The sequence below is a fragment of the Bombyx mori genome, chromosome 24, assembly GCF_030269925.1.
Source record: "Bombyx mori chromosome 24, ASM3026992v2".
In the NCBI taxonomy this organism is placed as follows: Eukaryota; Metazoa; Arthropoda; class Insecta; order Lepidoptera; family Bombycidae; genus Bombyx; species Bombyx mori.
The window spans coordinates 13,455,274-13,526,847 of NC_085130.1; the positions used below are offsets into that span (position 1 = coordinate 13,455,274).

At 45.8% G+C, this 71,574-nt stretch overlaps 4 protein-coding genes and 1 non-coding gene across 5 annotated transcripts; 2 read left to right on the forward strand and 3 right to left on the reverse strand.

The window, feature by feature from the left end:
• The first annotated feature begins 27,893 nt into the window (after positions 1-27,893).
• LOC119629131 (uncharacterized) lies at positions 27,894-40,703 on the forward strand. The gene is made up of 2 exons (XM_038014038.2): positions 27,894-39,008; positions 39,930-40,703. The coding sequence occupies exons 1-2, from the start codon at positions 38,707-38,709 to the stop codon at positions 40,627-40,629; spliced, it is 1,002 nt and encodes a 333-aa protein (XP_037869966.2). The 5' UTR covers positions 27,894-38,706; the 3' UTR covers positions 40,630-40,703.
• On the reverse strand, positions 39,040-40,967 carry LOC134201303 (uncharacterized). Its single transcript, XM_062675820.1, has 2 exons — positions 40,701-40,967; positions 39,040-39,884 (listed from the first exon to the last, which is right to left on the reverse strand). Exons 1-2 carry the CDS (start codon positions 40,912-40,914, stop codon positions 39,088-39,090), a joined length of 1,011 nt encoding a protein of 336 aa, XP_062531804.1. The 5' UTR covers positions 40,915-40,967; the 3' UTR covers positions 39,040-39,087.
• A 4,471-nt stretch (positions 40,968-45,438) lies between these two features.
• LOC119630229 (putative uncharacterized protein DDB_G0290521) lies at positions 45,439-47,307 on the reverse strand. Its single transcript, XM_062675849.1, has 3 exons — positions 46,555-47,307; positions 46,139-46,323; positions 45,439-45,913 (listed from the first exon to the last, which is right to left on the reverse strand). Exons 1-3 carry the CDS (start codon positions 47,305-47,307, stop codon positions 45,439-45,441), a joined length of 1,413 nt encoding a protein of 470 aa, XP_062531833.1.
• Positions 47,308-54,377: 7,070 nt separating this feature from the next.
• Positions 54,378-57,421, reverse strand: LOC105842734 (uncharacterized). Its single transcript, XM_012696991.4, has 5 exons — positions 56,819-57,421; positions 56,680-56,745; positions 56,247-56,462; positions 56,090-56,157; positions 54,378-55,993 (listed from the first exon to the last, which is right to left on the reverse strand). The coding sequence occupies exons 1-5, from the start codon at positions 56,935-56,937 to the stop codon at positions 55,770-55,772; spliced, it is 693 nt and encodes a 230-aa protein (XP_012552445.3). The 5' UTR covers positions 56,938-57,421; the 3' UTR covers positions 54,378-55,769.
• Mir2731-2 (microRNA mir-2731-2) lies at positions 54,802-54,892 on the forward strand. Its single transcript, NR_107289.1, has one exon. It is a non-coding gene; the product is annotated as a microRNA mir-2731-2 (primary transcript).
• Positions 57,422-71,574: the final 14,153 nt, after the last annotated feature.

The following is a 71,574-nucleotide window of genomic DNA, read 5'->3' on the forward strand; positions in this document are numbered from 1 at the left end:
CTATTTCGCACAGCACAACTACGACAATGATTCTCTGAGCACTGGTGAAACCGGAATAATCCAATGAATGAATGAATGAATGAATGAATAATATTGAATAGCAATGCCCTTGGCTGTAAATATACTTAAGTGAGGAAGTTTATACCCGTACCCCTTTCGAGCTTTGCAGTCATATACTGCTATGGAAACAGTAGTACTATTTTTAACACCATCAGTAAACAATTTATTATAACTTTTGTATTTCTCTAAAGCCAAATATACATCCTCCTTACATTTTAAAGAATTATTTATAATTAGCTGACCCGACAGACTTCGTAGTGCCTCAGTCGATAAACAAAAGACCTAAACTTCTGTTTAAAATAAACTTAAAACAAACAAAAGGAATCCGTCCAATGAAGGACACATCAAAGGGAAAACAAAGTTGTTATTTTTATTTAATTCCGAGCATTTTCATATTCATCTAATTTAATGCTTTTAACTCTGTAATTGTGAAATCATTTATAAGGGAGGAATTTGATGAATTAATGTTATTAGGATTGAAAGTAGAAAATAAATTGTACTGTATCTGGAGTGTATTTAAGAAGAAAATCATTAATCCATTCACAATTATTAAATGCTGCAGGAGGAGTAAAAGATTCATTAAGTTTTTTTTAATTGTTTCCAAATGTAATTCATTGGGCTTAATCGACACAGTGATGAACTGAACTTTTTCAAACAATCGAAGTGTTCCTGTTTAATAATTCGTTTTTTAAGGCTTGTAAACGTTTAAAATTAGGTAAAAAATTATCATTCCACCAAACTAATGAGATCCTGTTTTACTTTTTTGGATCATTTTGCGAATTTTGAAATGTATTCTTTGTGCTTACTTTAATTTCGGATAAAGTAAATAGCTTTAGTAACTATAGAACAAAACCCATTATAACAGTCCATTATACTTGTATAATCAACCTGAAAACCATTGATCAAGTCATTTATTCTCATACAAATCCCAATCTACCGGTTTCAGGTTAGCATGCTGAGGAATGTTAGAAGAAAATTGAGAAAAATTAACTGATGAAGACACTGTATACTTTGTTGGCAAATGATAACTTCCTAGCGAATCAGAATAAACCTGCCAAGAACAAGATAAAGCCAATGAAGATGATACCATTGTTAAATCAAGACCATTTGGACTGAATACATGCGAACCTACTGTTGTAGGTGGTCCGTCGTTTAAAAGCACTAAATCATTATCGTCAATGAAATCTATGATTAATCTGCCCCTAATGTCAGTTCTACACAACCCCAAGAAGTATGAAAAGCATTAAAATCGCCAGCAATAATCAACGGTTTTGGAATACCATTCAAACAAACTATCAAATTTCCTTTTTTCAAAAATCTGTGCACCTTGGCCAGGACTGTAAAAGCTTGTTAATGATAACTGTTGATTATAAATATATTATATATACATGTACAGTCAAACCTGGATAAGCGAGAGTTCAAGGGAGCACAATCTCATTCTCGCTTATAGAGGTTTCTCACTAACCCGAGTTTCTCGTTAATGCTCCCTCTGAATTTCATTTCGCGATTTTCCGGATTGAAACGCATTCCCGTTTCGTTCGTTTTGACATGATGCAGAACAGAACTTTCTTTCGCAATTGATTAACGATAAACTGAGTAAGGCCGACAAACAGGACGGTACACAGACACACGTGTCCATTCGAAAAGAATGCGATAAAATAACAACATTATTTAGTTCCACGAAATAGAATAGGTTCAATATTGACGAGAAAACAATACAAAAACAATGGTAGGAAGTTCCCCGAAAGTTAAGAATGAGTCAGGAAATAGCAGATGTTAAATTTGTAGTTTGTTTTGTCATTTGTTCCTCCTAAATAATATAAATAAATAAAGCTCGACTGTCGCTTATAGAGGTATAGATAAGTAGCAGTCTCACTTACGGAGGTCCATGAGGAAGAAACGACTCTCTCTTACAGAGGTTTCTGTTTCTCGCTAATAGAGGTTTTGGGCGCTTAAAATGACGGGTCCTAGCTATTACTCTCACTTATAGAGTTTTCTCACTTATCCAGTTCTCGCTTATCCAGGTTTGACTGTATATATATTTATAATTAACCCCCAGTATGTTGTTTAATAATCATTGAGGTGTACCAATCTATACAAGTATCTTCCAATAGTAATCTTAGAATTCCTATTCTTGATGTAATTAAATTCAGCTTCTTTCCGGGATTTAATAAGGTCTGTGCATTCTCTGTCCCACCAGGGAGGAGAAGATAATTTTCCCAAAACTGAATTTTACAAGGGAATACTCAGATCTGCAGCAGCTGAAATGGAATCTGAATACAAACCCAAACAAGTATCCAAATTGTCAAAAGAGATTTGGGGAAAGGAAAGGACTTTTTTCTAGATTCTGTTGATAAATGTCCCACCTGGCAATGTCAGTAATGCGGTACTGCAATAAGGGGGTTTTATTTTTGCTGGGGAGAGACCTATTGGAAAAGGGAGAACAAATAGGGTAATGCTCACCACTACCGTATGTTGAATGAAGACGTTTCCAATCTAGGGAATTTACTAGAGTGGATGAACACAGTGTTAGGTCCACACAACTTTGCTTTGACCCGGTCTAGAGAGTCTAGTGACCGATCCATCGTTAAGGACGCATAACCCTATTTCATCTATTAGCTCTGCTAAATATGTACCTGAAGCGTCACAATGGTCAGATCGCCACAAGAAGTGATGACAATTAAAATCTCCCATTTTTTTTTTTTTTTCCCTACCTATGCTATTTCAGCTTCGCCCTAACGTTAGTAGGTGAGCTCGCGGGGCTCAACCGGAGAGTTGCTAACACTGACCCTAGCAAGAGCAGTGCTTCGCAGAATCTACCACCGGATCGGAAACGCGACCCACTGAGAAGATCCGGCGAGAAACTCAGTGGGCTGTGTCTATGGGTTAGTTCGCTCGTCGAGCCCTTCGTCGCAAGCGACGGGTTCGACGAGGACGGTGACCGGTGCTTGTGGTGCCTAAAAGCACCGTTAATGGATCAGGAGGATCCGTAATGACGTGCTTTGGGCGACGTCGACGGTTTACCATTCGGTCTACTGGGTCGGGTATGTAATTTCCAGCGGCTACGATGAGAGGGTTCTCATGTCGTGCCGCCTTCTCAAAATGGCGCAGCGATGCCGACTGTAGATACTTACTAAGAGAGTCGAGCTCCAGGTCATCGTGGAGATCCACATTCCTAAGGAACCATGGCGCTCCGACGGCTATCCTGCAGAATCGTGATTGAATAACCTGAAGGGATTTCAAGTGGGTGCGGGCTGAGTGAGCGAACACTACGCTTGCATACGTCATGACGGGGCCTATACAAGTTTTGTAGAGAGTTACCTTATTGCGGAGGGACAGTTTGCTTCGACTACAAAGCATTGGATAGAGTCGTCCTAGAATAAACGCGGCGCGGTCGCGTACCGTTTTTATATGGGGACGGAATGTCATCCCTCTGTCGAGGGTGACGCCTAGATATTTGACCTTCGAGACCCACGGTATGGGCTGGCCAAAGAGAGTGATGGGACTCACGGCGGAGGTGTTTGCGCGCCTACTACGGAGTGGGATGCTCGAAGTGATGTTCGGAGGGCGACCCCTGTTGAAGAGCACCGCTGCGCTTTTCGTGGGGTTGATGTCTATTCGCCACTTCCGGAACCACTGTCCCATGGTGGCTACTGCGATCTGGAGTCGCCGATGAAGCAGCGACATCTTCCTACACGAGTAGTAGATAGCCGTGTCGTCGGCGAAGAGCGCTGGATGGGTCTCCGGAGACCGGGGTATATCATTGATATACAAACTAAATAATAACGGGGAGAGCGCGGAGCCTTGCGGGACTCCGGCAGTCAGTTGACGGGGACGAGAACGAGTTCCCTCTACTCGATATCGAAACGAACGGTTCGACAAGAAGTCTCGTATGATGAGCACGAGTCTGTCTGGCACTCCCATGTTGTACAGTTTGTAGATCAAACCGTTGTGCCAGACTTTGTCGAACGCCTTCGCGATGTCGAAGAAGAGGGCGCCGGTCGGGATTTGTTTACGCCTATTTAGTCCTATCAGAATGTGCTCCGTGAGGCGGTGCACTTGTTGCACGCACGAGTGTTTTGAGCGGAATCCGAACTGTTCGTCTATGAGAATTTTGTTCGCGGTAACAAAATCCCAGAGGCGTTTCCTAAGGAGACGTTCGTAAATTTTTCCTATCGTCGAGAGGAGACTAATCGGACGGTAACTAGAAGTTTCGTTTCTCGGTTTGCCCGGCTTATGTATACCGATAACGTTCGCTTCTTTCCACACCGCGGGAAAGATGCAGTGCGTCATAGCGGCATTTAAAATTGTAGCCAACATTGCTATCAGTTGGACTGGCAAAAATTTTAGCGCGCGGTTGTGGATGCCGTCGGAGCCTGGTGCCTTCCTAGGTTGGAGGTTGTGGATCGCGTCTCTAACTTCGTCAGTGGTAATGGGGGGTAACGCGTCCGAGAGCGGCAGGGAAGCTCTGCGCTCGACCTCCCTGTCGACTAACTCGGTGTGTTCGGGGTCCGCGTGTTGAGTGCTGGTGGTGCACTGCTCTTGCAGTACACCGGCCAGCAGCTCAGCCTTGTCATCGTCATCGAATGCCGGTGGTTGGCCTGAAGGGCGTAAGAGGGGAGGCATAGTAGCGATAGTTTCGGATTTGAGAGTCCTAGCTAGTCGCCAGTATGCTTGGTGGGAGGGCGCGAGTTGTTTTAAATAACTATGCCAATTATCGTTACGCGCGTCGCTTAAGCGGGAGTGGACTTCGCGTTGTAGACGACGCATCTGAATCCGGTTTGAATGCGTGGGAAGACGATCGTAGGCCCGGATTGCCGCGTTCCTAACTCTTAAGAGATTCCTAAGATCGGGGGACAGTCTGATGCGGTGGAAGCTGTCCTCCACATCGACTTCTTTTGAAGATCTAATGATCGCGGAAGAGATGTGATCGGTAATGATGTTTATGGATTCGACGGTGTCCTCGGGGGATGGATTCGAATCCGGGCCGTAAGGGAGGATTGGCGGAGCGGCGTCGGCTAGGCACGTGTCCAGCTTATTCCAATCCACCATGGTCCTCGTAACAGTGACTGGGTTGTGAGGGCGACCGAGCTGCATAACGACAGGTCGGTGGTCTGAGTCGAGCTCTGACATTGCTTCGATGGAACGCAAGCGCAGAGTTACGTTCCTAAGCAATGCCAGGTCTATAGTGCTCGGACGGAGCGCGATGTTATACGGATAACATGTTGGAGTTGGGGGACCGACTATTTCAAAGGTGAGGGCGTCTATAAACGCGTCGAGACGCCTACCGTTAACGTTTGTACGATGGCAGTTCCACCTAGTGTGGTGGCAATTTAAATCGCCTGCCAGAATGACCGCGTCCCCCATACCGAGCAGTGTCTCGAGGTCACTGCTCAGGAGGGGTTTGTCAGGAGGGAGATATACGGATGCGATGACGATCGGCTGGTGTCCCGTCAGCGCGATGCGGCACACTGACGCCTCGATATGTGAGAGCGAGGGAGTATCGAGAGGGACAACGTGCAGGGCCCGCCTATAGTAAATGGCAGTCCCGCCTTTGGAGGCGGTGAGTCTGTCATTCCTAACCATGACGTAGTTCGCGACTTTCGGGTCGCGACGCGAGGGCTTCAGACAGGTCTCCTGCACTAACAAGATATCTATAAGATTGTCGCGGAGGAATTCGAAAATTTGATCGCGTTGCCGCGCGAGTCCGTTAGCATTGTAGAATGCTAACGTAAGGGAATACGGTTTTTCTCTACCTTTTTGCGCCATTGAGTACCGGTAAAGATTTTATAACGTACGCGACACGGACTCGTAAACGTCCATGTGATCGAAAGCGGCCGCGAGCCGCTGTTCGGGGGTTACCGACCTACGGATAGCGTCAGCGAACGATCGCAGACGGTCGAAGTTCACCGCGGTGACGAAGTCGCGCACGAGCGCGAAGTCGTTGGCGGCAGAGGGTTGCGGGGGACGGAACGCGGGCGCGGGGCGAGGTGCGAGCAGGGGCTGGGGCGCGGGGGGTGTCACGAGCGGGGGCGGGGGTGCGGTTTCCGTTCCCGCCTTCGTATACGGCAGCGGTTTTTTCCACGCCGAGACCGTGGGAACTGCAGCCGGCACGAAGGCGGGTTTCGGCACTGAAGGTGCCGAAGTCTTTGGGCCGACGGTTCGCGGAGCCGGGTGGGTTGGACGTTTTCGCGGAGCCCTAGGACATCCACGGTAGTTCGCGGGGTGCCCTTGCTTAAGGCATAGGACACAGCTTGGAGGTTCGGTCGCGGTTTCCCTAACACGCGAGCAATCTAATGTGGCGTGGTCGCCGAGGCACTTTACGCAGCGGGGGCGCGCGTGGCAATTACGAGCCGAGTGGCCGTAAAGCTGGCATCTGTAGCACTGCCCGGGAGTGCCACGTTTATGGGGGGCTTCGATGGAGACCCCGGATAGGCCGCAAACTGTCGAGAGGCATGAGATTTTCTTTTTTGCCTCCGGGGTTGGCTCCAACGCGACGAGTATCATGTTGTAGGGCTGCTTGCCCCGCCCACTGTGCATCCGATGCACACTAACTATAGGGAGTGCCTGAGCGATCAGGTCCTCCTTAACGTAGTCTATGTCTAGTTCTTTCGGTACTCCGCGTATTACTACGCGGAGCTCGCGGTCCTCCTGAAGAGCATAGGTGTGGAAACCTATGTTCTCCTTTCGGAGGTATGCTGAGAGGGCCCTATGGTCGCCCGGCGTTGCGACCTTAATCTGAATCCCGTGCGCGACGTTACGCGCATGGGTGTAGTTAATTTTATTTGCCTGAAGGGCCTGGGATACGCGATTCCACGCTGTCTTCTCTTGAAGTATCAGCGGGGGCGGGGCAGCTACTTTAGGAGCGGGCGCGGGCTTGGGACGCGGCGGCGGGGTTACGCGGCGAGCGGAGTCCGACTCCGGTGTCACGACTACCTGCGGGCGGGAGGCGGTCGCGGATTTTGTTTGCTTCGTCGTGGAGCTCCGGGACTCCACGGCGCGAGTACGCTTTTTACCGCGCGTTACGGTTTGGAACCCATCCGAAGTTCCAGGCTGAGGGCTTGACGCGGATTCGAAGTCCATCTCCGATTCGGTATCGGAGCCTGAACTCGAAACGATCGAGGTCGCGACGGACGAAGCGCGCGATGACGTAAACGACGCGGACGCGGGGGTGGGGGTAGCGTTAGGCGCTATGTGAGCCGCATCGTGGGAACGTGCGCTCGAACTTGACGCGGCGGCGGGGGGCGCGCGACGTGCCTCCGAGGCACGATTGAGAAACGCGGCGACGGACGCGGGGGGGAGGAATTGCCACGGGCGGCCCTAAACTCTAGGTACTCGGCCCTAATTGACGGGTACCTATCCCGGAGGAACCCGACAATATCACTAGCACTATCTTCTTCCATTCTTCGGTCTTCTTGCCCGGGGGGGGCGGCCCCGGGACTTTTGTTGAACTCGCCGAAAGGCGAGGCCCCGGATAGGATTTGTAACCCCCCTGTGCTGCAGGACAGCAAGGAGCAGGGGGGGGGGAATGCCTATGCCGTGAAAACGGCAATCGGCGGGGAAAAGGAAAGGAACCCGCTCGGGCTGTATAGTGCTACAGCAGGCAGAATCGCGAGCGGGGGTGTAGTCTTGAAAAAGACTGTTGTTTTGGGAAGGGTTAGGAAATCGCTAGCCTGTGAGTGCCACAGGAAGCCTGATCGTAGTGATTGGTTTTGTCTTGAAAAAGACAGTTGGTAAAAGGTGGGTTCGCGGTTACAATACTTTAGCGCACAAAAATGGACTCCGAGACGCAAATCGCAAGCGACTAACGGATCGGCACGTCCGCACTACCGAATTGTAAGCACGATGTATTCACGGTCACTACACTGTCGAGCACAACTGTGAGTTCAGAGACGCAGCTCGCAAGCGGGCCACGGATCGGAAAGCACGTCCGCGCACGACCGAGTCGTGAGCGAGAATGTTTTGCTCCCATAATGATAATTGGGTTCAATAAAATACATAAATTTCTTAGGGAACGGAATACATAGAGGGACAGAAGGAGGGAAATAAATGGAGATAAAATTAATACCAAGGATGTTAATACCAATGACATTAATCCCGGCTCCATGAGGTGAAAGAGAAGAAGAAGGGAAGACATTATTGACCAGTATAGCAGCACCACCATACCCGTCATCACGGTCATCACGGTAGGTGCTATAACCTGGGATATGAAATTGGAGATATGGCAAGAGCCACGTATCAGAAATTGCAAATATCGCGGGATTATATAAATTGATTAAATGGAGAAAGTCATGTTTTTTTGGGAGGGCGCTCCTGGCATTCCACTGCAAGAGATTTAGGTCCATTATGGTGGGAAAAAATAGTGTCAATTATGTCATTGGCAACGCGGTCAGGTAGGTTGATTTTAGTTAAGAGGGAAGTTAGTAGTTTAATTAAAGAGAAGATTTCACTAGAGGGAATATACTCAGAAGGAGAAGAATTTTTACTGAGAGCGCAGCCATTAGCAGAGCAAGAAAAAGAGTAGGAATTAGTTATAGCTCTATAGACTCTTTGATCATAGCCCGGGACATGAGGGGCATGACTTTTCGGCTTCTGGAGGATCGTTTTTCTGTAGGAGGAAGAGGAAGTCTGAGGATGGGAACGTAAGGTCGAGGAGGCTGAAGGAATAATATGAGTTGCGGGAGGAACTGATGCTGAAACATCAGCAAAGGACTTTGACACAGTAGGGAATGTTTTGGATGCTTCTGCATATTAAATGTTGCTCTGGGCCATAGGAACTTTTATATTTGTTTGTCTCTGGTATTCAGGGCATTGCTTGCTATTAGCACAGTGAGGTCCAGAGCAATAAAGGAAGTCGGGTCCTCCTTAGTGCAGTTCTCACCGCTTTCTCTCAGCTTTGAGAGACACTGAGTTTTTGTATAACCGAATTTACAGCATCTAAAGCATTGTACAGTAAAAAAAAAAAAAGGGTATGTCTACAGGGAGGGAATTGAAGCAGCAAAAGACACGTTTTGGGAGGGTCTGACCATCAAATGTGAGAACCACAGAGGAAGTAGGTTTCCACTCTGGCACCCCATCAGTAATAACTTTGTGATTAATGCGTCTCACCTTCAGAATTCCGCCACAACCAGATGGTGTCTTAATATTTAAAGCTATCACTTCTTCTGACCAGTCATTATGCACACCCTTAACAATGCCCATCCTACTGATATTATAAGTCGGGATTAATGAGGAGTAGCCATTTTCTAACAATTCTTTGTTGGCCAAAAATGAGTTTGCATCCTCTGGGGATTTAAACTGGACAGCAATCCTATTCCGACCTTCGGGAATTTAACAGAATTGTGGCTAAATCCAAGCGCACATTCAAGAAAAAAGTATGAGAAAAGTATCATTTCATTAACAGATTGGCTTCTGCCTCACACACTGCTCGACAATGTTCCATGTGTAGCCATAACACGACACTGGTAGATATTGCTGAAAGTATCGGCAGATTGCCATTAATCAAGAGAATAATAATAATAATAGAATTCCTACTTTTTGTAAATCTGTGTCTATTTGTAAACGTTCACATTCACTTTCAAAAGTATTTAACCATTGTTTAACATTTGTTGTATTTCTTGAAAACTTCTGTATTGAAAATTCTGCTAATAATCTCGTCTTATTTTCTGTTTTTTTAATAGGATCGGTTTTTTTGATGATGATTCATGACTTTGTGCTAATTTTTCAAGTGAAAACCCAGCAAATTGTAAGTTGTCATCATCTAAATATATTGATTTCATTTCCTTGGTTAATGTTATCCAAGCCTGTCTTTTATCGTGCCTTTTCTGGATATTTTGTCAAATATTTCATGCTTTAATATTTCTTTGTGTAAATGCATTCATTGATAATCTCTAGGTACGGCAAAAGTTTGGTTCTGTGTATCAGTAATGGAGGTTATGGCATTATTTGTCTTATTATCATCCAGTTTGGCTTTTATAATAAATTAAAATCTAATTTCTCCATTGTATCGGTCATTATTATTCTGGACGGCCACCGGTCAGGTTTCGGTTACCACGTGTGATTTTTAGACTTTCTTACCGACTGTATACAAAGCGTGGGAGCGAATATTGCAGCAGTGGCTTTCGCGGAACGGGTGCTGGGATTGTTTGAGGAATCAGACGAAGACTCAATATGGTGTCACACGGTCCTTGTGGCTTGACCGGCGAGGGCGGAGGAGCGAGTCTCTTCTTTTTTCTTCTTGTGTTCACTCGTCGGCTTGCTGTTTCGAACTGACTTTTGGCGGCCGTGGGGGCGTCACGTCCACTTGCGGGAGCACGGAGCGGGCTTCGGGGAAACCCTCTGCCCCAACTGCACCGGTCAGGCAGTCCACGGTCAACAAGCATCCCCAATTCCTGATTTAGTACCCCTAATTGATAGGCTAAACTATTTTTATTAATAAAATTAAACTAAACATCCAGCTGCGGAGACAAAGCGTCGCAACCGACCCGCTCTGATAGATACAATAAAAACAACAAAAAGAAAATATAAAAATAAGTCACAATCTTCTAACTAATGTCACTAGTTCTATTGAAATTACGTTAAATTTCTACTAAATAATATCACTAAATTCTATTGAATTACGCTAAATATAATAATAAAAGAAACAAAAAAAAAAAAAAAAAAACTAACCACTAACTAACTTTACGAAACTAGTAATAATATGAACACTTAAAGTTGTGACTCTGCTGCCGGTACTCTAACTATCATTCAAGGTGAAAAAATAAAATATTAATTAACGCGACGTACATCTGTTATGACTAGGAAAAAAATTACATTAAATGAGGCTATATCGAAATTAAAATGTAATGAAAGATATTTGAAAAAACAACGACGCCCATTGGCTGTCGGAATGCAGCACTACGATATTTATAGTTTTGAAAGAAACTTATATGATAATTATGATGAGAATTACTAATAAAATAATACTGATTATAAGTTTTAATAAAAGATACAGTGAATTTTTATACTAAAGCAAACTGTGAAATATGAAATTAACCTAATTAACCTAAATTTACCTGCTGCGGTCCCCGATGCCGCCAGCCTAGAAAAACTAAACAATCTACAGTTCGGGTGTTGGAAGCAGCCCCTCCTAACCCCTAAGGGCAAAGGAGGACTGGGAGCAGACACGGATGGCCAGACTCAAAAGCGCTTACGTCGACCAATTTTTATTACCAAATAAAAATGGTTACGCAGCTTTACCAGGCTGGTCGACACCTACCCGCAATTTCTATTGGCCGCCTCGCTCGCTTTATTGTTGGCCCACTCTCCCTATTGTTGTCTCGCTAGCTCTATTATTGTCTCACTCCCGCGCTCCTACGCCAAATCAACCAACCGAGGATCAATCTTTATTTACAAAATAAAATATTTACAAATTAATTTATTTTTAGGCCTTAACTATTTCTATTGACATTTTAGCCTAACTTATTTTTAACATTTATTTCTAACACAATCATTCTGTCCATCGCGAACATTCTCTATTTCTATCGACTTATTTTTAATCATATTTATTCTAATTATTATGTTCGTCGCGAACAATGTATATGTATTGTCTCTTTTTTTTTCTTTGTGGCTTGACCAGAAACTACCTTTTATACGCTGCTACCTCTCTGAAGTATGTATCTTTAAAATTTTTGCATTTTTTTTTGCACATCAGCTCCTGTGAAAGGAAATAAATGATTGTTTTAAAGTAATTTAATAGTTATGTAAACTTATGTAGGTATTGACTTGTCTGTTTGTAAATTATATTGGTATTACATATTTTTTTATGATTATTATAGGTATTTGGCTTCAGGAAATAGCTACTATTCGCTGTATTACGAATATCTTATTGGTATCTCTACTATTGGCGAAATTCTCAAACGGAACAGTTAATTTTTTTATTTTTTTGTGTCGATTTTTATTAAAATACTTTTGAGCTAAGACTTTCATCTCATCATCACCTTCATATGTCAGCTTACCACTTAATATTCTATTAATTGACCTGCACCAGCTATAAATAATTACATTAATTACACTGTCTTCAAAATAGTGCGTCAATTTTTCTTTATGGTCATACAATCGAAAGGGTATGTAACAAATATATCACAAAACATTTTTATTGTTTTACTTAAATTTTCTTTAGGCACATCTTTCTTTAAATGTGATAATGTTTTGCACTTCCTGGAAACTTTTATCTAGTTGATAAGTGGGATAACACTACCACTTTTTTGATTTTTCATATTCTTTTGCCCTTATGTATGTGTTTTGTTGACTATCTTTATTTCCAATCCAGGCACTTCTACAAATTTTACAATTTTTTACGACATATTTCAAACATTTGGTAAGAACCCAGCCACACACGTATGTCCTTTGCCCAGCATCCTGACTTTCACTAATATTTTCAGATAAATTTTCTCTTAAGTGTATTTATCTCTGGCTCTTTGGATGCGGGCAGATTATGTTTTTCTTTAACAAAAAAGTCTAAGGTTTGTAAATAATCATTTTTATCTGCTTCGCAATTGGCATAGATTGAGTGGGGAGAATTATAATTATTTAATAACAACGCCTTAAAAGCACCTTCAAAAGCTACACAATTTGGTGCCACATTTCTTGCTCCGAAACTCCTAATATTACCAAAAAAGTTTTCGACTGGGTCCTGATTAAAGTGCCTTGTTAACATACAGTCAAAAGAATATTTTTGGGATAAAATTTTCCAGAGAGCTTGCATACCCTCGATTGTTTTTACAAAATTTTTTACAGATGGTACAGTTTCAATTATAACATTTTTCTTAGTAACAAACTTGATAGAGTTCAAGGCTTTTATGGCTTTTTGCCAAAGCTGATGATGGGGTGAAAACCTTTTAACAGACCCTTTATGTACTTTTCCGTTGGGTACATGAAAAGTGTTACCATTTAAACTGTCAAATAATTTGTCAATTATTAATACAATTGGAATTACATCCCTGCACTCCTGTGGCAAATTCCCTCTGGCTGTTAAATTCTCAGTGGCTACAGCCACACTGTGACTGAACAGTTGCGTTGCTGCCTTCACTCGCATCTTCTTAATTTTATCGGGATTAACATGCTCCTCTGTTGATTTCTGAAGGCATCTTAACTCTCCATATGATTTGTCAGCCTCATACAGCAATTGGAAATATTCCCACTTCACTTTTTTGATTTTGCCTTTTTCTTCATCGTCCTTCTCGCATAGGTACCGCGAGTCGATTGAGACTTGTTTGTTTTCAAGAACATACCGCCATATTGATTTAACTTACATGCTGCGTATTGGAATAGAATAGAATATATATAGATAGAGATATATAATAGAATAATACATTATTTTAATTGAATTAATTAAGTATTTTACTAACCTTTTTGTTTTCTTTCAGCGTCACTGCACTGTTCCCAAGTGATGTATATGTCTTTATATATTGGTTATATATGGTATGCTTTATGAAATTTGTCCCACAAGGGAGGTCTCCTGTACATCAGCGAGATTAGTTGCTCCACATCAATCTCATCATTTTTTTTGCACGGCCGCCGATCGGGCGGGAGAAGAAGCGCGCGACATCTTTTCAATTGCGACAAAACGCGCGAATTTTATTCCACAGTGCGAACATAGCCATACTTACTTTATACGGTACAAAATATTCGCACGGAAATATATGGCACCGCTTCGCGTTCAATTTGCATCAAGTCACAGATTTTTTTCCCGCGCGATTTTTTTACCGCCAGTGTGGATACTCCTATAATATTAAATGTGTTACAGAATTACGAGGACAAAAATCGCGCGGTGAAATATCGCTGTGCGGACAAAGCCTAACTGCTACATTTTGCAGTGAATTATCAAGAAAGGTACTTATTGATTTTCTTGTATTGTATATATTGTGAATTAAAATGGCTATCTCTTAGTGAGAATTGCCACAGTCATTTCTCACAACTGAATAACCTCTAATATTAAATTTTATGTGAGGTCTTAACCAAGTTTCGGAAATTAAACCGATATGTATAACATTTTCATACAGAAATTTTGTAACTCTAATTGATTGCTTAACAGACTTTGTGCATTCCACTGCCTGTTTAATGTGGTAGATCCTCGATCCATTATGATTTTTTAAGAGGTGTATCATTCTTTTTTTGTATAGTTTCTGTAGGTAATGCAATCTAAAATTGTTTGTGAGTTTATATTTGTGTTGTCATTTTTATTTAATGTGATTACTTTAACTAGTGATTCTAACAATAAAGAAAGAACTTGTTTGTTTGAAATTAAAATATTTTAATAAATATTTTAATCCTGTGTATTTTCTGTTTTATTTAAAGATTGCAAATATTTTTTCTTAAGAATTTCGGAATATGGAGCACTATAAAATTTGCTTTTATTCTCTTTAATTTTTTCTTTTTTTACTTTGTCCTGAAATGGACAGGTGATTTAAATTACAGTGAACACTGTTAACAAATCAAACTAAATGGTCCGCACAAAATTCCTTTATTTGAAAATTAATTCTCTACACGACAAACGAATGTTATGACGCTGCCGGAAGAGGCAGAGAAAAAAAGCGGGGCTGTTTTTTGACAGATGTCAAATTCTAGCGCGTTCCGATACACGGTGTCGCGCGCACCGGGGACCTAGTAGGAGGTTCGGCACCGATCCGAAAAAAAAGAGGCAGGTATGCACTTAAACCCTTTAGTTGGCAACCTCCCCCCCCCTGAAGGTCAAGGGGTGACCTGAGGGGGCAGAGGCCGCGTGGTGCGCTACCGGCACTCCAGCGCTCTGCCAAGGAGTTACGAAAGAGCGACCGGTTGGCGGTGTATCGCGTCCCGACCCGGTAGGCTAGTTCTGGTCCTGCGGGGTATTCCGGGACACCAGCGGCACCATCTGGGCAGCCTGACGGGCTGCCGTACCGAGACGGCCGACGTTTCAGAGCCTTCGATACGCCTCGAAGGCTCCGTTGGCTGGGCGTCCTTGGGGCGAGCCGCGCCGTCTATTTGTACAGTAAGTGTGTGACTTACTGTAACAATCTTTAGTTTGCACTACATACTGCAATTATGATTACGGAATGAGGTAAATGTTTAAATAGAATAACAAAAATTGCACAATTTGCCTTATGAAACTTAATCATTTACTGTAATTATAGCTAGGAGCAATGTGTAAACTTATGACGTCTACCATAAAGCACCGGAACCATAATAAATTACTCTTCCTCGATATTATATTTTGTAGATAAAAGAAACACAAGAGATCTTATGAAATCACAGCTTAATAGAATACTTAATTACCCAACTATGTTAATATTATAAAATTTTAAAATCAGTTCCATTTATTGAATATTTCAAGCATTGAGAATCATATTATAAACTAACTAAAAAAATCAATTCGTGTTTATACAATCTGCTTCGTACATGACACAATTATAAACCGAATAAACTCATTCCGATTCAGGCACCCGTCGCGTGCTTACTTTTATTTGAATCCCGTTAGCGAGATTTAACGACACCCGACGACCATAGGGCCCTCTCAAGTTACCTCCGAAAGGAGCATATAAGCTTCCACAGTTATACGCACCAGGAGGAGCGCGAACTCCGCGTTGTCATACGTGGAATCCCGAAGGAGCTAGATGCCGATCTCGTCAAGGCTGATCTGATAGAACAAGGCCTACCAGTAAATTCCGTGCACCGCATGCACACCGGCCGCGGTAGGGAGCCATACAATATAGTTCTAGTCGCCCTCCAGCCTTTTTTTTTTTTTTTTTTTTCGGGTAGAGGGCCGAACCTCCTACGAGGTCCCCGCGCAAAAGGGGCGCGCGGGGTATGTGAGACTCAACGATCTGCATGGTGTTGTGAGCAGACCGCGGGCCCAAGGATTTTAGGACCCACCCACTAAACGACTCCCCTGCACTCTTACACCCGACGTCCGATCCCCTCCGAGGTCAGAACCCGGATGAGGTAGGGGGGCTACCGCGGTCAACACTACAACCAGACGGCGCGGCTCACCCCAAGGACGCCCAGCCGACGGAGCCTTCGAGGCGAATCGAAGGCTCTGAAACGTCGGCCGTCTCGGTACGGCAGCCCGTCGGGCCGCCCAGACGGTGCCGCTGGTGTCCCGGAATACCCCGCTGGACCAGAACCAGCCTGCCGGGTCGGGACGCGATACACCGTCGACCGGTCGCTCTAATCACTCCACGGCGGCGCGCTAGAGTGCTGGTAGCGCGCCGCGCGGCCTCACCCCCTCAGGTCGCCCCTTGACCTTCACCGGGGGGAGGCCGCCACCTACAGGGGCCGGGACGTACGGGCGTATTCCCGCCTCCGGCCCCCGGCTCGACGGCGACGGATCGGTGCGGAAAGGGAAGAGCTCTCCCTCTCTCGCTCCGCCGCCTCCTTCTGCGATATGGTGGACTCGCAGAAGTCGAGCATCGCCTTCCAGGACGCCTCGCTGCCGAGCATCGTAGCCACGACGCGCGGCAGCGAGAGGTCCTCTCCAATGACCGCGACGAGGGCGGCGCGTTGCTCGTCAAATCCAGAGCAACGCGCCAATGTGTGTTCCGCTGTGTCTTCCTCGTCGCGGTCAGCGCAGTGGTGGCACTGCGCCGTCGGTTCCCTTCCGGCTATTTTGAAAAGGTACCGGCCAAAACAACCATGGCCGGTCAACATTTGCGTCAGCCGGAAGGTGAGGCATCCGCGGTCGCGGCCCACCCAGTCCGCGAGAACCGGGCGGACCGCCTCGACGGTACGGAGGCCGGCCGACGGGTCCGCCAAGCGGCGAGACCACGCCTCCAGCACGGACCGCCGAGATTGGAGCCTCCGCGCTCGAACTACTCCTTCGCCGGGGCGCCCTTCCCCCCTAGAACGAAGGTCGCTTCGCCACCGGTAATCGGCAGCGAGCGCCTCCGCCTCCAGGTCCCAGGGTGGCGCCCCGGCGAGCAAGCACGCCGCCTCGAAGGAGACGGTGCGGTATCCTCGGATCGCCCTGACCGCGATCGCGCGCTGCGGACGTCGCAGCGCCGCGACGTTCTTGCGGGTCAGGGCGTGGCACCATACGGGAGCCCCGTATAGTGCCATCGACCGCACCACCCCCATGTAGAGGCGGCGCGCCACCTGATCGGGACCCCCGACGTTTGGAAGCAGCCGGCTCAAAGAGCCGGCCGTCGCCATCAGTCGAGGGCCCAACTTCGCAAAGTGAGCGCGGAAGTTCCACCGACCATCCAGTTCGAGGCCGAGGTACCGAAGACCGGTCACCCCGACCCCGACGCGGACGCCTCCGATCACGAGGTGGGCACCCAGAGGCGGCGCTCGTCCCGGCCCGTGAAACAACAGGGCCTGGGTTTTGTCGAGCGCCACCTCGAGTCCCAGCCGTCGGATCAGTCGCCCTCCAGCCTACCCCTTTTTTTTTTTTTTTTTTTTTTTTTTCGGGTAGAGGGCCGAACCTCCTACGAGGTCCCCGCGCAAAAGGGGCGCGCGGGGTATGTGAGACTCAACGATCTGCATGGTGTTGTGAGCAGACCGCGGGCCCAAGGATTTTAGGACCCACCCACTAAACGACTCCCCTGCACTCTTACACCCGACGTCCGATCCTCTCCGAGGTCAGAACCCGGATGAGGTAGGGGGGCTACCGCGGTCAACACTACAACCAGACGGCGCGGCTCACCCCAAGGACGCCCAGCCGACGGAGCCTTCGAGGCGAATCGAAGGCTCTGAAACGTCGGCCGTCTCGGTACGGCAGCCCGTCGGGCCGCCCAGACGGTGCCGCTGGTGTCCCGGGATACCCCGCTGGACCAGAACCAGCCTGCCGGGTCGGGACGCGATACACCGTCGACCGGTCGCTCTATTCACTCCACGGCAGCGCGCTAGAGTGCCTCCAGCCTACCCCTGAGGGTAAGCAAATTTTTAACATACGGACCGTCTGTAAGCTCTCCGGTATCGCCGTCGAAGTCCCCCATAAAAAGGCACTCCTAGTCAGTGCCATAACTGCCAAGTGTACGGGCACTCTTCCCGTAACTGTCACGCGCGCCCCCGATGTGTTAAGTGTTTGGGCGATCACGCTAGGCCCTCTGTACTCGCGACCAGAAAACCGCCACCGAACCACCTCCTGCGCTGCTTGCTCCACCTCCTGCGCTCCTGGAGCTGCGTCCTGTACCGAACACAGGGTTACCCCGCGAACTACCGTGGATGCCCCCGAGCTCCAAAAATAAATCGCCGCGTCGTCCGCCAAAACCGCCTCCGAGCTTCCCGGCCAGACATCAAAGCCTCAGCACCCTCTGTGCCGAAGGCTAAGCCTGCCTTCGTGCCGGCGCCGGTGCCCGGCGGCTCGGCCTGGGCTAAACCGTTGCCGTACACGAACACGACTGCAGCTCCTCCCTCCGCTATTCGTCCCGCCCCCGCGATACGTTCCTCCCCCGCGACCAGCACTCCGACCGCGTCCGATAATCTCGCTCTAGCGATCGACTTTTTTCAGTCGATCAACTTTGAGCGTGTTAACGCCTTGGGTGACGCGATTCGCGCCGCCTCCACTGCACAACACTTCATCGCCGTTGTGCAGGAATACGCTGACATATACGCGTCGTTAAATACGTACGTCCTCCCCTCACTCCGCCGGTAATCAATGGCGTACATTAGTAGAATAAAGCCCTTATTCGTAACGATAGGATTTTTTAACACTTACGGTCTCGCAAATCAACGTGATCAGGTTTGTGATTTTTTGCGTGACCATCAAATTGACATTTTCTTAGTGCAGGAGACCCTACTCAAGCCCGCGCGTCGCGACCCTAAAATCGCGAACTATAACATGGTTAGGAACGACAGGCTCACTGCTCGTGGTGGTGGTACCGTCATTTACTATAGAAGAGCCCTGCATTGCGTCCCGCTCGATCCTCCCGCGCTCGCTAACATCGAAGCATCAGTGTGCCGAATCTCACTGACGGGTCACGCGCCGATCGTTGTCGCGTCCGTTTATCTTCCTCCGGATAAGATCGTTCTAAGCAGTGATATCGAGGCGCTACTTGGCATGGGAAGCTCTGTCATTCTGGCGGGCGACCTAAATTGTAAACACATTAGGTGGAACTCACACACCACAACCCCTAATGGCAGGCGGCTCGACGCGTTAGTCGATGATCTCGCCTTCGATATCATCGCTCCGCTAACCCCGACTCACTACCCGCTAAATATCGCGCATCGCCCGGGATATACTCGACAAAGCGTTATTAAAAAACGTTACTCTGCGCTTACACTCGATCGAAGTAGTTTCAGAGTTAGATTCAGACCACTGTCCCGTCATTATGAAGCTCGGTCGCGCTCCCGATTCCGTTCCCGTCAAGAGGACTGTGGTGGATTGGCACACGCTGGGCATCAGCCTGGCTGAATCTGATCCACCATCGTTCCCGTTTAACCCGGACTCTACCTCGTCTCCTCAGGATACCGCTGAAGCCATAAACATCTTAACGTCACATATCACCTCGACATTAGATAGATCATCGAAACAAGTTGTAGAAAGAAAGAAAGAAAGAAAGAAAATCTTTATTCGCCAGAAATATAGTTTACAAGATATAGGACATAGCTTCATATATTTCGCCTGTTTAGGCATGCGAAAATTTAATTTATTTTTATATTAATTATAACACAAAATTTACTAAATCTATCTATTTTTACATTCTATCACTTCTTATTCTAATATTTTATTATGTACAACACTTATCATTTAAAAATTCTTGCACACTATAATAAGCCTTGGTAGCGGAGGACTTCCTTCACCGCTTCAAATTGTCCGACGATATTAGGGAACTCCTTAGAGCTAAGAACGCCTCGATACGCGCCTACGACAGGTATCCTACCGCGGAAAATCGTACTCGAATGCGTGCCCTACAACGCGACGTAAAGTCTCGCATCGCCGAAGTCCGAGATGCCAGATGGTCTGATTTCTTAGAAGGACTCGCGCCCTCTCAAAAGTCTTACTACCGCTTAGCTCGTACTCTCAAATCGGATACGGTAGTAGCTATGCCCCCCCTCGTAGGCCCCTCGGGCTGACTCGCGGCGTTCGATGATGACAAAAGGGGGAAGAAAAGGGAAAAGAGAGGGAGCCCAAGCGTCTCCAGGAGGAACACCCTTCAGCGAGTGAAGGGCGTGGAGAGCCCGCAACTCCCCCTGCTGGTTTTAGTCCGCGTCATCCGATCTCTTTTGTTGCAAAGCCTAACTAGGCTACCCTACTCCTACACCTAGCCTACCTACCTAACACCTAGAAATCCTTGCAACGAAAAAGACCGGACGATACCCCTGGGAGTGGGACTGTTCCCAGACTGTTATCCGCCACCTACGGACGCGCCCGGTGGAAGTCCAGCAAAACTCCCCCACAGACGGGCCCGCCCAGGTCCCTCGGGTACAAAAATAACACCTTTTTTTTTTCGAGTAGAGGGCCGAACCTCCTACGAGGTCCCCGCGCAAAAGGGGCGCGCGGGGTATGTGAGACTCAACGATCTGCATGGTGTTGTGAGCAGACCGCGGGCCCAAGGATTTTAGGACCCACCCACTAAACGACTCCCCTGCACTCTTAGACCCGACGTCCGATCCCCTCCGAGGTCAGAACCCGGATGAGGTAGGGGGGCTACCGCGGTCAACACTACAACCAGACGGCGCAGCTCACCCCAAGGACGCCCAGCCGACGGAGCCTTCGAGGCGAATCGAAGGCTCTGAAACGTCGGCCGTCTCGGTACGGCAGTCCGTCGGGCCGCCCAGACGGTGCCGCTGGTGTCCCGGAATACCCCGCTGGACCAGAACCAGCCTGCCGGGTCGGGACGCGATACACCGTCGACCGGTCGCTCTATTCACTCCACGGCAGCGCGCTAGAGTGCTGGTAGCGCGCCGCGCGGCCTCACGCCCTCAGGTCGCCACTTGACCTTCACCGGGGGGAGGCCGCTACCTACAACAAAAATAACACCTTTACCGTACCTTTTTTTTTCTCTAAATTCGTGTTTGTACTTCTTCGTACACAATAAAAAAAAAACAAAAAAAGCACTTTGTTGAAAAGACAGTTTTCTCTTTGGAATCTTTATAATAAAAATAATAATAATACGTAGATTGACAGAACGCAGCTGCACAACCCTGATCTAATAAGGTATTTTAAAATCTTTAATAATGTAACCTTAAATTAAATATTTAACCTCTTAAGACGGTTATTACTACTAAACTATTATGTAGATTATGAGATCCTCGATCACTCGAAGAACTAATCAAATAATTTAATCTTACAAATTAATAACATTAGTAGCTAGGTACCTGTTTAAACAGTTTATGGTAAAATAGTAAATGTCCTTTAGTTTACTAGTAAAATGTAGGCTTACATAATATAGGCATATATATATTAGGGGTTGAAGTATGAAATTGGCGATTGTACTGAAAAAATGAAATTCGTTTTTTGTTTCATTTAACATATTTATTTAATCAAAATAACTACCACTATTATCTATACATTAGACTGATAATATCTTATGAATAATATAATTTTTCGTGACGTTTTAACACTTTGTGTGGACCAGAATAGGGCGCTTCAAGGGGTCTGCGAACATGGTCCTGTCTCACGAAGACATGGGGTACAAGTTTGCAGATCTCTTGGTACGTAAAATGGTCCTTTTCTATGCCATGCCGCTGGTGTAGGTGTAAGGCTAGACATCTGTTCAGCTAGGCGTACCGCGAAGAAAGTAACATCACTGGTAGTGTGATCTTCGTATGGAAATAGAAATTGCCCTGGTAAGCGTAAAGGTTCCCCATACACCAGCTCGGCAGCAGAAGATTGAATGTCTTCCTTCCAAGAAGTACGGATACCGAGCAGCACCAGTGGTAAAGCTTCGGTCCATTGGCTAGTATTGTGGCACATTATTGCTGCCTTCAGCTGGCGATGGAGTCTCTCAATCATTCCGTTAGAGCTTGGATGGTAAGATGTCGTACGGAAATGCCTGGCTCCCACCATGGACGTGATGGACTTGAAGAGAGCTGATTCGAACTGTAGACCCTGGTCGGTGGTAACTTGAGTGGGACAGCCGAACCTGGATATCCATCCAGATACGAGAGCAGTTGCGCAAGCTTCAGCAGTGATCTCAATCATCGGTATTGCCTCAGGCTATCGCGTAAAGCGGTCGATGACGGTAAGGCAATATCTGTAATTAGCAGAAGGGGTTAGTGGCCCTACAATGTCGAGATGGATACAGGAGAATCTCGACGTGGTCAAAGGAAAACGGGAAAGTGGGGCTGTTGTGTGACGGGTAACTTTGCATCGCTGGCAGAAGCATAAGACTATACATATATTGGTAAGCTTTGCTTTAGGACACTGTTGCTTCGTGTGACCTGGGGTCAGCTATTGCATTTTTCGCTTACGGTTATCGTAAAGAATCCATTTTTCATCACATATCACAATTCGATCCAATATTACTTCATTTCTGTATCGATTCAACAAGGCGACACAAGGTTCGACACGCGTTTCTTTCTGCAGATCAGTAAAATCATAATGCACCCATATTTCATATTTTTTTATTTTATTGGTTTGACGCAAATGAGTCAATATTGTTGGTAAGGTAACGTTAAACCATGCCGCTAATTCCTGGGTAGTTTGACTCGGATCGGCTTCCACCATCTCTTTCAATTCATTGTTATTCATATGTGCAGGCAGGTGAACCACGTGAGCCACGTGAGGAATCACGTGGTTCGTTCTTCCAAACGCAACATTACGAGCTGCTTGTGCAGCGTAGTTCCGCGTCGGAAGTCGTATTAAAAAATCACTCGAAGTTTCAAAGTATCCATCTTTCTGGTCTAAGCTGAATAATAAAAAAAACTGAAAGTCGATAATCGAACGTTGCACATCTTTCAATAGAAGAACAAATCAAAAATCTCAAATCATGAAGGTTCTATGTCAATTCGAAGTACCTATTACAATAAAACGGCAGTTTCATACTTTAACCCCTATTATTTAAAAAATATATGAACTCAAACTTCAACAAATCTTCGGTTAATAGATTTGTTGCAGAATTCGAAATGTTTAACTAAAAATCTCTTCTATTCTCAGGCATCAGAGGTACAAGCTTCTGTATAATATCTGCTTTACGACCTGCAGTGATTCCTCTGAGCTATTTTTAGACTTCACCTCAGGAAACTTTTTGGTCTTTACAATTTTAGCTTGTAAAAAGTCCAATGATTGAAACATCTCATTATGACCTGTTTTATACATTAGTATGAATTGAGCCCTCTCAACGTTAGCTCTCTCTTCTGATCGTTCCCTCAATGCTGAGGATCGTGACTGTATGTCAATCTTCTCCACTCGGACCGGTTCTGCGCCATATGTGCCGCTCCCTGTATCTAGCCTCCAGTCACCTCCTTGAGTTGGTCCACCCATCCAGCTCGCGCTCTTCCTCTAGTGCGCTTCTCTTCCATTTGTCCGAGAATTATGAGTTTCTCCAGGCTGTGTAATGGGGATCGCATTATGTGCCCAAAGAAACTCGGGATCCTTTCCTCGCACGTAGTCAGCAAGCGCTTGGTGACCTTCAGCTCTTCGAGGATGGAGACATTGGTTCTCATAGCTTTCCAAGGAATGCTGCAGCAGCTTTTTCCAGCACCATATTTCAAAGGCATCGATCTGTTTTGAGTTCCTTTTTCCTGAGACACCAAGTCTCCACCCCGTACAGGAAGATAGAGAAGATCAACGTACGAACCAAACGCATCTTAGTTACTCGGCGAATATTACGGTCTTTCCAGAATTTATCGAGGCTAGTCATGGCACTTTTAGCCATCCCGATACGACGTCCGATTTCTTTCTCGCAGTTACCACTGTTAGAGATCAGCGATCCCAAGTATATAAATTCCGCCACTTCCTCATAATCCTTGAGCGCATTTGATGGGCTTAAAACTTGAGCTCTGTCCACCGTCATCACTTTGGTCTTAGAGCGGTTTATGTGCAGGCCAAATTTAAGGTTCACTCTCTCTATTCGCTCCAAGATCGCAGCCATCTCGGACTCGCTGGCTGCAAGGATTGTTGTATCATCGGCATATCTTAGGTTCGTGATCTTCGTACCGCCCACCGTAACGCCGCCGTCCCAGCCATCAAGCGCCTTCCTCATAATATACTCGCCGTAGAGGCTAAACAGCTTCGGAGAAAGTATGCATCCCTGAGTGATCCCTCGTTCTGCATGGAATGTTTCTATATATCTATTTTAATATATCTATATAATATACCGTCCTAGTAGTTAACAACGCATTGTGTCACAGCAACGGGTGCCGAGTTATCGGTAATGTAATGCGACGAGTTGCACGAATCGCAAGTACAAACTACGTTCACAAGAATTATTACGTAAACAAAACACAGTTAACAATAACATACTTCGTACAATTGCCTCTCTTTTGGGGCATTAGGTACATAAATGCTAACTTAATAAATAAAATAGAGTTCTTAATAAACACTTCAAATATAATCACATATAATCACACTTTAAATATAACCAGCCGTATCGGCTGCGTTGGTGGCGGGCTGCTGTTGCACAATTTGTATCCTGACTACAGGTGGATTGACGTGCCCCACCGTCATTTCCTTTTTTAGCCAGTTTCTGATTTTCCGATGGCAGTGAATCCGCATTCCGTAGCACAGAATTACTGATAATAGTACCGCGATAACTATAAGCACTATACCAAAATTATTGATCTTGTTAGCCCGATGTCCGGTGACAACTTGCGCTTGGGCAATAGTAGTATTATTATCTTTGCTTTCGTTAATACCCATTGTGACTAATATACTGATTCACAAAACTAATAAACAATTACTGTATAAATTACAAATGTGGTCTGCTATATAACAACTAAAATGCTTTGTCAGAATTTGACCTACATACTCGTACTAGATACACGTATGACGTGCTATGCGATTCAGGTTGAAATTGTACACGTGAATTTCAACATAATTGAATGAAAGTTTATAAAACAATGCTTGGTGCGAGTACATACTTAACAAAATATTTATGTAACTTTACGTAAATGGATGCAATGCCATTACCTTAGAATGTATATTTGTCGGCGCGTGTTTTTATAAACCATTAGTTCATGACTAATAAAGATGGGACGACAAACAACACGTGCAAGCATTTATCGAAAACGTGCAAGATAAGAATCGTAAACAACATCGTCCCACCACGATACCTTGCTATAAAAACGCTCCGTTGTTGTCTCTCGAGCTCAGAAGCAAGCGAGTCGCCGTGTTAGACGGAACGCTCCTGCGTAAAATACGCTCTGAGTTGATATTTCTGGTTTTATTGACTTACGAAGACCACCCGCTTACCATGTCGCTACCCGAAAGTGGAAATACTCCAACATATTTAGGTATCTAATAACTACTACACGTAATATAACTACGTAGTTAACATTATGAAACTGTAAATATTATTGCTATTATAAAATTACTTAATATATTAATATGACTTAATATATGTTAATAAAACAACATTACATTTAATACTAGTCTAAAAATCTTAAAGGCTGTTTAATTACGCGTCCACTTCTAGTCACAAAGTGTTTAAGGTGGTAAAATGTGTGGCCTCTGAACACGCGTTTCATTATTATCTAATATAATCGTATTATCATTATTATTTTCTTTGAGGACGTAAGCAGGTTTTAACCTATCAATCGATATATGAGCTTGACGGTCAAATAATTGCACTAAGAAAACTTTCGGTCCTCTTTCAATAACTTTTTTTTTTTTTATGATTGAAAGTTTACTGGTGACCCGAAGGCCTTTCCAGTTTCACCAGGACAGGTGGGCGAGCAAAGGCTCAGCCAAGAGGGGTGGGAGTTGCTAACAACTGCCCGAGCGCCTCCGAAGGAGACCTAACAACTCAAGAGCAATTGTTTCGCGAATGAATCTACTACCGGATCGGAATCGCGACCCGCTGAGAAGATCCGGCGAGAAACTCAGCGGGCTGATGCATGGGTTAGGTTACACGTCGACCTCTTTGTCGAGTTCGACGAGTACGGTAACCGGGGTCCCTAAGCCTGCCCCTAGTATTAGAGCTGAGGGCATCTAATGCAAAGGTTATTGGATCTGATGGATCCGTAAGGACGTGTCTAGGGCGTCGACGGTGACTGGCTCCTGCATGATCAGGATTCGGGGAGTAGTCAGCGGCGGCAACGATAAGGCGATTATCATGACGCATAGCCTTATCGAAGTATCGTTCCGACGCTGACTTCATGTATTTCCGAATTGATTCGAGGCCCAGGTCGTCGTGTAGGTCAACGTTCCTCACGAACCACTGAGCCCCGACAGCTAACCTGCAAAAGCGGGATTGTAGGGATTGGAGGGTGTCTATGTGTGTGCGGGCCGCGTGAGCGAACACCACACTCGCGTAAGTCATGACGGGCCTTATGCAAGTTTTGTAAAGTGTCATCTTGTTCCGAAGGGACATTTTACTCCGCTTACAGATCATGGGGTAGAGTCTACCGAGAATAAACGCGGCACGGTCACGGACTGATTTTATATGCGGGCGGAATGTCATCGATGCATCCAGGGTAACGCCCAGGTACTTGACTTTCCTGGCCCATGGTATGGGTTGTCTAAAGAGAGTAATCGGGGGTGTGAGATTCCTCCTCCTAATCCGGGAGGAAATCCGTGTGGAGCTTCCCCTCTGAAATAGCACCGTAGTACTTTTCGCTGGGTTGATGTCTATGCGCCATTTTCGGAACCACTGTCCTAGGGCTAGGGCTGCCCTCTGAAGCTTCTTCGCGATTAGGGACTTATTTCTACTAGAATAGTAAACAGTCGTGTCGTCGGCGAATAAAGCTAAATGGGTCGGCGGCGACCGGGGAATATCGTTGACGAATAAGCTAAATAGGACGGGTGAGAGGACAGAGCCTTGCGGGACTCCAGCTGTGAGAGGTCGTGGGGAGGAGCGGGTTCCCTCGACTCGATATCGAAAAGAGCGGTTCGACAAGAAGTCCCGTATGATGAGCACGAGACTATCCGACACGCCCATGTTGAATAGTTTGAAAATCAAACCATTGTGCCAGACTTTGTCGAACGCTTTTGCGACGTCGAAGAAGAGAGCTCCCGTGTATAACGGTTTTGGTCGATTAAGCCCCACAAGAATGTGCTCCGTGAGGCGGTGCACCTGTTGAACGCATCAGTGATTTGTACGGAATCCGAATTGTTCATCGATGAGAATGCCCTTGGATGAGACGAAATCTCTGAGGCGCTTGTAGAGCAGACGCTCATACAGCTTGCCTAGAGACATGAGGAGGCTAATCGGGCGGTAGCTCGTCGGATGATTTTTTGGTTTACCGGGTTTATGTATGCCGATAACGTCCGCTTCTTTCCACACCGCGGGAAAGATACAGTTCGCCATAGTGGCATTGAAAATAGATGCCAACATCATGATGAGTTGGGCGGGTAGAAGTTTAATAACGCGGTTAGATATACCGTCGGAACCGGGAGCCTTGCGAGGACGTAGGTCTTTGATCAAGTCTTTAAATTCCATCGGGGTGACGGGTGGTAACGCATCCGAGGGTGGGAAGGAGGCTCTGCGTTCTACCTCACTGTCTACTAATTCTACATGAACAGGGTCCACGGATTGAGTGCTGGGCGTGCACTGGGTTTGCAATGTATCGGCCAGCAGCTCTGCTTTTTCGTCATCATCAAAGGCCGCGAGTCGGCCTGAGGGGCCTACAAGGGGGGGCATAGTTACTACCGTATCCGATTTGAGAGTACGAGCTAAGCGGTAGTAAGACCTTTGGGAGGGCGCGAGTCCTTCTAAGAAATCAGACCATCTGGCATCTCGGACTTCGGCGATGCGAGACTTTACGTCGCGTTGTAGGGCACGCATTCGAATACGATTTTCTGCGGTAGGATACCTGTCGTAGGCGCGTATCGAGGCGTTCTTAGCTCTAAGGAGTTCCCTAATATCGTCGGACAAATTTGAAGCGGTGAAGGAAGTCCTCCGCTACAACTTGTTTCGATGACCTATCTAATGTCGAGGTGATGTGTGACGTTAAGATGTCTATGGCTTCAGCGGTATCCTGAGGAGACGGGGTAGAGTCCGAGTTAAACGGGAGCGATGGTGGATCAGATTCAGCCAGGCTGATGCCCAGCGTGTGCCAATCCACCACAGTCCTCGTGACGGGAACGGAGTCGGGAGCGCGACCGAGCTTCATAACGACGGGACGGTGGTCTGAATCTAACTCTGAAACTACTTCGATCGAGTGTAAGCGCAGAGTTACGTTTTTTAATAACGCTATGTCGAGTATATCCGGGCGATGCGCGATATTTAGCGGGTAGTGAGTCGGGGTTAGCGGAGCGACGATATCGAAGGCGAGATCATCGACTAACGCGTCAAGCCGCCTGCCATTCGGGGTTGTGGTGTGTGAGTTCCACCTGATGTGTTTACAATTTAGGTCGCCCGCCAGAATGACAGAGCTCCCCATACCGAGCAGCGCCTCGATATCACTGCTTAGAACGATCTTATCCGGTGGAATTTCAATAACTCTAAAAGGGCCATCGTAAGGCGGTTTAAGCGACTTATGAACTGCATCGTCTCGAACGAAAACAAAACTACATTTATGTAGATATGGATGTACAAAAATTGATCGCGAGGTTTGGTTTTCTCTTACTGGATGAAAGCTTTTAATATTTTTTTGTATTTTGTTTACTAAGCTAAGTGGCTCGCATAAATTTTCCTCCTTACTGATATCGTAAAAATCTCCAGGTAAACGTATATTTTTAGCACAGTTAACCTAGAACTGTGCTGCACTGACTCCACTATCACTGCGCACGGACGCGCGTAAACCAAACATTGCCGTAGATAATTCGTCTACCCATGAAGTATCATTTAGCCTTGTCATCAGTGCCACCTTTAATGACCGGTGCCATCGTTCAACTGCGCCATTACTTTGTGGGTGATACGGTGTGGTGCGAATTTTGTTGATCCCTAATAACTTAGTCAATTTTAACCCTTAATTTGGCAAGTGTGTGGCGATCATTGACAATTATGTTATGAAGGAGTCATAAATATACATGTCCAGTGTAGCGGACAGTACTAAATATGCGGTAAATAAAAAGTTGAAGTATTTTGTGGACAGATATAGTAAAAAAGTATTTAGTTATGACATTTACACATTTAATTTAGTACGAAAATTAAGAAAACAGTTTCTGGCATTTTTGCCAGTTACAAAACAAAGTCTGACATTGCATTTTAACGCAGTGTCAGTAATGTGTATAAATACAAAATGTATAAATACAAAAAAACATTTTTTCTGGCAAATATCTGCAACGTCTTTCATCCATAATTGACGGGAAATGACATACATCATCATATTTTACAGGGCTTGAAGGTCTTGCTGCGTAAGGTTTGTTTATTTTTGAGTGTTCTCTTACATTCTTTTGGCACTTCGATTGGGCAAAAATAGGTTTTCATATACCTGATGTCTAAATACCTTTAGGGAAATTTTACTTCCAAGCCCGCGCTGGACTCGATAAACAAGCCAAGCATTATTCAGGCAAATATCAACTATTTGTACAAAAATACCTAAGTACTACCTTCTACTTTTGAAAGCTATTTTGTACAATGATATCAGCATGTCTGCAAGATCTAAACCTCCCATATGCCTGTTATATTGACGTTCTTTGAGGACATTGCACGTCAACATTTTTTCGCGAGTCCTTACAATATCTTTGATTTTTTTCGATGGGGTCCCTAGCTACGCATGTGCTTATAAACGTAACAGCCTTATTATCGTTCCACCGAACAACAGGTAGGCAGTTATTATCGCATGTCGATTCTGAAAATGCACCTCTCTCTTTCTTCTTCATTTCCTTTTCCTCACCTGCATCAATTTCTTGCAAATAAGTATAAATAAATATGTAAATTTAATAATTAGGTAAAATATCAGTAATCATCCCAATACATGTTAAGCCCGCAATAAGTTTAGCAATGTTCGTTGTGGCGGACAAATCAATCAAACACTAAATATTTATGAAATTGATTTTGTTCGCTGTGGCGGACAAACATTGTTTTTAGTAAAAAAAGTCACCAAAACCATACAAAATTACAAGATCTATAAGTGATTTAATAAATTACAATATTACAAAGTTATTTCAGTAAACAAACGTGCACATTTATTAGTAAAACCTTTATAAAAAATTATAAATACTTTGAGTAAAGCGGATGGCTTGTGCTTCGTCGACATTTTGTCTCAAAATCACAGATACAAGATTACCAAATAAGAATTTTATTTTTTTTATCATAATAGAAATATATTTTAAAGTTTTTGTTAGATATTTAAGCCGTATAGAGGTTTTCATAGACCCACCAGATTTTATTTATTTAATTGTTCGTTGTAGCGGACTGAGCCAAATTAAGGGTTAAAAATAAATTTGATTCGAATTTACGTCCTTGGTCACTGTAATCCTGACTGGACATCCGAAACGTGTGATTCAACCATCATATATTGTTTTTGCAACTTTATCGGCTGTAATTGCTCCTGAAGATATTGAAAAGACTTTTTTTTTTGGGTAGGGCGCTGAACCTCCTACGAGGTCCCCGCGCAAAAGGGGCGCGCGGGGTATGTGAGACTCAACGATCTGCATGGTGTTGTGAGCAGACCGCGGGCCCAAGGATTTTAGGGCCCACCCACTAAATGACTCCTCTGCACTTTTACACCCGACGTCCGATCCCCTTCGAGGTCAGAACCCGGATGAGGTAGGGGGGTTACCGCGGTCAATACTACAACCAGACGGCACGGCTCACCCCAAGGACGCCCAGCCGACGGAGCCTTCGAGGCGAATCGAAGGCTCTGAAACGTCGGCCGTCTCGGTACGGCAGCCCAGATGGTACCGCTGATGTCCCGGAATACCCCGCTGGACCAAAACCAGCCTGCCGGATAGGGGACGCGATACACCGTCGACCGGTCGCTCTATTACTCCACGGCAGCGCGCTAGAGTGCGGGTAGCGCGCCGCGCGGCCTCTAACCCCTCAGGTCGCCCCTTGACCTACACCAGGGGAAGGCCGCTACCTACAGGGACGTACGGGCGTATTCTCGCCTCCGGCCCTCGGCTCGATGATATTGAAAAGACTGCCATATTAACGCCTTTCGGTCTTTTTGAATTTCCTAAAATGACATTTGGCTTGCGGAACGCGTCACAAACATTCCAACGCTTTATGAATAACACTGTCCTACAAGGCCTTGAATTCCTATTTAGTTATCTCTATGACGTCATCATTGCTAGCGAGAGTCCTACTCAGCATAACGAGCATTTACGAATAGTTTTTGAAAAATTCAAATGTTATGGCATAACCATCATATAGATTTACGTCGTTTTTTGGTCATAGTTAATTTTTATAGGCCGCATCTACCTAAGATCTTATTACAAAAAATCGTGATTTTATAAATTTTTCTATTAAAAACGACCGTTAGGTTCAAAGAATGGCGTGGCCTTCACGTGGCGTGGCTTCAAAGACTGTTTTTGTCATAAAATGCAAATAATATTTACTCAATGTTTATAAAATATAATGAATCAATACTTACGATTCCATTATCTCCCATAAATAAATCCACAAAATCGTTTAAATTATTACAAACTTACAAATACGTGCGACCCGTCGGAGCTCGAATTTCACACTGATTCACACAGCCGCGTTCAGTTATTTTGTCGAAAATAATGTGTGAGAGAGAAGGTCCATTCATTAGGTACAATTTTAAATGTGTTAGAAAGAATAAAACATAATGTTATAACTATCTGTTAAAAGTTCACATTTCGGACTACTGCATCCGGAATCCGAAGGCTCAACAGACGAGCACAAATCGTGTTCCATCCGGAATCCGGATGACCAACAGACGAGAGGACCCATCAGGTGACGCTGCTATAATGGGATAGTTATTACAAAGCATTGACGCACATTTTTTTATTTATTTTTCCAGTATGCTCCTCACTGTTTGCCTTACTTCATTCTCCAATATTTTACCGCGCTTCATGGTCCATGTATCTAGAATTTTCCCTCTCATTATCAATGAAATCAAAGTGCCATCAGTGGTTAACTTTGCAGATAGCATTAGCTAACACGACATTTAAAAAAAAAATAAAAAAAAAATTCATTCTATTTCTGTACCATGCATATGTTTATGCATTCATAATCTTTCTAATGTATCAGGAAAATAGTCTGCTTGATACTTAAGTACCTCACAGTCACTAAGTTTACGTTTCTTCCCCTCTTCTATTAATTTTTGTAAACACACCACTATTTGATGGCTAGCTTGGTTTGCCATTAGATAATTGTTTGGAAGTTATATATTTTAATGTGGTACCAACTCCTGACAGCTTTGATTTTCTCCAGTAGGAAGGCTCCTCACTTCGGCGATGGACCCACATGAGAAAAGCTACAGCATTTTTATATCTCTCTAGACTTTCTGAGTAGCGTGTCAAATTTATCAATTTCCTCTCTTCTCAAACACGTATTTTACTATGTATCGCGTATTTTAATATGTAGTAGTCCGTACACCATGTCCATCTGTACTTTGGTTGTCAGATCGTCCTTTGGTAGACGTGATAGTAGCGCTCGAGTTTTAGAGATGAAGAGTTCTGTTTTCTCACTTGCTTGTTGTGGGTTGGCGAACAGCTCCTTGTATATACGATGTGAAGATCGGCTATCACTAAACGCATGTGTTCATGGTGGTCATAACTTCTTGCCACCATGTCGCGGCTTTATGAGTTAACAACATTGACAGCCCACGCAGTGCATTAGTTTCGCTTACATTAGCATATTCTTTGTAGGCCTCTACGGCGTCTATAAATCCGTCAAGTGATTCGTCTGACGCTCCGCTGTAGCGAGCCTTGCACGAGGCGAAGTTTCTATGTGCAGGTTGAGCGGGCGGGGGCGATAACCTTTCTTCTTGGTTGCGTTGCCACGTGGACATCATGGCGACCATGTCGTTGACAGAGATGTTTCCTGTTGCAGTCGGCGGCGGGGAAAAATCGTCCTCTGCCGGGTCGAAATACTCAGATTGTCGACGAGACTGACGACGTGTGCGCGGTTTTGTCATTGTTTACGATAGTCACTTCTCATTAAGTTCGATTCACAAAAAGTTCACATGTGGTTTATTCCAAAGCCACTAGTTGGGCGTCCATTTTAATGTTCATGAGTGTTTCGTGAGTTTCTTTGGAATAAAACGTCGAATAATCGTTCGAGAAGTTTATTGTTAACCTTAAGACAAACATTTTTAATCAACTTTTTACCACCCATCTACGCATTATAAAAAGAATATATATATTTGCGATACTTAACTACCGTCATCATGCCTATTCTATAATAGCTTTGACTTTATCTGGCAATGGGCTTTATACCTTTGGGAGTAATTTCGTATCCCAAGAACTCCCATTTTGATTTTCCAAACCTATATTTCGATTTTTTTTATTGCCCCTGTAGGCAGACGAGCATACGGCCCACCTGATGGTGAGTGGCTACCGTCGCCCATGGACTTCAGTAATGCCAGGGGCAGAGCCAAGACGCTGCCTACCGCTTAATACTCTCCACAAGCCTCGTTTGAAGGACATTTCATAGCGATATGTTAATCGTTATACCGAATTTATTTAACCTCTCGAAAATTGCTTATAAATGTCGTTTATGAATTCCCGCTGTTTCGCTACCACAATAATGTCATCAACATAACAAAAAAAAATTGAGTTCATATTTTCAACCTCAACCTTAAAGGGGAATGCCCACTCTCCATAGTGTGCTGGGCCCAAGATGGACATCAAATATTACTATAAAAATAGACTGTTCAAATTCTTAAATGTATAGGATATCTAAAATATATATTGAAATTGACGCCACTATTATAATAAAAAAGAATAAAAATAAAAATTCGTTTTGAGGATAATAGAAAATATATCGACGATAACCTCGAGGGAGGTTCAGACTTCAGTGAGATTATTGTTACCGGGTGAACCCGCCAAGCACGCGGTCAGTAAAGGAACCAAAGCCGTCACGAAATACACGAGCTCCAAGTAACTTTCTTCATAACTTCGGTAATTATTCCAAACTCACAAAACTGATGCACGACCGTACGTACGCTGTTCGTATGCGTGTTTCGGTTGCATTTACGTCGACAAAAGGCCCTTTTCAGGGCCGCAAAATCTATCAGTAAAATTATTATTATTATTGTTATTTTTCTAGATTTCCCCTTTCTCAGCCCAGCTAGCTATGAGTTATTAGGCTAGTTTTTATTACGTGTAGTATTCTTCAAGCTGCAGGAACTTTCTCACTATTCTGCATCTATTTATGTATAGCTGCTTTTTGTAGTGAAATAAATATGTTATCTTTTAAATCTAGAAGCTTTAAGCTGCTGTGGATGTGGTTTGGGACAACTCCAGTGGTTGAGATTATTATTGGGGCTATGTAAACTTTTTTCTGTTTCCAAATTCTAACTATTTCTTCTTTAAGCTCTGTGTATTTTGTCATTTTTTCTGTAAAAGTTTTTTGAATGTTGTGGGTATTCGGGACTGCAATGTCAATGATGTAGGTGACTTTATTGTTTTTCTCTTGTAAAGTGATATCCGGTCTATTGTAGTGAATCGTCCTATCGGTGAGAATAGCGCGATCATAGTAAAGTTTGCAGGAGTCATTCTCAAGAACAGTTTGTGGTTTATAATTGTAGTACGGTGTGTTGGTATTTTGTATCAATTTATGTTTGAGAGCCAGTTGTTGATGGATAATATTAGCAAGTTGGTTGTGTCTATGAGTGTAATCTGTCTGTGTAAGGGTTGAACATGCTCCAGTTATATGCTGTATGGTTTCTGGCTGGGTGTTGCATTTGCGGCATTTATCGTCTCTAATAGTGGGATCTTTAATAATATATTTTCTGTAATTTTTTGTGTTTATTACTTGGTCCTGTATTGCAATTAAAAATCCTTCCGTTTCGGGGAACAGACTTCCTGTTTTGAGCCACATGTTTGATGCTTTACTGTCTATGTGAGATTGGCTTAGGTCATGAGGGTGTCGTCCATGCAGCACTTTTTTCTTCCAGTTTTCTTCCACGTCTTTTTGCGGATTTCTATTTCTTAGGTTTTCTCTATTATCTATTAGTTCTTTTTGTCTGAGATTTAGCGGTGTGTAGTTGTTATCATTTTGTACTATGGCTCTGTGAATTTCACTTAAATCTGATTTTATGTAGAAAAATGTTTTTAAGCTGTGTATTTGTTTACGCCATAGATGCCAGATATCTAACAACCCTCTACCCCCGTCTTGTCTTTTAATTGTCAATCTTTCTATTGCAGATTTTGGATGAAGATTATTGTGTTTTGTTAATGTAGTCCTTGTTATGCGTTCTATTTGTTCTATGTCAGTTTTGCTCCATTTTATTATTCCAAACGAGTAGGTTAGGATGGGTATTGCATAAGTGTTCAGTGCTTTTATAAGATGTTTTCCAGATAATTTCGTTTTGCAAATGGCATTGATACGTTTTTTGTACTCTGAAGATAATGATTGTTTTATTGTTGTATGATCGAGTCCTTTGAGCTGTTGAAAGCCCAGATATTTATAAAGGTCACTTGGTTGCATCGCCGTTATTGTGTTTGTGTCATCTATTGTATAGTCACCGGGTTGGATTTTTCCTTTTATTATATGTACAGTTTTACATTTGTCAAGTCCAAATTGCATATTGATGTCATTGCTGAATATCGTGGTATTATCTACTAACTTTTTCATTTCTTTGTCATTTTTAGCGTACAATTTAATGTCGTCCGTATAAATCAGGTGTGATATTATTGTTTCGGTGTTGTCTTGTTGTTTAATGCGGTATCCCGCCCGGTCATTATGCAATTGATGGGATAGTGGGTTCAAGGCGAGGCAGAACCACAAAGGGCTGAGAGAATCACCTTGGTAAATACCCTTTTTTATGGCTATTTGTCGTGTTGTTACAAAATTATGAGGGTTATTTAATTTAAGTGTGGTTTGCCAATGCGTCATGATATTGCGTAAGAAGCTTATTATTATAGGGTTAATTTTGTAGATTTCTAGGATTTGGATCAGCCATGAATGTGGGATGCTGTCGAAAGCTTTTTTGTAGTCAATATATGAACAGTGTAAATTTCTATTTTTTGTGGTGGCGTGTTTCATGATGGTTGAGTCTATAATTAGCTGTTCCTTGTTATTATTATTATTATTATTAATATTAATATTAATATACGATCTATTTATAAGAATTAAATAAATTACATATTGTTGTTGTTATTTTAATATACCTCAAATACCAATATACCTATCATGCATCACACACCGATTTTTAGAATAATCATAATATTAGTTGTAGCAGTAGTATTCTAATAACCAAAAATGAATGTAATGTGTGATGTATAAAAAGTAAAATTATTTAATTATTATTAAATAAATAAACAATATACCTATGTATAAGAAATAGATTATATATTTAATAATAATAAAAACCCATTAAATTATGAATATATTCGTCTCGCCCTATTGTATGGCGTTGCGTGGTCGCACGCAAAACGAGCCCGTTCGATTCGTGACTTCAAAAAAGTATAAATAAGAGTGGGTAGTGAAGCCGACATCCATTCCGGTTTCACTAGTGCTCAGAGGAACATTATCATAGTTGTGCTGTGCGAAATAGTGATCCCAGTGCCAGTGTAATTGTTCCTGTTCGCAGCCCCGGTGCGGAGACATGCCGGCTAGCAAGAACAAGGACCCGGGAGTAGGTAAGTCGATCGACACTTTTTTCCTCAAGCACCAGTTTAATACGGGTAGGTGTCGACCAGCCTGTGAAAGCTGCGTCGCCGTTTTATTCGTATATAAATCCGGCGAACGTTAGCGCCACTGAGTCTGGCCTCCCTGTGTCACTCCCAGCCCTCTCCTACCCTCCGGCGGTACCCCTCAGGCGGGGCGGTCGCTAAGCCCGGTTAATTTGGTCTAGCCATAGGGTCGATGGCACTGGAACCCCTACAGCACCAGTAAAATTAAATACAGTATAATTTAGAATAACTAGACTAGTTTCTTTATTATTTCAAACATATAAAAGTAGTATTGTCTAACGAGTGGCGCTGCTGCAGTTAATTTTAGTTTTAGTTAAAAAATCCTTTGTTTTTTCTTTCACAACTACCTACACTTAGTAAGTGTTCTTGGTAGCATTTAACTTTACGTAAAATCGGATTTTGGTTTACTGGCAGACTTTAATAAGTGGTCATCTACTAGATTTAGTCAATTTTAATTAGTTCTTTGTTAATAGTAGTTTAGTGGGGTGCTGGTAGGGTGTTCCCGCTATCCCCTTTGTTACAGGTCTTTCAAGTAATATTTAATTAGGTTAATTAGGTTATAAATAAATAAATAAATATATATATACAGTCAAACCTAGTTAAGTGAGAACTGGATAAGTGAGAAAACTCTATAAGTGAGAGTAATAACCAGGACCCGTCATTTTAAGCTCCTAAAACCTCTATTAGAGAGAAACAGAAACCTCTGTCAGAGAGAGTCGTTTTTCCCTCATGGACCTCCGTAAGTGAGACTGCTACTTATCTATACCTCTATAAGCGACAGTCGAGCTTTATTTATTTATATTATTTAGGAGGAACGAGTGAAAAAACAAATTACAAATTTAACATCTGCTATTTTATGACTCATTCTTAACTTTTGTGGAACTTCCTACCATTGTTTTTGAATTGTTTTCTCGTCAATATTGAACCTATTCTATTTCGTGGAACTAAATAACGTAGTTATTTTATCGCATTCTTTTCGAATGGACACGTGTGCCTGTGTACCGTCCTGTTTGTCGAACTTACTCAGTTTATCGTTAATCAGTTGCGAAGAAAAGTTCTGTTCTGCATCATGTCAAAACGGAAAATTAAAGTACTGTCATTAAGTGATAAACTTAAAATAGTGAATGCGTTTGAATCCGGAAAATCCCGAAATGAAATTCAGAGGGAGCATTAGCGAGAAACTCGGGTTAGTGAGAAACCTCTATAAGCGAGAATGAGATTGTGCTCCCTTGAACTCTCGCTTATCCAGGTTTGACTGTATATATAATATACTATGTAAAGGGTAATTCTATTCGATTATACATAATAGTACCTATATATTATTATTTTTTCATCAATTTGTTTCATTATTTATTATTTTTAGTATTGCTTTAACACACACACACAATTTCACACGTGCTTTCTATTCATACTATTCTATTCTATTTTCTATTCGTTTCGTTTCGTTTCATACTGCTACTATCCTTTCAACAGTAACATTGTCAAAATGACATTGACACCAACTGTTGCACCGGAATTCGGTGAATTAACAGCCCGAGTAAAACCGAGATCTAGATCTAGAAAAACCTGATTTTCTCTAAATCTAATATGAATTTTGTAGAATTCCAATTGGATTTATCAAGAAGATAGATTTCTTTATGTAATGTCTAATGCTACACCTAACAGTTCTAATAAAAATAATACGGGGTAGTCAAATTTAACTTTCACTTTTCGATAATAAAAAAAAAAAACGCTTGCTGGATGTAAGGCCTAGGCCGCACTACGGTTTTTTCCCGGGAGCGGTTAACCGCTATAACCGCGAAACCGCTTGAGACGTACACACTACGATTATAAACCGCGAAACCGCCCGTGATTTTCACAGTTTGAAGATGGATTTCAAAAGAGCAGTATGTATTGTTGCTCTAGTACTAAGAAATAGAAAAAAAAGACGTCAACGAAAATTTCGCAAATATTGGATACATCCACTCACTAGCCGTAGATTTGAGAAAGGTTTCTTTCAGAAAAAGTATAATATTTTAAGAGAACATCCAGAGAAATTTTTCAATTACTTTCGAATGTCAGTAGCCAGCTTCGATAAAATTTTGCACAACGTGCGTCCATACATCACCTTCATGGATACAAAATTTCGCAAATGTATTTCAACAGAGGAGCGTCTGTCTGTGACTTTGAGGTAAGAAATAAAATTACACACACATGCATACATATTGTACTTTATAGGTATTTTTATTGGTAAAAAAAAATTAAAAAAATTATTGTTCTTGAAATTGCGACAGATAATTGGCTGCTGTAGGCTCTTCTTGTTCATTTTGTGCATATTGTAATTGTTGTTCTTGTTGCTCGAGTTCTTGAAGAGAATGCACGGTTGCTTGTAATGTTGGTGGAACAGGAGTATTAAGTGGCAAATAGATGGTTTGTTTTGCAGGTCCTGACACAAGCTGTCGTACTGGTGTTGAAACTGGTGGCATTATCGGCATGGTTGGAGGTGGAGATGGGGAATATGTATAATATGATTGCGGAGACGACGTTTGCGTGAATGACAAATGTGATCTTGGTCTTTGATTACGAATTGGTGTTTCGAATGGATAGAAAGATTTGGCTTTTTGCAAAATATTCATAATTTCTACTTTGGCAAAATGTTTCTGATCGTCATTAAGTTTCCGTAACATTGGTACAATCATTTGTGAAAAGTTTATATCTTCGTCATATTCACACGCATTCTCCTTTGTATTCAAAAAATTTAACAATTTTTGTTCATAATCTTCACAGCTACTTCGGCTTTTGGAAGCCTTCTTACAGGATGGGGTTCGATTACTATTCGTTAGTGGAAGGGTTTCAGATAAGTCCGTATCAGGGTTATCTTGTGAAGTAAATTCGATATTACTGCTAGTCTCCCTTTTTTGTAAAGATGGTACCAAAAACAACAGAGAATCGAAATGAACGTACTTTTTCTTTTTTATAGCACCTTGACCAGATTTACCACGCTGTATAGCTAATTCTTTAGAAAAACTGTCGCGCATATTCTTCCATTTCTTTTGTATTGTACTACCTGTAACAAAAATAGAAATATAATAATATAATGTTGTTTTTTCAGGTATCTTGCCAGTGGTAATAGTATGAAGTCCTTGTATTTTGAATATTTGATCGGCACAACAACTTTGAGTGAAATAATTGAACACACATGCAAGAGTTTGTGGATATGTTTGCAACCTACATATATGCCTGAAAAAACAGAAGAGGATTGGATAAATATAGCAAATTTTTATTTTGAAAGAACACATTTTCCTAATTGTCTTGGTTCCATAGATGGAAAACATATACGAATAGAAAGGCCAGAAAATACTGGTTCAGAAGCCTTCAATTACAAAAAGTATTATTCTTTAATATTATTAGCTATAGCTGATGCAGACTATTGCTTTACTGCTATAGATGTTGGGGCATATGGATCGAATAGCGACTCTAGCGTTTTTAAAAACTCAAATTTTGGCAAAAGGTTTTTGAACAACCAAATGCATTTACCAGAATCTGCAACATTACCTGATTATGAGGAAGTCGGACCTTTACCGTTTGTTTTCGTAGGCGATGAAGCTTTTCCACTTATGGAGCACTTAATGAGGCCATATCCAAATAGAAATTTATCCATAAAACAAAGAGTTTATAACTATAGATTATCTTATGCCAGAAGGACTGTCGAATGTGCATTTGGGATCATGGCAAATAAATGGCGTATTTTACATAGACCATTAGATGTGAAATTAGATTTTTGCGACCATATTATAACAAAACTAAAGTAGCTTTCGTTATAAGGGTTCGACTTTTTTAATTTGAATTCTTTGTAATAAATAAATACTCTTTAAAAACTTACCCTTCTTTTTTTTCTCAGCCTCCGACAGTGTCATCCAATTATTAACTACGTTGTGATAAACTTCCTCCCAAAGTTTATTTTTCACATTTCTATCACTGTATTGACGCAAAGTAGTATCGTATAAAGCTGGTCTTTTCTGTACTTCCACGATGATTTTCTGGGATAAACTTTCGTACTCTGCATTTGAAACAGACTCCGACTCGGTCGACGACATAATTGTGACGAGACGACAACACAACTATTCTTTGCGGCGGTCGGCCGAATACTAGCCCAAAAACCGCCCGCGGTTAACGCATAGTGCGTGTGCGCCCACTTAGTTCTATGGATTACAAATTTTGTTGCGGTTTTTTTCCGCAACAATTTTGTAACATTTCGCGGTTTTAAAATCAGTCGCGGGAAAAAACCATAAACTCACACGGTTAATAACCGCAGCGGTTTCACCGTAGTGCGGCCTAGGCCTAATATTATATATTTATTATACAAACTAACCTACGTGATAAAATAAAAGGCAAACCGCCACATGTTCCAGTACATTTTTTTTATACTGCACAAAAACGACCCTCGTCAAATGTCACTCGAGTGGCTCTCGTAACTCATTTGTTTTTATTATGTTCTTGGCGTCAGAGCCAAATGATTTTTTGTTTACAATAATTTGAGCCTATCGCCAAGCTATTTTAAGCAATGACACTTTGTTTTATTTTACAGATTTTGAATATGAACGTCTCAAATATGACACTTAAAATTAGTACAAAAAACAGTGTCTCATAAAAACTAAGATTTTGCAGAATATATGGTTGCAAGTGCTATAATAATTAATTATTCAAGATTTACATGAAACCGGGCATTGATTCCAATGAAAAAAAGCACATATCTGGAAGAAAAATTAAACAAAAAAAAATCCTAAATATAGTGAAAAAATAACAACGAATGGTCAATAATAATAATAATAATAATAATAATAAACATTTATTCCAAACACAAATTAAGTACAAAAAATAAATAAAAAAGATAACAAAAATAACGAGGCTTGGAAACGGTTACCGGCTCAGCAATGCCTAACATTTTATTTACGGGGTCGTCGTACTCCCTTACGGGGGCACGGAGCGGGCCTCGGGGTAAACCCCACTACCCGGGCAGACGCTCCCTGCCACACAGGGCAGGGGTGAAATGGATGCAAGACTGGATTGGGGGGGGGGGCTGTTCGCAGCGTGCTTCGGCACACTACATCGACAAAAATACATACATATATATAATACGACGGGCTTGATGATGCAGGAGGAGTGATGCCCGTGGACGACGCTCCCCGGCGCCGGCTGCTGTCCTCTGCTTCGTAATGCTAATTTTTTTTTTTTTTTTTTTTTCCTTACTATCTAACTACAACTAACTACAACTAAACTAAAGCTAACTAAACTACTATATACATACAGGGACAACAGTCAGCAACCTTGGGGCCCGCCACCGGCCCCATGCCGCGGCCCCACCTCTACAAACCAGAGGAGGAGCCGCGGCACTAGTTTGGCGCTCACCCGTTCTGGGCTCCCCAAAAGGGGAAGACCATCGCGGGGAGGGACCGATATTAAACACTCCCCAGACGGGGGAGTGGTCCACCCAACGGTGGTGAGAAATGGGTCCCCATAAGGGGGCACCCCAACGATGTGGGGGGACATGACGAGTGTGGACAGCTCAGTCCCATGGGGGCACTCATTATGAGCACTCCCATATCACTCCGATTAAGCCGACTATCTTACCATAGCCGGGGGTTCCAGTAGCTCCCTTGGTAGCGCCCGACCATCAGGTGGTCTGGCGTGCAAGGGAGCTATATTGCGGAGGTGCTCGTGGGGTCCACCGTCGGCCCGCTCGTAAAGATTACGAGCTAGCCTCCGGATGAACTCCCCGAGCGACTCCACATCCAGATCCCGGGCGATTACGTCATTTCTGACGTAACGCCCTGCTCCGACTATCGTGCGAAGAGCCAGATTTTGCTGGACCTGTAACCTCGCCCGCATACCCTGCGGGATGAGGTGATACCAGGCCTCAGCTGCGTACGTGATACGGGAACGGACATACGTCTTATAAATGCCGAGCTTAGTCCTGACCGGCAACCTGGAGGCCAACACCGGCCGGAGGAGGAATCTCGCACAGCGAGCGGCCGCCAACGCCTTATTGGCGTGGGCGGTCATCCTCAAACTCCGGTCGATATCGACCCCCAAGTACCGGACGCTGGATCTAAACTCGACATTAGCGCCACGGAGACTGAGCTGTCCCGGGACGACTGTTGTGCGGACCGGACCGAAGAGGATAGCCGCAGTCTTCCCCACGTTGACCGCGACCCTCCATCGGTCCAGCCACTGGGGCAATAAATCCAAAAGCCTCTGCATCCTCAAAATGGCCGCAGAGGGGACGTTGGATGACGAGAAGTAGGCGCTGTCGTCGGCAAACAGCGCCAACTTCACGTCTACTTCCCACGCTTGGAGGTTACCCTCGAGCGTGGGAATGTCGTTGGTGTAGAGAGCGTAGAGGAGTGGGGCCAGGACGCTTCCCTGCGGAACTCCGGCCGTGACTGGGCGCACCGACGACTTGGCGCCCTCGACCGCGACAAAGAAGGATCTTCCCTCCAGGTACGACCCCAGCAGTCGCACGTAGGCGTGCTGGAGGTCCGTGTTCTGCACCAGCTTGTGGATCAGTCCCGCATGCCAGACACGGTCGAAGGCTTTCTCGATATCGAGAAAGACTGCGGCCGTGTACTGGCGCGCGTTGGACCGATCCGCCAAGTGATGCATGACGCGGACCAATTGCAGCGTTGTCGAGTGACCGCTGCGAAACCCGAACTGCTCGGGTCTGGGAAGGATGTGCGGCGACACCCTTCTCAGCAGCAGCCTCTCGAACAACTTGCCCACATGCGACAGCAAGGTGATCGGACGGTAACTGGAGGGATTTCTCCTATCCTTGCCGGGTTTGGGCAAGGCGATAACCTTGCCCAATTTCCAAATTCCCGGGAAGTGTCCTGTGGACAGAATGGAATTGAACAGCCGTGTCATGTATGACACGACCGTTTCAGGGAAGTGGAAGAATGCGAGGGAGGGAATACCGTCCTCACCCGGCGCCTTGCGCCTCTTCATCCGCTTGATGGAGAGGCGCAATTCACTGGGAGTGATGAAAACATCATCTCCCAACGGTGGCACCGGGGAGGAGAGTAGGTTCGCTACGCTCTCTTCCACCGATTGGTGGAATGCGGCCTCTGAGGGTGCAGAGTCATTCGGAACGAACTGCCGCTCCAGCATTGCGGCCAGGACATCGGCGCGGGCCTGAGCCGAGAAGCATCGGTTGCCCCTCTCGTCCACGAGTGGACAAGTCGGGGCAGGCCGATTTGAGAGCTGGCGGCAAAGTCGGTGGAGGGACACGGAAGAGGGATCCTCACGGGCCTCCTCAATCCGTTCCTCCCACGCATAGCCCCGAAAGGAGCTAATCTTCGCCGCCAACTCCGCTTCCAACTCATTAAGCTCGCGCTTGATCCTGGGACAACGAGTTGTCGCCCAGAGCCTCCTCAGGCCCCTCTTCCGGCGAATGATCGCCTTCAGATGGGCCGGGAGTCTACCTCTGGGCCCGCAGCTGGGCACAAGAGTCGTCGCCTGGTCAATCGCTCCCCTGATGGAGTCGACAAGGCGGACTGCCGCGTCGTCGACCCCCTCAGGGGTGTTGGGGTCCTGAATTACGGGAAGGTCGACTAGTCGTCTCTTAAAGAGCTCCCAGTCGACCTTCGGTCGTAGGGGCGAAGTCGCAACCCGGGTAAGCCCCATTCCCAGTGTCACCAGGATAGGGAGGTGGGGAGTACCCAGGTCGTACAGTGCCTCGATCGTTACGGGGCACCGTAGCCCCTTATGAACACACACGTCCAGCACATCGGGCTGGTATCGCGCGGCGGTAGGGACGTGCGTGGGTTCATCAGGGCCGACCACAGAGTAGTCGCCCCTATCGGCATCTTCTAACAGCCGCCTGCCCACTGCTGTGTTGAGTCGGGAACCCCACGCGACGTGCTTCGCGTTGAGGTCCCCGACCAGCAGAGCTGGGCGGCTGTCGTAATTCAGGGCCCGTCTTATATCCTCAGGATGGAATTCAGGCCCCGGGGGTCTATACGCGGCATAAATCCGCATATCTCCCCCCGCGGTGTGTACCCTCACACCGACTGACCTTGTCGATGTGAAGGACAGCAAATCCAACTGATCATGCACCACGTCCCGCCTGACAAGGGCCGCAGTGCCCCTGAACGGCCGCCCGGCAGGGGTAAGCTCGTCACGTCGGTACATGAAATAGTTGGGAATCCTGAACACATCCTGAGGTTTTAACAAGGTCTCCCCCAGCAGCAGAACCTCAGGGTTGTACTCCTGGGCGAGAACCAAGAGATCGTTTTTTCGGGATCTTATCCCATCGGGGTTCCAGTAGATGATGCGAAGCTCCTGGCTAGCCATTGAGCCTCGCTATCAACTGGTAGAACCCCTAGCTAGCGCCGGAGGCGATCTCGCGGATGACTCCGGAGATCACCTCGGCCAAGTTCTCCCAGAGTGCCAGCAGCCATGCAGCAAAGCCGGCAGGCTGAGAGGCCTGTCGACCGCTGCGGCGCTCGCGCTGAGGGCGGGGGGGAAGGGGGGGCTGACTATTTAAATTATCTATATTACCTTCGGCCGGATGGGCCGAAGGCAATTGCGGGCTTGTTGTCAATAATTGGGCTGGTGGGGAGGCCTCAGAGACCTCCATGGTTTCTCGATGGGGGATCCGGCACTATAGGCTCTGGTATGCCCCTTCTTGCTTTTTCTTCCTTTTTCCTTGCCTTTTTTTTCAATTTTTTGCGTCTATTCTTTTCCCTGTTTTTTGTTGTCGTAAGACCGCTAGTCGGGCAAGGTGTTTGTTGTGGCAATGGAGCAGCAGTAGTTCGACCACGGGGAACAGGAGTAGGCTTGGATTTGGTTGTCTGCCGTGGCGGGTTGGCCTGTGCCATCAGTGTAGACGCGGATGGCGACGCCTCCACCACCACAGCAGACGGAGCGGAGTGGGAAGGGGGAGGGGGCTGGGAAGATTTCCCTTTCCCCTTCCCCTTCCTTTTTGCTACTGGTTCAGATGCCGGAAGAGCTGCACTCCCGGCTCGAGGCGCCTGAGGCGCAGGAGGAGGGACGGTTACTCCCATCATCCTGGCCCGTTTGCGGTAGACCGCACACCGTCTGTCGACGGCGGAATGGTCCTTCCCGCAATTAGCACAGGAGAATGGGCCGTCTCTCGGCCTCGGGCAGTCCGCTACGATGTGCTCCCCGGCACATCTTACGCAACGGACCGCGCGATGACAGTTGTAGGAGGCCTGGCAGCGATGACACTGCGCAGGTCCTCGGGTTGGACGCCATCCTTCAACCGTCACCCCCGGCAGGTACAGCAGTAAGTTGACTGCGTACAAGCGGGCGAGGCCGTCCTTCGAGAGGTGATCCAGGGCTACGTGAAACACGCAGCCCGGACGCCCTCTCTGGGACCTAATGCACCTGGCATATCGAGCCGGGAATCCCAGCTCCTTCAGGGCATTGACGATTTCTGCCTCGTCGGTGTCGGCAGGGAGGCCCCGGACCGCCACCTTCGAAGGCATCTCCTCCGCCAGGGCGTAACAGTACCATTTAATGGCACCGTCCCTGGCAGAGGCCTCCGACAGGTAGGCCTGGACCGCCCTATACTCCTCCACCGACGTCGGCAGAAATCTAAAACCGGCGCCGAAGGGTCGCGCCGAGGGGGCGCGGCCTAGGCGCTCCCTAATGGCCGCCATGTGGCGGGACCAATTTGGAAGGGCCTCCACCATAATTGGCGGGTGTCGGTGCAGTACCTCCTGGGCACGACCCTTCGGCCTCGGGGGAGGGACTTGTGAGGATTGGGAAGTCCTCTGGGTGGTGGGAGCACCTGGCCTAGCTGCCATGGCAGCGTAGGAGGTAGAAGGTGTGGGATTGGGCTTTGGGACGTGTGGTCTGGTAGACTCGAGGTCGATATACCTGGTCGAATCCAGGTTATCCGCCGTGCCGCTTAGGGCGGGGGCACCTCGGGTTGAGTCTACCGGGATAGGGGAAAGCGTTGGGGAGGGAGAACGAGGAGGGGATCGTTGTTGCCTTAGGGCTATCCCTGTCCTGGCGGGAGCCCTAGGTTTCGGAATGGGTTTAGCTGGGATTGGACTCCCAGAGGGGGACGAAGATCTGGACAAGGAGGGAGTGACTGATTCTGTCGAGGAATGAGCCGAGGACGTGGTCGAACTATCCTCCCCCTCCGATCTGGAGGAAGGGCCTAGTCTGGGACGCTTGTCCTTGTCGCTCGATGAGCCACGGTCAGACTCGGACCTGGCCTTCTTCCGCGGCCGAGAGGGCCCAGAGGGATCGGTCAACGAAGGAAGGTTATCTTCCTCCGGTTCGATCCTCAGAGTCCTCTGGGCCGCGACCGAAGGCCCGGGCAGACTGTCCGTCCCGAGTCCCATCGAGCCTATGCGAGCTGCTGGCGTTGGTTGGTATCTGCTTGATTGAGGCATCACCTGTCGTCCCTTGTGAGACGGGCCGGGAGTGCTGATGAGCGGGGGTGAATTTCCCCCAGACATGATATTAAGGTCTAGCAGGCTTAATTGGTCATTGGATCCCCAGGGAAATCAATTCGGTCAAGCTGAATGTTTTTGCTAGTTACCGACCGACCATATAGTTGTCGGTATTCAAAATAAATTGGTAACAGTAAACAAAAATTGAATTAGAATAACTAAATTCAATATTAAATAATAAGATTAAAAGACTAATTTAAATGGACTAATAACTATTTATGGGTAATGATAATCAAATGTACATTAAAAGATATGGAACAATAGTGGGGTCAGTGAGTATCCACCGCTATAATAATATACAATAATAATAAATGAATTCAAAAACTAAATATAATACTACTGATAATACTAATAATACCAATTCTATAAAACAACATTTAATTAAGCTACTATAAATCAATAAATGAATAAGAAGTATAATGTGTGTAAATATATATGTAATTATATCTATTCCTCTTTCCGGCCAACACGGACTACCCCAGCGTATGTCGACAGACCGGTGGTCCCAGATTTGACGGTTCCGAAAAAAATATTCGGGACCGTGAAATCCCCACCTTCCGGTCAGCCACACCACACCCTGCAGCAACCCAGTCAACCAAGTAATTAAAATAGAATAATAATTAAAATAAACTATAACCTAAACAAAATTTCATAAAACTTGAAGAACCTGTAAACAAAAGGATGGCGGGAACACCCTACCAGAACCCTACTAAAACTACAAAAATAACAAAAGGAAAACTAAATAATTAACTGTATCTAATAAGAGACCACTTAAGAAGGTCGGCCGGTATACCAGAATTTACTATCTACGTAAAATTAAATGCTAAAAAAAATATATTATGCTAAAAGTGGGTAGATATGAAAAAAAAATTTTATAAAGCTACAGCAGCGCCAATTATTTACACAGTACTATATTACAAAAATCTAATTTAATTTAATTAAGTTTAATCTAAATTGTATTGAATATTGAATGAACTAATCTAAACTATTCTAAATTTTAACTAAGCTAAACTGGTATTACAGGGGTTCCAGCGCCATCAAACCTTAATAACTAGACCAATTTACCGGGTTTAGCGACCGCCCCGCCTAACCCCGAGGGGTAGGAGAGGACTGGGAGTGACACAGGGAGGCCAGACTCGATGGCGCTAACGTTCATCGGTTTTATATCCAAATAAAACGGCGACGCAGCTTTCACAGGCTGGTCGACACCTACCCGTATTAAACTGGTGTTTAAAGAAAGAAGTGTCGATCCACTTACCTGGTCCCGGGTCCCGCGTTTCACTGCTCGGAATGTCTCCACCCCGAAACAGCACCGCTAGATTCGACACTCGCACTTTGGGCACACACTGACTGCACAGCACAACGCAGCAAGGGGCCACTTAGCCTGGTGTCCCGGGCAATGCCTAACAGTAACGAAACAATCGGTACTGCGGCGCTGATCTTCCGCCAGCACCTACGGAGTGACGCGCACACCAGCATCAGACCGACCAATACACAACATTGTAAAATATATTAAAAAATAAAAGAACATGAATAATAAAAACAAAAAATAGTTATGAAAAGGACAACAAAATGACATCATTAAATTAATTAAATAAAAATTGCAGTTGCAAAGCACAATTAATTATAGTACGGAGTAATTATATTTGATATTTTCGAATTTTTCTTGTATATTTAAAAGATATACTTTTAAATTTGTTTTAAAGGACCTTAGCGTTCTCTGGTGCCGGATAGGTGGAGGAATATTGTTCCAACATTTAGAGGCCAAGTAGCGGAAGCTGCCTCTAAAAGCAGCAGAGCAGTGTCGAGGAGTCGCGAGCACTTGGGAGCGTTGTCGCGATTGCCTACCGCCATCTCCTAAATAAGTCAACTTAAGATACAAATAATTCGGCGTTTGCAATTTTACGACTCCAAATAATAAACAAGCAAAATGCAACTTCCTTCTCAACTTTAACAACATTTTCAACATTTTGCTTTGATTAATTATCGGCGTAACATGGGATCGTGGTGGGATGCTAAAGCAAAATCTCATGCATGCATTCTGTACTCTCTGTAATATGCGCTCAGTTGAATTAAGTAATCTTGGTCCGTATACCACGCCCGCATAATTCAGTTTCGAGAGAATCAGTGTCTCAACGAGTTGAATCCGAAGTTTTTCACTGAGATAATTGCGGATGCGGTACAGGACCTTCAAGCGATAGAAGCAGTGGCGGACCATCTCAGTGACATGCTTCTTAAACCGGAGACCTGCGTCCATCAGTAGGCCCAAGTTACGCACCTCATATACTCTCTCAATGGGGTCATTTCGAATATTTAACCCATTGAAAGGTTGTGATGGAAGCTTAGACAATCGAGATTCATTTCCAAACACAATATATTTAGTCTTGCTGGGATTTAAGAAGAGTGAGTTCTGTTCCGACCAATTCGCCACTCTATTTAGGTCCCCTGTACGTTTCTCAATGGCCATTCTAAACTCGGACATCTTAAAAGAGATGTACAGTTGAATGTCATCAGCATATATATGGTACTGACAATGATTGATATGACCAACAATATCTGCGCTGTAAAGGATAAATAGCAAAGGGCCCAGGATCGAACCCTGTGCTACACCATTAATGACGTTAGCCATGTTGGATCGAACATTACCCTCACCGCGACGAATTTCCACCAATTGCGATCGTTCAGTCAGATAACTTGAGAACCAACGAATGGTATCCGCACTTAAGCCGTAGAAACTCAATTTGGCAAGAAGAAGGTCAATGTTCAAGCTGTCGAATGCTCGAGAGAAGTCCAGAAGTACCAGAACCGTACACATACCCCGATCCTGTGCAGCGAGGATACTATCCGTCACATCTAAGAGAGCAGTTGCAGTACCACGCGATCTCCGGAATCCGGAATGATACTCAGGCAATATGTTATGTTTCTCAAGATAGTCCGTCAGCTGTGAAGATACTACTTTCTCTAGAATTTTAGACAAGCAGGGTAATATACTGATGGGTCGGAGGTCACTGAGTGTCATGGCATTAGGTTTCTTAGGAACAGGACGAACCACAGCAGTCTTCCAAGTGTAAGGAAATATCGATGTATTAATTGACATATTAACAAAATTGGTGACAGAAGTAAGACTGTAGGGCAATGTCATACACAACATTTTAAGGGAAATATCATCAACACCCAGAGCATCAGACTTCAGTTGTTGCAAGATCTGCAATACAGTACATTACTTTACCCCGGACAGATTAAATTGTGTATCAGAGTAACGATGAGAGTTAAAATAGTTAGTATTGGATATAATAGAAGAACAATTGATTACATTAGGAATTTTCAAAAAATGATCATTAATTTGTTTAGCATCGTTAAAAATTAATGGTAGTTCATGGTCTACAGGAGGTAAAATATTTGTTTTCAAATTTTTCCATAGGATAGAGGGATTATGAATCTTATTGTTAATGTTAAAATTAAAATAAGCCTTTTTCTCACTTTCTAGGGGTTTTTCCACCAACGACTTAAGGTCCTTATAATAATTCAGACTACTTTCAGTCTCACTAACAGCATGTCGTTTGTGAGCTTTATTCCTAAGTTTCATCATCAAGCGAATGTTGTCAGTAATCCAAGGATAAGAGTATGTTTTACATTTAATTATTTTTAGGGGTGCGTGCAGATCAAACAAAGTCAATATGACCGAGTTAAATTTATTTAGACAGACATTAATGTCTTCAGAATTAAAAATTGCATCCCAACGTATTCGAGTAAGGTCACTTTCAAAAAGGGAGTCATCAATGTCCTTGAACGGCCTAACAGTGACTATGTTTGCTGGCACTTTAGGTCTCCTGCAATTTATCTCACAAGACAGGAAAGCATGGCTATTCAGATCAACAATTCGATCAACCTGAACACATTTACTAGCCAAATTATGCGTACAGATAATATCAATAAGTGTTGCACTATGATCAGTAAAATGTGTTGGCTCTGTAATAAGTTGGTCCAAACTACATATGTGAAAAAAATCTTTCATTTTATCAGTTTTAATGTCATTATTGTTCAAAAGGTTTACATTAAAATCGCCTAGCAAGACCAAACTATCAAAATCTGACAAAGAAGAAATAGTATGAGTCAAAGAGTCGAGAAAAACATCAACGTCCTGCCAAGGAGGTCTATACGCCGTACCGAATGCTATTTTCCGAGTGTTAACAACCAAGCTCAACCACATCTGTTCAACTGATTCCTGTACGGGAGTTAACTGTATGGGCTTAAATGGAATGCCTTGCCTGACGTAGAAACCCACCCCACCACCGCGTCCATTCTTAATTTTGTCCGATCTAGGTATATGCTTTAAGCGATAACCGGGAACAATCGAGGCCCGGTTTTCCTCACCGCGCCTTAGCCAAGTCTCATTGACAGCCAGTATGTCCAGATCGTGATCTATCAGAGCCACTATAAACTCATCATGATTTGTATTTAGTGATCCCGCATTATGAAAACCTACCTTGAGCATGTGTCTTGGCATTAATGAGCGGAAAATACTATTAGGGCAACATAAGTAAGGAGGATGTATCTCCACAATTTAAAATTCACAATGCAGAATTCAACCAAATCATTAAGAAAATAATATAATGCTATGGCTCGCTGAACAGTCATCACAGCAAACACCCATCGAGGATAAATACGTACCAGGTCCTTCAAATTCAATCCCGACACCAACCCACACCAGAGAACACCACAATAATTCCGTACAGTAGAAGTATAATCATTAACGTAAATAAACTCAAAAGATAAGCCACAAATCATTACATTATAATGATTTGAAAAACAATTGTAATATTGATTGATAATGATAATATTAAGTAATAGAAAATACAATCCATAACAATAAACAAATTGGAACAGTGATAGTGACATGGTTATAAATAGTAGAACAAAAGCAAAGCACATAGTATTACTTTCTGAAGTAAAGCAATACTTAAACATAAGAAAAACATTGTATACCTAGTCAGGTCATAAATTCTGTCACATGTTTAATGTAAAATAATTGAAACAAGTTTATCTATTATGTAACCATTCATATACCAAAATGAACTTAACAAAACATAGATTCTTATGACACTAAAGTTTATTCAAAATGACCTCCGTGATTTTGAATACAGGCCTTCAATCTGCGCGGCCAGTCGTCTATCGCAGCACGAACGAGGTCCATGTCAATATCGGCGGCTGCCTTAATCAAGGATGTCTTGAGTGACTCCATATTGGGATGAGGCTTTGAGCACGCCTTTTCCTCCAAGTGTTGCCATATCTTGTAATTTAACGGATTCAAATCTGGACTGGAGGAGGGCCAGTCTTCGTGCCGGATGAAGTCGATTTCACGCGCCGCCAGCCAGTCTTGTGTGCTCTTCGCTCTATGAGCTGGCGCCGAATCTTGTTGGAATACCCAGTGCCTGTTATTGAACATGGTATGAGAAACAGGTTCCACAAGGTTCGTCAGGACTGTATTTTGATACACAACTGCATTCGTTTTTACACCTTTCTCACAAAAATTTACCTCTGTTAAGCCCCAATAAGAAACTCCCAACCATACCATGAGCGAGGATGGAAAATAACCTCGTTGGACACGCGGAATACGGTTGCTCGCTTCTTCACTACTATGTGCGTACACCTTATCATTTTGTTTGTTGTAGCTCTCTTCTACGGTAAAAATTTTTTCATCCGAAAAAAGAATTTCCCGATATTTTTTTCCCGCATACCGCTTCAACAAAGCGCGGCATCTCTTCAGTCTCAGGTCCATTAGACGAGCATTCAAACGATGTCCTGTTTTTCTTCGATATGCCCGAAGCCCTAAGTCTTCATTTAACACCCTTTTCACCGTGGTTCTGCTTAACCCCATCTGAAGGGCCAACAGTTTCTGCTTACGTTTGGGATTTCTTTGAATTCGCGCCTTCACAGCTTTTATCACTGCTGGAGTCCTAACAGACCGAGGGTGACCACTTCTTGACCTGTCATCTACACTAGTCTTCATTGTATCGTTTGATGGTACGATAAACGAATCTTTTGGTACTATTCAAATTTTTCACTATGTTAAAAATTTGAATTGGCGCGTAACCGCAACGATGCAACGCAATAACTGCAACACGGTCTTCTTTAAGCGTCCACTTCATATTTAAAAAATGAGTAAAATTCTAAAAGTATACATTTTTATTTTCAAGAACAATTCGAAATTCGAATTCAATAAACTTTTTTGTGGCCAGCATTCTAAAAGAAAAGTTTTTACTGTGTGACAATACTTATGACCTGACTAGTTATAATGATTTTTATTTTTATCAAACTATATCTGGGCCAAAATGCTTCTTCAAGTCGGCCTGAACTCTGATTCTAAGCGCAGGAGTACCATCACCACGACGAATGTTAATTCGTCCGTCCTTGGTCCAGACATACTTCCAGCCCTTGTCCTTTCCCTTTTGACGGGCAGTACCAAACAGTTGGCGGTTATATGCGGACAACAATAAGTATGGATTTCTTCATGGACTTATTCAAAATAAAAATAATCATTATTATTTGTTTTTTTTTCGAACCTATTTGATTGATAGATCAAATAAACATGTTTTTTAGTGATTTGGTGATTAAAAAAAAATTATAACAACTAGGTAACTTGCAATTAATCGTACCTAGATACCATACAGTTAAAAAATCGCACATAAATTAAATTGTGAAATACAATAACCCAACACTCACAATGATCCAATTGATACTTAATTTATGTGCCAATATATTTAATAAATAATTGTGAATTCCATTGTTGACACGACGCTGGCAAATAACAAAAAAAAAAAGTACAACGCATGCAGCATTTTTTTAGTACTGTGCAACAATATGAATGGTAACAATAACAAACCACCAACTTTTTACGGTAACCACTTACCATCAGGTATGCTCGTCGCAATTTTTTGTGGTAACCACTCACTATCAGGTATGCTCGTCTGGCTACAAGGGCAATAGAAATATCTTTAACACTAGTGCCTATATACCCTGTATGTGTGCCTGGGCGTGTATGTATAAAAAGTGTCAATGTGTGGCGTGGTGTATGCCGTAGCAGGAGTAGGTGCACATTGCCTGGTTACAGGCTCTACAATATGAATTAGTCCGCTTGGAGCAGACGACACATGCTCGCCTAAGGCAGTCGGATTTTCCGCTTTTGGTCAAGTCATATTGTGCCGGGCAATGCACTTGTGTTGGTGTGAGTTGTGTGCTAGGTGGAGAACGTTTTCTATGACTAGTCAATAATTGAGTGATCAACACCGTCCGGAACTTACGATGTGAAAATGAATGATCTTGGTGTAGTATGTGTGAGTTCAAGACACTAGCGTTTAAGAGCCTTCTAAACAACTTCTTGTACCAAACTCTTGTCCTTCTTCTCTCTATGGGGTACATTGCAAGCTGCTGTTCCTTGCGGTCTACTCCGCCCATACAAACGTTATAATCGCAAGCGACAGTCGGCTTCGGTCTTTCCTCAAACCTAACAGATGCGAGACCATGGTATGTGGAAATAAAAGCCACCCGGTTTTTATCTTTCCACACCAAAAGATCCACATTTCCCGAGGTGCATCCCGTCACTTGACCGACTGTCATATCCTTTTTTGTAAGGGACGTCAATTCGTACGGCACAAATTGTCGGTTAGTCCGCAGTGTGCCCACACAGTCAAAGCCGCGGGTCTTAAGTTCTCGGGCTAGCGCTGGAGAGTTATAAAAATTATCCATCCATATTGTGTGCCCTTTATGCTCAAGACCACTTAAAAGTCTGAGCACGAGAGCTGGTACTGTGCCAGAAAGTGGATCGTCCTGTGAAGTCGAGATGTCATGGCCTGCGTGAACTTCAAACCGCCACAGGTAACCACTCCGCGATTCACACACTTCATAAGTTTTGATCCCAACTGTCGCTGCCTTGTTAGGAATGAACTGGTTTATATCAAGCCAGCCCTTCCACTTCGTCAAACTCTTTTGTAGAGTTTGGCCTGGCGTCGTGTCAACATTGTAATGTCGCAATACTCGTTATTGTTGAAATGGAGGCATTTGGACAGCAGCTGAAAACGGTCATATGACATTTCCGCTGCGAAGCCCGGAGTATAAAAATATCCCGAGCAGTATGCCAATAATCTTCTATGCGGCTTTTGACGACCACCCCCATAGCCAGAACGATGGCAAAATATATGTAAAGTTCGTCTACATTCGTATCTTGCCATCGAGTAATCCGGCTATGAGGGTCGATCGTCCCACTCGCCAACATGACCGTTGCCAGCTGCTGTGCATAAATGTTGGTTTCCGTGACTATGACTTGCATAATTTCGCGATCCCATATGGCAATAAATGCATCGTACGGAGTCGCGAAAGAAACCGATGGACCAATAATTTCGGAGAAAAGTTCTCGCCTTAAATGAGGTTCTATTTGAGGCATTGAGATATTTCTCCATTCAAATTTGAACTTATTTACAGGTTCTAATGTGGACGTCGGTGAGACGTCGACTGGAGCAGATGGCGGATGGACGAAGAGGTTGAGGAGGTTGAGGCCACTCCAAATTAATATTAAGCCTCTCCGCTTGCTCTTCAACTTCCTCATCCTCTTCGTCCAGCCACATCCTGGTCGCCCGGGGAACCAGCGACGGCTGCAGAATTTCTTCCTCCTCTCCCTCAGAGTCCTCTTCGCTGCCTGAAAGGAAAATAGTTATTTGTTATGGTTTCGATTTTAAAAGGTATTTTACTTTCGCGAGTATTGATAAAAAGGTTGATGTCATAATGTACTTACCGTAATTCAGCAGTGCTATAATTTCGTCTTCGCGAAGAGGACGAGGAGGTCGAGAGGACGAAGGAATACTACAAAATAGAAAGAATATTTAATAACATATATAAAAAAATTAACACAAAAATATGTTTATTTGCATGTGTAAAAAATGTATACTTACACAGGCCGCTCGGTGGCCGAGGTGCTGGCCCCGTTAGGCCCGGGCCGCTCGGTGGCCGAGGTGCTGGCCCCGCTAGGCCCGGGCCGCTCGGTGGCCAAGGTGCTGGCCCCGCTAGTCCCCGGCCACTCCATGACCGGGGTGCTGGCCCCGCTAGTCCCCGGCCACTCCATGACCGGGGTGCTGGCCCGGCTACTCCCAGGCCCACATTGTAAATATCTACAAAAAAATTGTTTTAAGAAATGAGTACAAAATAAAATAAAAAAATCAAGTAAGGCACCTCATCTAAAAATTCAAGTTTTTCTTTGATTTCGAACTAACCAATAATTATTGAATAAAAATTTAATTAATTTAATGGCTCAAAAATTTAGTTTCTGTAGTATATTTTCCATTATTTATTTATAAAATAGGTTATATTATTGAATAACATAGTTACAGGGCAGGTGATGGCATCGAAGCATCCAGGTCCGGAGTCGGAAGGTCCGGTCTCCAGAACTCCGATCTGAAAATAAAGCTACAGATACTGTTTTGCTATTAAAAAACTTAAATATATTTAAAAGTACCAGAATACACACCCTGGGTGTTTCCCGACCTTAGGAGGGAGCACCCTTGCCCTCTTAGGGTGCCGTGGGTTCTCCTGTGGGCGACCGGGCGGCAACTCTTCAATGAGCCTCGATTGAAGTCTGAAATGCATATTAGCATCTATATATTAATACGTGAAGCAAAAACTTTGTATCCCTTTTTACGAAAACTTATAGAGAATATAGAGAAGAAGTGCATAAGGCTAATATTTTTTTTAAATAATGCACAAAAGATACATTAAATCAATAAAGAAAACATGACACAACTACCATGTATTTGACACACATACGCGTGCATACTATTTATTTATTGTCAAACTTTTGTTCTTGACGTCTGTGGTCAAATTGAGAATATAAATTAAATTATAGATTAAATATTGTTTGTCTTTATTAATATTTTTCTTTAGTGTAGGTAGTCTTGGCGTTGAAAATACAATCACAATAGTGTACAAACTTACAATTAGTAGAGAGTATTATTACAATTACCAAGTACCAGAGAAAGTACGAGTCCCGAACCGACACGAGTCCACGTAAAGAGCTAAGGCAAAATATGGTCCGAATACGAGGGAGTGAGATGGAGCGAGTGCATGCAACTGCGTGTGGAGCTCTTTCATATTACATTTTTATGAATATTGAAGTTATGCACTACGACCTACGTGTTACAGTCCATAGTTGAATAAATTAAAATGTTTTGCTATGGGTTTTGACCTTGACCATGCATCATTCCTACGAGCACTTAACCTTAAGTGTTTTTAGACCATTTCTTAGAAAATCATAATTCAAAATTAGAGAATTTTAAAACATTCACCACTTTCGCTAGTTTTGTTAGCTACATGTTTACTGGAACATGTTTACTGGAACTAGTTCCGACACTCAAAAGAACGATGTTATGTTCAATCCTTTTCCGAACATGATTAGCACACGTCTAATTAGCACAATAAACTCAGTATCTATCAGTAAATAAATAACTAATTAAACACATAAAGTTAGCCCCACATACGATTTCCATCAATGAACTAAGAAAATCTAAAAAATATTTTATTATTTTTGAGTGTAGTGTTGTGGCTATACTGTTTTATTATAACGCGGTGCTGATTTTGGGCATTGTCCTTTAAAACATCATTCCAAGTTGGTACAGTAACTGCATGCACATGTTTTGTTTCTGAGAATTTGAAAAGACCCGACACTAAAGTAAGTCCTATTGTTTTCTTTCCTGATTTTAATGGCCATTGAAGACAAATTTATAACATCATTCAAAGTTGGTACAGTAACTGCATGCACATGTTTTGTTTCTTTGTCTCTGAGAATTTAAAAAGACCCGACACTAAACAAAGTCCTATTGTTTTCTTTCCTGATTTTAATGGCCATTAAAGACAGATGTGGATACCTATTCAAATTGTTTACAATACAGCTTGACCGGTCGTTCTCACAGATCTAATTCTCCGAAATATTAGTTAAATGTGGTATTTTTATGAGGTATGTCGGTATTAGCAATGTTGTATAAAGCAATGTTTTTAATTAGGCGGTCATATAGCATTCAGCCGGGACCTTTGTTCTAGGTTATTATAACCGACATGTTGTTCTAAACGATGTCGCAGTAAACGGTTTTGACTGTATATGAAATGAGCTTGTGTAAAAAGTTGTAGATGTATCTGGGCTTCGGTAACCACTTAACATCAGGTGGGCCGTGAGCTCGTCCACCCATCAATGCAATAAAACAAACAAACAAAAATTTATAAAAATAAGTAATTACGCTTCAGAGGCCAAAGGCCGGGCTTGGTGGCGACTACCACCACGCGTACGGACACGACCGCCACCACGACCACCTCTTCCTTGGCCACGGGCTGCATCTCGTTGGCTGGAAATAAAAAAGTATTACTGGTGGAAGGATCTCTTGTGAGTCCGCACGGGTAGGTACCAGTACCACGCCTATTTCTGCCGTGAAGCAGTAATGCGTTTCGGTTTGAAGGGTGGGGCAGCCGTTGTGACTATACTGAGACCTTAGAACTTATCTCAAGGTGTGTGGCGCATTTAAGTTGTAGATGTCTATGGGCTCCAGTAACTACTTAACACCAAGTGGGCTGTGAGCTCGTCCACCCATCTATGCAATAAAACAAACAAAAAAAGTTGTAAATGTATCTGGGTTCCAGTAACCACTTAACATCAGGTGCGCCGTGAGCTCGTTCATCCATCTATGCTAATAAAAAAGTATACAAACTTACAATTATCAAATATCTAAAACAAACAAAAAAAAATCAATACAAAAATTTAAATCAAATTTATATCAAATTGATATCAAAGGGGATGGCCCATTTTAGGCCCAAAGCGGACAATAGATTATAGAAAAAATACTTAGTGCATTAATTTTGTCATAAATAAATATGCATTTACTTTCTTGGAAATAAGCGCCACTATAGTTTACAATAAGTAGTTTAAAAAAAGTAACTCTATTGAAAAAACAAGGATTTTTATTTTTGCGGGAAAAATATTGCCAGCTTCAAATCCTTTTACGTATGAAGTAAATATTTTTACTATATAAATAAAACATAAATAAATCATTTTAAGTATTATCATTAATCAAACGATTTTAATGGATTTTATGCACATAAAATAACATCGAAGACATACCCATTGGACTTTAACTCGTAACTATACTTGAGACCTTAGAACTTATATCTCAAGGTGGGTGGCGCATTTACGTTGTAGATGTATGTGGGCTCGAGTAACCACTTACCAACACCAGGGTGGCTGTGAGCTCGCCCACCCATCTAAGCAATAAAAAAAACTTAACTAGTATTGTTATTTAAATATGTACAACTAAAACAAAAACATAAAAAATAATGTGTACTCGTAAAAAAAAGATTAAGATATAAATCAATTATCGGTTATTTAAAAAAATAATCGATATATGAATTTCATGTAATTATTTTTCTTTATACTGACAACACTGAATTTAATCTGACTGACTGATACTTCGCTTGCTGCTTGTGGTGTTGTGCTTGCGTACAAAATGGATGTGTTTTGATTTTTCTTCGATTTATTTTACTTTTATCAATAACGTTTCATACTACGACTAAAAAACATTGTGTGAATTGTGGTTTTACCCTGACCGAGATTTAAAACCGTGTATATGCTCTCCTTTGCTATTTTTAGATGATACTAATTGTGTATGAAGATGAAGAAAATATAGATATTTAAAGAATTAAGTGTGTTTTTTATACCCTATTGGATAAAAATACATTAGGAACATCTTAAACATTAAGAAAAGAAAAGTTCTTGAAGTATCTCACAATCCGACACTTATTTATGTAGAAAATTAACCTCAAAACGAGTTTTTATTTTTATTATATTTTTTATAATAGTGGCGTCAATTTCAATATATTTTTTAGATATCCAATACATTTAAGAATTTGAATCAGTACATTTTTATAGTAATATTTGATGTCCATCTTGGGCCTAGCACACTATGGAGAGTGGGCAATCCCCTTTATGCACCGTATCTTTGTTTTTCAGCATCGGCTGTCAAACCCGGTGTGTTAAAAAGCCGGAATCCGGGCGCATTGGTGTGTTCGTATTTTTGAATTCGAAATTTTTAAATTTACGACTAACATACATGTCCTTTGTTATTCCGGACGGCCACCGCTCAGGTTTCGGCCACCACGTGTGATTTTTAGACTTCTTACTCGTGGCAAACGTGGTGGCTCGAGTATTGCCGCAGTGGCTGTCGCGGAACGGGTGCTGGGATTGGTTCGAGGAAAATAACGAAGGCTTCAGTATGGCGTTCACACGGTCCTCGTGGCTTGACCGGCGCAGGGCGTAGGAGCGAGTCTTTTCTTGTTCGGTTGGCGCTCTCCTCTTCTTCCGGAGAGGTCTTGACTCGTCGGCTCGCTGTCTCGAACTGAATTTGCAGCGAGGTAGGCCCCTTATTTATGGTCGCCCACGCGCACTCGGCCAGCGCTATTATGAGTCCGAGCACGGTGGGCGTCTATTGTTCTCTTTTTTTTTTTTCCCTACCTAAGCTGATAGCCCTAGCGGCTATTTCAGCGTAGCCTAACTTTAGTAGGTGAGCTCACGGGGCTCAAACCTGACGATGTTGCTAACACGAACCCTAGCAAGAGTCGTGCTTCGCAGAATCTACCACCGGATCGGAAACGCGACCCACTGAGAAGATCCGGCGAGAAACTCAGTGGGCTGTGTCTGAGAGTTAATTTACTCGTCGAGCCCTTCGTCGCAAGCGACGGGTTCGACGAGAACGGTGACCGGTGCTTGAAGTACCTAAAAGCACCGTTAGTGGATCGGGAGGATCCGAGATGACGTGTTTTGGGCGACGTCGACTGCTTTCCATTCTGTCCGCAGGATCGGGAATGTAGTTACCGGCGGCCACGATGAGAGGGTTCTCGTGTCGTGCCGCTTTATCGAAGTGGCGCATGGACGCCGACTGAAGATACTTACTGATGGACTCTAAGTCCAGGTCGTCATGGAGGTCGACGTTCCTGACGAACCACGGGGCTCCGACGGCTATCCTGCAAAAACGGGATTGAATGATTTGAAAGGATTTTAAGTGTATGCGGGCTGCGTGAGCGAACACTACACTTGCATAGGTCATGACGGGGCGTATGCAAGTTTTGTAGAGTGTCACCTTATTTCTAAGGGACATTTTACTTCGCCTACATATCATCGGGTAGAGACGTCCTAGGATGAAGGCGGCACGATCGCGTACCGTCTTGATGTGGGGGCGGAATGTCATCCTACTGTCGAGGGTGACGCCTAAATATTTGACCTTCGGGGCCCACGGTATGGGCTGGTCGTACATCGTGATTGGGCGAACGGCGGGGGCGGGGGTGTTGACGCGCCTAGTCGGGAGAGGGATGCTCAGCGTGGTGTTCGGAGGGCGACCCCTTTTGAAGAGCACCGCTGTGCTTTTCGTGGGGTTAATGTCGATGCGCCACTTCCGGAACCACTGTCCCATGGTGGTAGCTGCGGTCTGAAGTCGTCGATGAAGCAACGCCTTCTTCCTACACGAGTAGTAGATGGCGGTGTCATCGGCGAAGAGCGCCAGATGGGTCTCCGGAGACCGGGGTATATCGTTGATATACAAACTGAATAGTAACGGGGAGAGGGCGGAGCCTTGCGGGACTCCGGCTGTGACGTGACGGGGCCGGGAACGCGTTCCCTCGACTCGATATCGGAACGAACGGTTCGACAAGTAGTCTCGTATGATGAGCACGAGTCTGTCTGGCACTCCCATGTTATACAGTTTGTATATCAAACCGTTGTGCCAGACTTTGTCGAACGCCTTCGCTATATCGAAGAAGAGGGCTCCTGTCGGAATGGGTTTCCGCCTGTTCAGCCCTAGTAAGATGTGCTCCGTGAGGCGGTGCACTTGATGGACGCACGAGTGTCTGGCGCGGAATCCAAACTGCTCGTCTATAAGAATTTTATTCGCGGATACGAAGTCCCAGAGGCGTTTACGAAGGAGCCGTTCGTAAAGTTTGCCTATCGCCGGGAGGAGACTGATGGGGCGGTAACTCGCAGTTTCGTTCTTCGGTTTGCCCGGCTTGTGTATGCCGATAACGTCCGCTTCTTTCCACGCCGCGGGAAAGATGCAGTTCGTCATAGCAGCATTTAATATGGTGGCCAACATCGTTATCAGTTGGGCTGGTAACAGTTTAAGCGCGCGGTTGCGGATGCCGTCGGAGCCGGGAGCTTTCCGTGGTTGTAGGCTATCGATCGCCTCCTTGACCTCGGAAGTGGTAATGGGGGGTAACGCGTCCGAGGGCGGCAGGGAAGCTCTGCGCTCGACCTCCCTGTCGACGAACTCGGTGTGTTCGGGGTCCGCGTGTTGAGTGCTGGTGGTGCACTGCTCTTGCAGTGCATCGGCCAGCAACTCTGCCTTGTCATCGTCATCGTAAGCCGGTGATTGGCCTGAGGGGCGTACGAGAGGCGGCATAGTGGCTATAGTTTCGGACTTGAGGGTCCTAGCTAGTTGCCAGTATGCTTGGTGAGTGGGCGCGAGTTCTTCTAAATAACTATCCCAGTTTTCGTTTCGGGCGTCGTTTAAGCGGGATTTGACCTCCCGCTGTAAGCGACGCATCCGAGTCCGGTTTGAATCCGTGGGATATCGATCGTAGGCCCGGATTGCCGCGTTTCTGATTCTAACGAGGTCCCTAAGATCGGGGGAAAGTCTGATGCGGTGGAAGCAGTCCTCCACATCGACTTGTTTCGAAGATCTTATGATCGCCGTCGAGACGTGATCAGTGAAGATGTTTATGGATTCGACGGTATCCTCGGGGGATGGAGTTGAATCCGGGCCGCAAGGGAGGATTGGTGGAGCGGTGTCAGCTAAGCACGTGCCCAGCTTCTTCCAATCCACCATGGTCCTCGTATCTGGTTCGCGGTTGAGTGGGCGACCGAGCTGCATGACGACAGGTCGGTGGTCTGAGTCGAGTTCTGACCTTGCCTCGATGGAGCGTAAGCGCAGAGTTACGTTCCTCAGCAGTGCCAGATCTATTGTGCTCGGACGACGCGCGGCGTTGTACGGATAGCACGTGGGGGTCGGGGGGTTGAATACTTCGAATGTGAGGTCGTCTATGAACGCGTCGAGACGCCTACCGTTCACATTCGTGCGATGGCAGTTCCACCTAGTGTGGTGGCAATTTAAATCGCCTGCCAGGATGACCGCGTCCCCCATACCGAACAGTGTCTCGAGGTCACTGCTCAGGAGGGGTTTGTCAGGGGGGAGATAAACGGATGCGATGACGATCGGCTGGTGTCCCGTCAGCGCGATGCGGCACACTGACGCCTCGATATGTAAGAGCGAGGGAGTATCGAGAGGGACGCAGTGCAGGGCCCTCCTATAGTAAATGACAGTCCCGCCCTTGCGGGCGGAGAGTCTGTCATTCCTAACCATGACGTAATTCGCGACTTTGGGGTCGCGACGCGAGGGCTTTAGGAAGGTCTCCTGCACCAGAAGGATGTCGATGAGGTTATCGCGGAGAAACTCATATACTTGATCGCGCTGACGCGCGAGTCCGTTAGCATTATAAAATGCTAACTTTATGGAACGCGGTTTTTCCCTACCGTTGCACGCCATTGATTACCGGTAATCAAACCAGCGTGCGCTGGACGGACTCGATGACGTCGATGTACTCGAACGTCGCGTTTAGGCGGTCTTCGGCCGTGACCGCTCTGCGCATGGCGTAGGCGAACGCACGCATGCGGTCGATATTTATCGCGGCGATATAATCGCGCACGATTGAGAATTCGTTAACGGCAGGCCGCGCGGGGCCGGGGCGAGGCGCGGGACCGGGCGCGGGGGCGGGGCGCGGCGCGAGCAGGGGCTGGGTGCCGGTGGCTTTCCTGCCAACGTGAGCGGCAGCGGTTTTGCCCACGCGGAGACGGTGGGCACCGGTGCCGGCACGAAGGCAGGTTTCGGCGCGCGGGGCGCCGAAGTCTTAGGGCCGACGGTTTTTGGAGGCGCGTTGGCCAGACGCTTCCGCGGGGCCTTGGGGCATCCGCGGTAGTTGGCTGTGTGGCCCTGCTTCTGGCAGAGCACACAGCTCGGTGGTTCAGTCGCTGTCTCTTTGACCCGCGAACAGTCGGCTGTCGCGTGGTCGCCGAGGCACTTTACGCACCGCGGGCGCGCGTGGCAGTTGCGCGCGGAGTGGCCGTATAACTGACAGCGGAGGCACTGCCCGGGAGTGCCTTTTTTATATGGGGCCTCGACGGTGACCCCGGATAAGCCGCAAACGGTGCGGAGGCTTGAGGCAATCCGTTTGCCTTCGGCGGTTGGTTCTAACGCGACGAGAACCATATTATATGCGAATTTATCGCGCCCGCTGTGCATTCGGTGCACGCTTACAATCGGGTACGCCTGCCCGATGAGGTCCTCCTTGACCAGCTCGACGTCGAGCTCCTTCGGTACTCCGCGTATTACTACGCGGAGCTCGCGATCCTCCTGGAGCGCATAAGTGTGGAAGCTTATGCGTTCCTTTCGGAGGTGGGCTGTCAGCGCCCTGTGGTCGTCCGGTGAGGCCGTTTTTATTTGTATACCGTGCGCGATGTTACGCGCATGGATGACGGTGACGTTTTGTGCCTTACAGGCACGGGATACGCGATCCCACGCGGTTTTATCTTGCAAAATTACCGGCGGCGGCGCGGGAATTTTGCGGACGGACGCGGGTTGGGGTCGCGGCGACGGGGTTGCGCGGCGAGGGGAGTCGGGTGAGACCACGACTTTAGGACGCGACGCGTTCGCGGCCTTTGGCTGTTTCGGCGCCGCGGACGGTTCCACGGCGCGGGCGCGTTTTTTCCCGCGCGCGACGGTGGTGAACCCTTCCGAGGTTCCCGGTTGGGGACTCGCGGCGGACTCGTACTCCATTTCCGACTCGGAGTCGGAGCCGGAGCTTGATGACGCGCAAGACGCGATCGACGCAGGCGCGGGGGTGGGGGGCGACATCGGCGAGTCGCGAGGTACCGGCGCGGGGGGCGACAACGGAGAGTCGCGGAGTGCCGGCGCGTCAAGGCCGGCCTTGTAAGCTTCGAACTTTGCGATTATGTCCGGACAGACGTCGCGGACGAACTTCATGAATAGCGCAGCGTTGGTGTTGGTGTCACCCATGGTGACGTGTGCCCGGGGGGGGCGTCCCCGGGACTTAAAGCAAACTCGCCGAAAGGCGAGTCCCCTGAGTGGGAGTTCACCCCCTGAGCTTTACCAGCTCCAAGGGGGGGGAGTGCCTTTGCCGTGAAAACGGCAGTTGGCTGGGGATTGGGGTGGAGTTTGGAAGGTGGGGCCCCACTGGGTTGTGAGTGCCACAACAAGCGGTGATCGCAGTGGGGGTTCAGTCTTTAAAAAGACTATTTTGCTCGCCGAATAATATAAATAAATTTAATAAATGAATGGATGAGTGATAATGATAATGAGTTGGCGTTTCGAGTGCACAACAACAAGCTCAAACTGTTTTTGAGATTCAAGGTCGCGACGCCAGCGACAGCGCGTCGAGAATGCACAACAATGTCGCGATCTATGCGACAACGACAATGTCGGGCAACTCACAACTCACGTTCGCGACGGCAGCGACAATTTTTCTCAAAAACGCGTCCGGACCAAATGGTGTTGCAATCGGAACTGGATTGTTCTCTCGGCCGCCTCGCTCGCCTATTGTTTGCCTAGTCGCTCTATTAGTTGCCCGTATTGTGACTCGCTCCTGCGTTCCCACGCCAAATTAAAGACCACGAGGACCAATCTTTATTTACAAACAAAATACAATATTTACAAATTACTTATTTCTATGTTTAGCGTACTATCTATTTTACGCCAACATATTCTTAATATAACTATTTATTCGGATATTCTTTATCTATTTACGGACATTTTTACTATAACTACTTTTAACATACAGTCTATTTACGGACATTGTCTATTTCTATTAAATCTCGCTGTATTTTGCGAACATATCTCTGTTTAACTATTTATCTATTACTATATTTTCTATCTATTTTAAACTATCAATGTCCGTCGCGAATAATATCTATTCTACATTTATTCATGTCCGTCGCGAACATCCTCCCGCCGTGCAGCGTCGTTCACGTCGCTGCATCCTCCTTGGTGAGCGGCGGACATCGTGGGCAGCACGATGATCTTCTTCGCCGGGCGTCGCAGGATACCGCCGGCGGTGCGCACGTCGACCACTCGAGTGATGCCGTCGGCCCCCGGGTAAACCTCCTGGATGATCCCACGTGGCCAGGTGTTCCGTGGGAGCGTTCCGTCTGCTATAATCACGACGTCGCCTATCTTCAGGGCGGGCCCGCGGCTGTGGGGCTCCCGCCGGTTCTGCAGGTCGGGCAGGTACTCCCGGAGCCAGCGACTCCAGAACACGTCTGCCAGACGTTGAGCTGCGCGCCAGTGTGCGCGCCCTATGAGGTCGGCGTCGTCAAATTTGCCCGGCACGGGGACTCGCGCCGGGCCTCCCAGCAGGAAGTGGTTCGGTGTCAGAGGGTCGGGATCGTCGGCGCTCACCGATACATGGGTCGGCTGTTCACTGTGAACTCTGCCTCTGCTAGCAGAGTATGAAATATTTCGGGCGTCGGATGCCTCGGCTGCTCCGTGGCCGAGAGCGCGGCCTTTACCGCCCGCACCATTCTTTCCCAGGCGCCGCCCATGAAAGGCGCGCCCGGTGGGATGAAGCGCCATTGGATAAGTTTTAAGCTCGCTTCATGCTCAGTCGCCTTGTCCATAGCTTGGCGCAGCTCCTTGTCGGCACCTCGTAAGTTGGTGCCGTTGTCGCTCCATATTTCCGTCGGAGCTCCCCGGCGCGCGATCATGCGCCGGGGTGCCATCACCGCTGAGTCAGTGCTGAGGCTCGCTGCCGGTTCTAAATGTACCGCACGCGTAGTGAGACATGTGAAGATGGCCACGTAGTGCTTCTGGGTGCTTCTGCCGGTGGTAACTTGATAGGGCCCGAAGTAATCGAGGCCCACGTATGTAAATGGTCGCCGATGGTGTGCCAGTCTGCTCGGTGGGTGGTCGCCTGTGGCTGGACGCGGTGGAGTGTCCTTGCGGATACGACACGGAAGACAGTTGTGGATTACGCTCCGTGTCACTGGGCGTAGGCGTAAGACCCAGTACGACTGTCGGCACTCGGCGATCGTAGCTTCGGTTCCGGCGTGGTGCATCTTTCTATGGATGAAGTCTATCATCAGTCTCGTTTCGCGTCGGGATCCGTCTAGCACGAGAGGCGAGGTGATGACGTCAGCTCCCTCTATGTTGCCGATGCGTCCGTTTATTTTCAGTATCCCGTCCGCGTAAGTTACGGACAAGTTTCGCAGTCGGCTCGCTGGGGATATTTGTTTCCCTCGCTGGAGCGTCAAAATTTCTTCCTCGAAGGCCGCCCGCTGGCTCTGTCGCCAAATGAGCGTCTCGGCGCGTCGAAGCGTGTCGGCGTCTAAAGTCTTCCATTGAATGACTGCTTGCTCTGGCGTCCGCGGTGTGTTCAGCGGGGTCTTCGAAGTTGTCTTCTTTCTATTCTTCTCCCACGTCGGGTCCGAACGCGGGTTCCGTCTGGTCCTCTTGTAATGAGTGCGCTCGCGACTTCTGCGGCATAGGTCGACGAATTGCAGTATTCGCCCCGTTGCACGCAGGTACTTTTCCCATTTTGAAAAGCGTCTTGGGTCCGGGATCGCTTCGCCGAGGCTCTCTCTGCTCACGGCGAGCGTTGCGCACTTCTCTTCACCCGTCTCTTCTGCTCTTCTTGCAGTCCGTTGTACGGGCCAATCATCCGGATGCCGTCTTAGGTATTCCGGGCCTATGAACCAGCGGTGGTTTCTTTCAAAGCCGACGGGTAGCTCTCTAGTGGCGTCGTCGGCGACATTCTCCTTCGTGGGGACCCAGCGCCATTCCTCCACAGTGCTGTTCTCTTCTATCGCTGCAATGCGGTGAGCGACGAACGGTCGATACGACCTCGACCCCGTTCGTAGCCAGGTCAATACGGTGGCGCTGTCTGTCCAGAACACTCTCGCGTCTGGTTTTCTGTCGTGTTCCTCCGTGACAGCCGCGGCCATGCGGCTGCCCATCACGGCAGCTTGTAGCTCGAGGCGCGGTATCGAGGTGAGTTTCAAGGGCGCGACTCAGGCTTTGGCGAGTACGAGGGAGGTCCTGATCTCCCCGTCGGGCATTTCGGCGCGCCAGTATAACGCGGCGGCGTAGGCGGACTCACTGGCGTCTACGTATGTGTGGAGCTGAAGGTTGGCGGCGTCTGAGTAGCCGGGATAGCAGCGCGGCACTGAGACGCCGCGCAGGCGTCTTAAGTGGTCGATCCACTCTCTCCACATCGCGCAGAGGTCTTCATCGAGGGGGGAGTCCCACGCCGTCCCTCGGCGCCACGTCTCTTGCAGGATCTTCTTCGCTCCGACAGTGACTGGTGATGCGATGCCTTGGGGATCGTAGACGGACATCATTATTCGCAGAGCCTGTCTCTTCGTAGGCGCGCTGCTCTCCAAGACTTCTTTTGGGATTCGCGCCATGTCCAGATTGAAGGCGAGGACGTCTTCAGCAGGTCTCCACACCAGGCCAAGTACTCGCTCTATTTCCGTTCCATCGGACAGCGTCACACTTGTAGGTGGGGCTTCGTCGGTCATGTGGCACCGTACCTCCTCGTTGTTCGAGGTCCATTTTCGTAACTCGAAATGGCCTTGCCGGTGTACTGCCCTCACCTCATTTGCGATCCTGATCGCGTCTTCGCTTGTCCGGTAACTTCCCAGGTAATCGTCCATATAGTGGTTGCGTACGATTGCGTCGGCGGCGTCCGGGTACTGCAGTCGGTACTTCTCCGCGTTGGCGTTCTTCACGTAGATGGCGGTCGCGGGTGAACTTGTCGCGCCAAAGATTATAGATTTCATCCGGTACTCTGTAGGCTCCTGTGAAGGGTCCTCCCTCCACAAGTACCGGAGCGCGTCGCGGTCCTCGTTTCGGACGCCTATTTGCATGAACATCTCTGTGATGTCCGCTGAGACGGCGACGGCGTGCTGCCTGAAGCGCATCATCACTCCAGGCAGAGACTGCAGCAGGTCCGGGCCTGTGAGCAGGAAGTCGTTGAGGCTCTTCCCCCTGGTCTTCGCAGCGGCATCGTGCACGATGCGAATCTTGTCCGGCTTCATTGGATGTGTTACGCCGAAGTGCGGCAGGTACCAGGTTCGGTCCTTCGTCCCCGTTGACGGAGCTACTTCGGCGTATCCTTTCGCTACCAGTGCGTCCATTTGTTGCTTGTAGCGCTCTTTCAAATTTGGATCCTTCTCCAGTTTCTTCTCTACGGACGTCAGGCGATTCAGCGCGGCTTCAAAATTGTTGGGCATCTTCAGGCCCTCCTCACGCCACAGCAGTGCGGTCTCGTAGCGGCCGTCGGGTCGCTGTTGAGTGGTCTCTCGCAGGATCTTCAGCGCGCGCTCGTCTGGGTCATTCTTCGGCGTTTTGGCGGCGACGGTGAGTCCCTCGATCGCGAAGTAGTGCCTGAGGGCTTCGTCCATGTTCGCGTCGGCCGTCGTCGCGTGTGCCACGAAGTTGACGCGCTGTCTCTTGCCTCCCGGGTGTGCTCCGTGCACGACCCACCCGAGCGGAGTACGAGACGCCACTGGTTGATCGCGTCGTCCCGTCCGCATCTCCTCCGTCACCAGCAGGTGCCAGTTGTCTTGGCCGATCAGGATCTTCGGCGAGGCGTAGCTCGTTTTGAAGTGATGCCGGAGGTCGGTGAGGTGTTGGCACGACGCGAGGACTTCGATGTTCAGTCGCTGTGGTGTTAATTTTAAGCCGTTGACTGTCCGTAGGTTCAGTTCTTGCGGTTCCCCCGTGCGTCCGCATAGCTTCAGCGGGACGCGTCGTGAGCGTGTTGCGTCTATCTTGTTGTCTCCGATGGCAGTGATGAAGAGGGGTTCGATCGGTCCTTTGGCGCCCACTCGTCTCGCGAAGTCTTCGTCAATCAGCGAGATCGTTGACCCGTCATCCAGCAGGGCCCATGTATCTGCTTCTCCCGCCGGTCCGATAACAGTAATTGGCGCCATCTTTAGGTAGGCTGTCGCACTTCTTGCGGCCCACGTCGAGGTGACCGCCTCTTCTTTTTCCTTCGGCTTCTGCCATGCTGACTTCTTATGCAACAGCTCGTGGTGCGTGCGTTCACAGCTGTCGACGCCGCACTTCTTTTTGCATACGTGTCCCCGGGACCGGAACCGTAGGCACCGGAAACACAAATTCTCGCGCTTCGCCGTATCCCAGCGCTCGCTGACGGCTGCTCTCTTGAATTCAGGACAATCTTGTGGGATGTGCCCCGGCTTCTGACATGCTGCGCATTTCCTTTCTTCCTTCGCTTGCGTGGTGTGCGTCCTCTGAGGCATGTTCACCATCTTCCACCGACCGCTGGTGTTCTCCACTCTCGTCTCTGGCTCCGGCTGTGCGTATGGGCTGCACAGGTCCGCCTCGCGTTGCAGGAAGCGCGACAGCTTGACGAGGTCCGGTTCTCCCGCCGGTTGAGTCGCTGAGAATTCGAACCAGCGGTGGCGTAGAGTGGACGGCAGCTTCTCCGATGTGATGTTGGTGAGCTCCGGGTTGTACATATAATGTACGCGGTCGAGGGCCCTCAGAGCGGCGACGACGTTGTTCACATTGTTCGCGAATACGCAGATGTCCCTCGGTGTGTCCGTGCAGCGTGGCAGCGCGCGCAGTCGTTCCAGCTCCGTTGCGGCGATTGCTTCTGGACGTCCGAAGCGCGATTCTAGAGTCCGCATGATCTCGGCGGGCTCGGTGTAATGCAGCAACAAGTTTTCGACCGCTTCTCTTGCTCTTCCTCTCAACGTACGCCGAAGTCTCGCAGTGTTCTCTGCGGCGCTGTAGCTGTCCGCTGATTCGGCGTAGGCGACCTTGAAGGAGAGCCATTCCTGGTGCGATCCACTGTACACTGGAAGCTCCCCGTAGTACCGATGCGATGGTCCGGGCCTGGCTTGGCGGGCGGCCGTCGCGATGGCAGCTGCTAGTTCGGCAATGTCGCTCTTCGGTGCGACAGGTGCGGCAATCGGTGCCGCGGCAGGGGCCGGTAGCTTCAGCTGTTCTATTGGTGCGGGAAGTTCCAGTTGCGGTTGCTCGATGGTGGCTGGTGATCCGTGTGTTGGCTGCATTACTGTTTCTTCGACTCCGTGTAGCGCGATCGATCGTTGTTGACTGAGCCATGTATCGATGCGCTGTGATTGCTCGTTCTCGTCCTCCGTGA

Coding starts and splice junctions, on each gene's coding strand:
- LOC119629131 (XM_038014038.2), top strand. CDS start 38,707: ATGGATTTCAAAAGAGCAGTATGTATTGTTGCTCTAGTACTAAGAAAT. Junction 39,009..39,929: donor CGTCTGTCTGTGACTTTGAG/GTAAGAAATAAA, acceptor TTGTTTTTTCAG/GTATCTTGCCAGTGGTAATA.
- LOC134201303 (XM_062675820.1), bottom strand. CDS start 40,914: ATGTCGTCGACCGAGTCGGAGTCTGTTTCAAATGCAGAGTACGAAAGT. Junction 39,885..40,700: donor GGCTGAGAAAAAAAAGAAGG/GTAAGTTTTTAA, acceptor TTTTTGTTACAG/GTAGTACAATACAAAAGAAA.
- LOC119630229 (XM_062675849.1), bottom strand. CDS start 47,307: ATGTCTGGGGGAAATTCACCCCCGCTCATCAGCACTCCCGGCCCGTCT. Junction 46,324..46,554: donor CGAAGGGTCGTGCCCAGGAG/GTACTGCACCGA, acceptor CTGGCGGAGGAG/ATGCCTTCGAAGGTGGCGGT. Junction 45,914..46,138: donor AAGGACGGCCTCGCCCGCTT/GTACGCAGTCAA, acceptor CGCCGTCGACAG/ACGGTGTGCGGTCTACCGCA.
- LOC105842734 (XM_012696991.4), bottom strand. CDS start 56,937: ATGCATTTCAGACTTCAATCGAGGCTCATTGAAGAGTTGCCGCCCGGT. Junction 56,746..56,818: donor AAGGTCGGGAAACACCCAGG/GTGTGTATTCTG, acceptor CTTTATTTTCAG/ATCGGAGTTCTGGAGACCGG. Junction 56,463..56,679: donor TCGATGCCATCACCTGCCCT/GTAACTATGTTA, acceptor ATTTTTTTGTAG/ATATTTACAATGTGGGCCTG.